Source organism: Syngnathus typhle, unplaced genomic scaffold, assembly GCF_033458585.1.
Source record: "Syngnathus typhle isolate RoL2023-S1 ecotype Sweden unplaced genomic scaffold, RoL_Styp_1.0 HiC_scaffold_128, whole genome shotgun sequence".
NCBI classification, from domain to species: Eukaryota; Metazoa; Chordata; class Actinopteri; order Syngnathiformes; family Syngnathidae; genus Syngnathus; species Syngnathus typhle.
The window spans coordinates 50,119-122,207 of NW_026872034.1; the positions used below are offsets into that span (position 1 = coordinate 50,119).

The 72,089-nt window shown below is 42.0% G+C and overlaps 1 protein-coding gene across 4 annotated transcripts; it reads right to left on the reverse strand.

Annotated features, from left to right (window-relative positions):
* Window positions 1-27,224: 27,224 nt before the first annotated feature.
* On the reverse strand, window positions 27,225-31,919 carry LOC133148676 (uncharacterized). 4 transcript variants are annotated; one of them, XM_061271651.1, is made up of 10 exons: window positions 31,590-31,917; window positions 30,380-30,477; window positions 30,036-30,170; window positions 29,435-29,583; window positions 29,197-29,333; window positions 29,011-29,104; window positions 28,749-28,872; window positions 28,052-28,269; window positions 27,796-27,976; window positions 27,225-27,661 (listed from the first exon to the last, which is right to left on the reverse strand). In XM_061271651.1, exons 2-10 carry the CDS (start codon window positions 30,471-30,473, stop codon window positions 27,573-27,575), a joined length of 1,221 nt encoding a protein of 406 aa, XP_061127635.1. In that variant the 5' UTR covers window positions 30,474-30,477; window positions 31,590-31,917; the 3' UTR covers window positions 27,225-27,572. The 4 variants fall into 4 exon arrangements, with proteins under 4 accessions (XP_061127635.1, XP_061127637.1, XP_061127634.1 ...); XM_061271653.1 differs by lacking the exon at window positions 30,036-30,170 and having other exon boundaries at window positions 31,590-31,919; XM_061271650.1 differs by lacking the exon at window positions 30,380-30,477 and having other exon boundaries at window positions 31,590-31,918.
* Between the last annotated feature and the right edge of the window lie 40,170 nt (window positions 31,920-72,089).

Consider the following 72,089-nt stretch of genomic DNA (forward strand, 5'->3'; position numbering starts at 1 on the left):
GCAGTAATAAACTCGGCACTCTAAAGCACCCGAGAGCGTTTTTTTCGATGCCAACCTAACCAGAGTGACGGGAGCGGCACAATTCAGAAAAAGTGCTCAGCTCGCCGAGAAAATGCGATTTAAGCAATAAAATTAAAAATGCTTATTAAACATAAACCAAACGTTGGAGGTGGTCATTTCTTCATGCGCAGTGAATAACTCGGCACTCTAAAGCACCCGATAGCGTTTTTTTCGATGCCAACCTAACCAGAGTGACGGGAGCGGCACAATTCAGAAAAAGTGCTCAGCTCGCCGAGAAAATGCGATTTAAGCAATAAAATTAAAAATGCTTATAAAACATAAACCAAACGTTGGAGGTGGTCATTTCTTAATGCGCAGTAATAAACTCGGCACTCTAAAGCACCCGAGAGCGTTTTTTTCGATGCCAACCTAACCAGAGTGACGGGAGCGGCACAATTCAGAAAAAGTGCTCAGCTCGCCGAGAAAATGCGATTTAAGCAATAAAATTAAAAATGCTTATAAAACATAAACCAAACGTTGGAGGTGGTCATTTCTTAATGCGCAGTAATAAACTCGGCACTCTAAAGCACCCGAGAGCGTTTTTTTCGATGCCAACCTAACCAGAGTGACGGGAGCGGCACAATTCAGAAAAAGTGCTCAGCTCGCCGAGAAAATGCGATTTAAGCAATAAAATTAAAAATGCTTATTAAACATAAACCAAACGTTGGAGGTGGTCATTTCTTCATGCGCAGTGAATAACTCGGCACTCTATAGCACCCGATAGCGTTTTTTTCGATGCCAACCTAACCAGAGTGACGGGAGCGGCACAATTCAGAAAAAGTGCTCAGCTCGCCGAGAAAATGCGATTTAAGCAATAAAATTAAAAATGCTTATAAAACATAAACCAAACGTTGGAGGTGGTCATTTCTTAATGCGCAGTAATAAACTCGGCACTCTAAAGCACCCGAGAGCGTTTTTTTCGATGCCAACCTAACCAGAGTGACGGGAGCGGCACAATTCAGAAAAAGTGCTCAGCTCGCCGAGAAAATGCGATTCAAGCAATAAAATTAAAAATGCTTATAAAACATAAACCAAACGTTGGAGGTGGTCATTTCTTAATGCGCAGTAATAAACTCGGCACTCTAAAGCACCCGAGAGCGTTTTTTTTGATGCCAACCTAACCAGAGTTACGGGAGCGGCACAATTCAGAAAAAGCGCTCAGCTCGCCGAGAAAATGCGATTTAAGCAATAAAATTAAAAATGCTTATAAAACATAAACCAAACGTTGGAGGTGGTCATTTCTTCATGCGCAGTGAATAACTCGGCACTCTAAAGCACCCGAGAGCGTTTTTTTCGATGCCAACCTAACCAGAGTGACGGGAGCGGCACAATTCAGAAAAAGTGCTCGAGAAAATGCGATTTAAGCAATAAAATTAAAAATGCTTATAAAACATAAACCAAACGTTGGAGGTGGTCATTTCTTAATGCGCAGTAATAAACTCGGCACTCTAAAGCACCCGTGAGCGTTTTTTTCGATGCCAACCTAACCAGAGTGACGGGAGCGGCACAATTCAGAAAAAGTGCTCAGCTCGCCGAGAAAATGCGATTTAAGCAATAAAATTAAAAATGCTTATAAAACATAAACCAAACGTTGGAGGTGGTCATTTCTTTATGCGCAGTGATAAAGTCGGCACTCTAAAGCACCCGAGAGCGTTTTTTTCGATGCCAACCGAACCAGAGTGACGGGAGCGGCACAATTCAGAAAAAGTGCTCAGCTCGCCGAGAAAATGCGATTTAAGCAATAAAATTAAAAATGCTTATTAAACATAAACCAAACGTTGGAGGTGGTCATTTCTTCATGCGCAGTGATAAACTCGGCACTCTAAAGCACCCGAGAGCGTTTTTTTCGATGCCAACCTAACCAGAGTGACGGGAGCGGCACAATTCAGAAAAAGTGCTCAGCTCGCCGAGAAAATGCGATTTAAGCAATAAAATTAAAAATGCTTATAAAACATAAACCAAACGTTGGAGGTGGTCATTTCTTAATGCGCAGTAATAAACTCGGCACTCTAAAGCACCCGAGAGCGTTTTTTTCGATGCCAACCTAACCAGAGTGACGGGAGCGGCACAATTCAGAAAAAGTGCTCAGCTCGCCGAGAAAATGCGATTTAAGCAATAAAATTAAAAATGCTTATTAAACATAAACCAAACGTTGGAGGTGGTCATTTCTTCATGCGCAGTGAATAACTCGGCACTCTAAAGCACCCGAGAGCGTTTTTTTCGATGCCAACCTAACCAGAGTGACGGGAGCGGCACAATTCAGAAAAAGCGCTCAGCTCGCCGAGAAAATGCGATTTAAGCAATAAAATTAAAAATGCTTATAAAACATAAACCAAACGTTGGAGGTGGTCATTTCTTAATGCGCAGTAATAAACTCGGCACTCTAAAGCACCCGAGAGCGTTTTTTTCGATGCCAACCTAACCAGAGTGACGGGAGCGGCACAATTCAGAAAAAGTGCTCAGGTCGCCGAGAAAATGCGATTTAAGCAATAAAATTAAAAATGCTTATTAAACATAAACCAAACGTTGGAGGTGGTCATTTCTTCATGCGCAGTGAATAACTCGGCACTCTAAAGCACCCGAGAGCGTTTTTTTCGATGCCAACCTAACCAGAGTGACGGGAGCGGCACAATTCAGAAAAAGTGCTCAGTTCGCCGAGAAAATGCGATTTAAGCAATAAAATTAAAAATGCTTATAAAACATAAACCAAACGTTGGAAGTGGTCATTTCTTCATGCGCAGTGATAAACTCGGCACTCTAAAGCACCCGAGAGCGTTTTTTTCGATGCCAACCTAACCAGAGTTACGGGAGCGGCACAATTCAGAAAAAGCGCTCAGCTCGCCGAGAAAATGCGATTTAAGCAATAAAATTAAAAATGCTTATTAAACATAAACCAAACGTTGGAGGTGGTCATTTCTTCATGCGCAGTGAATAACTCGGCACTCTAAAGCACCCGAGAGCGTTTTTTTCGATGCCAACCTAACCAGAGTGACGGGAGCGGCACAATTCAGAAAAAGCGCTCAGCTCGCCGAGAAAATGCGATTTAAGCAATAAAATTAAAAATGCTTATAAAACATAAACCAAACGTTGGAGGTGGTCATTTCTTCATGCGCAGTGATAAACTCGGCACTCTAAAGCACCCGAGAGCGTTTTTTTCGATGCCAACCTAACCAGAGTGACGGGAGCGGCACAATTCAGAAAAAGTGCTCAGCTCGCCGAGGAAATGCGATTTAAGCAATAAAATTAAAAATGCTTATAAAACATAAACCAAACGTTGGAGGTGGTCATTTCTTCATGCGCAGTGAATAACTCGGCACTCTAAAGCACCCGAGAGCGTTTTTTTCGATGCCAACCTAACCAGAGTGACGGGAGCGGCACAATTCAGAAAAAGTGCTCAGCTCGCCGAGAAAATGCGATTTAAGCAATAAAATTAAAAATGCTTATAAAACATGAACCAAACGTTGGAGGTGGTCATTTCTTAATGCGCAGTAATAAACTCGGCACTCTAGAGCACCCGAGAGCGTTTTTTTCGATGCCAACCTAACCAGAGTGACGGGAGCGGCACAATTCAGAAAAAGTGCTCAGCTCGCCGAGAAAATGCGATTTAAGCAATAAAATTAAAAATGCTTATAAAACATAAACCAAACGTTGGAAGTGGTCATTTCTTCATGCGCAGTGATAAACTCGGCACTCTAACCTAACCAGAGTTACGGGAGCGGCACAATTCAGAAAAAGCGCTCAGCTCGCCGAGAAAATGCGATTTAAGCAATAAAATTAAAAATGCTTATAAAACATAAACCAAACGTTGGAAGTGGTCATTTCTTCATGCGCAGTGATAAACTCGGCACTCTAAAGCACCCGAGAGCGTTTTTTTCGATGCCAACCTAACCAGAGTTACGGGAGCGGCACAATTCAGAAAAAGCGCTCAGCTCGCCGAGAAAATGCGATTTAAGCAATAAAATTAAAAATGCTTATAAAACATAAACCAAACGTTGGAGGTGGTCATTTCTTAATGCGCAGTAATAAACTCGGCACTCTAAAGCACCCGAGAGCGTTTTTTTCGATGCCAACCTAACCAGAGTGACGGGAGCGGCACAATTCAGAAAAAGTGCTCAGCTCGCCGAGAAAATGCGATTTAAGCAATAAAATTAAAAATGCTTATAAAACATAAACCAAACGTTGGAGGTGGTCATTTCTTAATGCGCAGTAATAAACTCGGCACTCTAGAGCACCCGAGAGCGTTTTTTTCGATGCCAACCTAACCAGAGTGACGGGAGCGGCACAATTCAGAAAAAGTGCTCAGCTCGCCGAGAAAATGCGATTTAAGCAATAAAATTAAAAATGCTTATAAAACATAAACCAAACGTTGGAAGTGGTCATTTCTTCATGCGCAGTGATAAACTCGGCACTCTAAAGCACCCGAGAGCGTTTTTTTCGATGCCAACCTAACCAGAGTGACGGGAGCGGCACAATTCAGAAAAAGTGCTCAGCTCGCCGAGAAAATGCGATTCAAGCAATAAAATTAAAAATGCTTATTAAACATAAACCAAACGTTGGAGGTGGTCATTTCTTCATGCGCAGTGAATAACTCGGCACTCTAAAGCACCCGAGAGCGTTTTTTTCGATGCCAACCTAACCAGAGTGACGGGAGCGGCACAATTCAGAAAAAGTGCTCAGCTCGCCGAGAAAATGCGATTTAAGCAATAAAATTAAAAATGCTTATAAAACATAAACCAAACGTTGGAGGTGGTCATTTCTTAATGCGCAGTAATAAACTCGGCACTCTAAAGCACCCGAGAGCGTTTTTTTCGATGCCAACCTAACCAGAGTGACGGGAGCGGCACAATTAAGAAAAAGTGCTCAGCTCGCAGAGAAAATGCGATTTAAGCAATAAAATTAAAAATGCTTATAAAACATAAACCAAACGTTGGAGGTGGTCATTTCTTAATGCGCAGTAATAAACTCGGCACTCTAAAGCACCCGAGAGCGTTTTTTTCGATGCCAACCTAACCAGAGTGACGGGAGCGGCACAATTCAGAAAAAGTGCTCAGCTCGCCGAGAAAATGCGATTTAAGCAATAAAATTAAAAATGCTTATAAAACATAAACCAAACGTTGGAGGTGGTCATTTCTTAATGCGCAGTAATAAACTCGGCACTCTAAAGCACCCGAGAGCGTTTTTTTCGATGCCAACCTAACCAGAGTGACGGGAGCGGCACAATTCAGAAAAAGTGCTCAGCTCGCCGAGAAAATGCGATTTAAGCAATAAAATTAAAAATGCTTATTAAACATAAACCAAACGTTGGAGGTGGTAATTTCTTCATGCGCAGTGAATAACTCGGCACTCTAAAGCACCCGAGAGCGTTTTTTTCGATGCCAACCTAACCAGAGTGACGGGAGCGGCACAATTCAGAAAAAGCGCTCAGCTCGCCGAGAAAATGCGATTTAAGCAATAAAATTAAAAATGCTTATTAAACATAAACCAAACATTGGAGGTGGTCATTTCTTCATGCGCAGTGAATAACTCGGCACTCTAAAGCACCCGAGAGCGTTTTTTTCGATGCCAACCTAACCAGAGTGACGGGAGCGGCACAATTCAGAAAAAGTGCTCAGCTCGCCGAGAAAATGCGATTTAAGCAATAAAATTAAAAATGCTTATAAAACATAAACCAAACGTTGGAAGTGGTCATTTCTTCATGCGCAGTGATAAACTCGGCACTCTAAAGCACCCGAGAGCGTTTTTTTCGATGCCAACCTAACCAGAGTTACGGGAGCGGCACAATTCAGAAAAAGCGCTCAGTTCGCCGAGAAAATGCGATTTAAGCAATAAAATTAAAAATGCTTATAAAACATAAACCAAACGTTGGAGGTGGTCATTTCTTCATGCGCAGTGATAAACTCGGCACTCTAAAGCAACCGAGAGCGTTTTTTTCGATGCCAACCTAACCAGAGTGACGGGAGCGGCACAATTCAGAAAAAGCGCTCAGCTCGCCGAGAAAATGCGATTTAAGCAATAAAATTAAAAATGCTTATAAAACATAAACCAAACGTTGGAGGTGGTCATTTCTCAATGCGCAGTAATAAACTCGGCACTCTAAAGCACCCGAGAGCGTTTTTTTCGATGCCAACCTAACCAGTGTGACGGGAGCGGCACAATTCAGAAAAAGTGCTCAGCTCGCCGAGAAAATGCGATTTAAGCAATAAAATTAAAAATGCTTATAAAACATAAACCAAACGTTGGAGGTGGTCATTTCTTAATGCGCAGTAATAAACTCGGCACTCTAAAGCACCCGAGAGCGTTTTTTTCGATGCCAACCTAACCAGAGTGACGGGAGCGGCACAATTCAGAAAAAGCGCTCAGCTCGCCGAGAAAATGCGATTTAAGCAATAAAATTAAAAATGCTTATAAAACATAAACCAAACGTTGGAGGTGGTCATTTCCTAATGCGCAGTAATAAACTCGGCACTCTAAAGCACCCGAGAGCGTTTTTTTCGATGCCAACCTAACCAGAGTGACGGGAGCGGCACAATTCAGAAAAAGTGCTCAGCTCGCCGAGAAAATGCGATTTAAGCAATAAAATTAAAAATGCTTATTAAACATAAACCAAACGTTGGAGGTGGTCATTTCTTCATGCGCAGTGAATAACTCGGCACTCTAAAGCACCCGAGAGCGTTTTTTTCGATGCCAACCTAACCAGAGTGACGGGAGCGGCACAATTCAGAAAAAGCGCTCAGCTCGCCGAGAAAATGCGATTTAAGCAATAAAATTAAAAATGCTTATTAAACATAAACCAAACATTGGAGGTGGTCATTTCTTCATGCGCAGTGAATAACTCGGCACTCTAAAGCACCCGAGAGCGTTTTTTTCGATGCCAACCTAACCAGAGTGACGGGAGCGGCACAATTCAGAAAAAGCGCTCAGCTCGCCGAGAAAATGCGATTTAAGCAATAAAATTAAAAATGCTTATAAAACATAAACCAAACGTTGGAGGTGGTCATTTCTTCATGCGCAGTGATAAACTCGGCACTCTAAAGCACCCGAGAGCGTTTTTTTCGATGCCAACCTAACCAGAGTGACGGGAGCGGCACAATTCAGAAAAAGTGCTCAGCTCGCCGAGAAAATGCGATTTAAGCAATAAAATTAAAAATGCTTATAAAACATAAACCAAACGTTGGAGGTGGTCATTTCTTCATGCGCAGTGAATAACTCGGCACTCTAAAGCACCCGAGAGCGTTTTTTTCGATGCCAACCTAACCAGAGTGACGAGAGCGGCACAATTCAGAAAAAGCGCTCAGCTCGCCGAGAAAATGCGATTTAAGCAATAAAATTAAAAATGCTTATTAAACATAAACCAAACGTTGGAGGTGGTCATTTCTTCATGCGCAGTGAATAACTCGGCACTCTAAAGCACCCGATAGCGTTTTTTTCGATGCCAACCTAACCAGAGTGACGGGAGCGGCACAATTCAGAAAAAGTGCTCAGCTCGCCGAGAAAATGCGATTTAAGCAATAAAATTAAAAATGCTTATAAAACATAAACCAAACGTTGGAGGTGGTCATTTCTTAATGCGCAGTAATAAACTCGGCACTCTAAAGCACCCGAGAGCGTTTTTTTCGATGCCAACCTAACCAGAGTGACGGGAGCGGCACAATTCAGAAAAAGTGCTCAGCTCGCCGAGAAAATGCGATTTAAGCAATAAAATTAAAAATGCTTATAAAACATAAACCAAACGTTGGAGGTGGTCATTTCTTAATGCGCAGTAATAAACTCGGCACTCTAAAGCACCCGAGAGCGTTTTTTTCGATGCCAACCTAACCAGAGTGACGGGAGCGGCACAATTCAGAAAAAGCGCTCAGCTCGCCGAGAAAATGCGATTTAAGCAATAAAATTAAAAATGCTTATAAAACATAAACCAAACGTTGGAGGTGGTCATTTCTTCATGCGCAGTGATAAAGTCGGCACTCTAAAGCACCCGAGAGCGTTTTTTTCGATGCCAACCTAACCAGAGTGACGGGAGCGGCACAATTCAGAAAAAGTGCTAAGCTGGCCGAGAAAATGCGATTTAAGCAATAAAATTAAAAATGCTTATTAAACATAAACCAAACGTTGGAGGTGGTCATTTCTTCATGCGCAGTGATAAACTCGGCACTCTAAAGCACCCGAGAGCGTTTTTTTCGATGCCAACCTAACCAGAGTGACGGGAGCGGCACAATTCAGAAAAAGTGCTCAGCTCGCCGAGAAAATGCGATTTAAGCAATAAAACTAAAAATGCTTATAAAACATAAACCAAACGTTGGAGGTGGTCATTTCTTCATGCGCAGTGAATAACTCGGCACTCTAAAGCACCCGAGAGCGTTTTTTTCGATGCCAACCTAACCAGAGTGACGGGAGCGGCACAATTCAGAAAAAGCGCTCAGCTCGCCGAGAAAATGCGATTTAAGCAATAAATTTAAAAATGCTTATAAAACATAAACCAAACGTTGGAGGTGATCATTTCTTCATGCGCAGTGATAAACTCGGCACTCTAAAGCACCCGAGAGCGTTTTTTTCGATGCCAACCTAACCAGAGTGACGGGAGCTGCACAATTCAGAAAAAGTGCTCAGCTCGCCGAGAAAATGCGATTTAAGCAATAAAATTAAAAATGCTTATAAAACATAAACCAAACGTTGGAGGTGGTCATTTCTTCATGCGCAGTGATAAACTCGGCACTCTAAAGCACCCGAGAGCGTTTTTTTCGATGCCAACCTAACCAGAGTGACGGGAGCGGCACAATTCAGAAAAAGTGCTCAGCTCGCCGAGAAAATGCGATTTAAGCAATAAAATTAAAAATGCTTATAAAACATAAACCAAACGTTGGAGGTGGTCATTTCTTAATGCGCAGTAATAAACTCGGCACTCTAAAGCACCCGAGAGCGTTTTTTTCGATGCCAACCTAACCAGAGTGACGGGAGCGGCACAATTCAGAAAAAGTGCTCAGCTCGCCGAGAAAATGCGATTTAAGCAATAAAATTAAAAATGCTTATAAAACATAAACCAAACGTTGGAGGTGGTCATTTCTTAATGCGCAGTAATAAACTCGGCACTCTAAAGCACCCGAGAGCGTTTTTTTCGATGCCAACCTAACCAGAGTGACGGGAGCGGCACAATTCAGAAAAAGTGCTCAGCTCGCCGAGAAAATGCGATTTAAGCAATAAAATTAAAAATGCTTATTAAACATAAACCAAACGTTGGAGGTGGTCTTTTCTTCATGCGCAGTGAATAACTCGGCACTCTAAAGCACCCGATAGCGTTTTTCTCGATGCCAACCTAACCAGAGTGACGGGAGCGGCACAATTCAGAAAAAGTGCTCAGCTCGCCGAGAAAATGCGATTTAAGCAATAAAATTAAAAATGCTTATAAAACATAAACCAAACGTTGGAGGTGGTCATTCCTTAATGCGCAGTAATAAACTCGGCACTCTAAAGCACCCGAGAGCGTTTTTTTTCGATGCCAACCTAACCAGAGTGACGGGAGCGGCACAATTCAGAAAAAGTGCTCAGCTCGCCGAGAAAATGCGATTTAAGCAATAAAATTAAAAATGCTTATAAAACATAAACCAAACGTTGGAGGTGGTCATTTCTTAATGCGCAGTAATAAACTCGGCACTCTAAAGCACCCGAGAGCGTTTTTTTCGATGCCAACCTAACCAGAGTGACGGGAGCGGCACAATTCAGAAAAAGCGCTCAGCTCGCCGAGAAAATGCGATTTAAGCAATAAAATTAAAAATGCTTATTAAACATAAACCAAACGTTGGAGGTGGTCATTTCTTCATGCGCAGTGAATAACTCGGCACTCTAAAGCACCCGAGAGCGTTTTTTTCGATGCCAACCTAACCAGAGTGACGGGAGCGGCACAATTCAGAAAAAGCGCTCAGCTCGCCGAAAAAATTCGATTTAAGCAATAAAATTAAAAATGCTTATAAAACATAAACCAAACGTTGGAGGTGGTCATTTCTTCATGCGCAGTGATAAACTCGGCACTCTAAAGCACCCGAGAGCGTTTTTTTCGATGCCAACCTAACCAGAGTGACGGGAGCGGCACAATTCAGAAAAAGTGCTCAGCTCGCCGAGAAAATGCGATTTAAGCAATAAAATTAAAAATGCTTATAAAACATAAACCAAACGTTGGAGGTGGTCATTTCTTCATGCGCAGTGAATAACTCGGCACTCTAAAGCACCCGAGAGCGTTTTTTTCGATGCCAACCTAACCAGAGTGACGGGAGCGGCACAATTCAGAAAAAGTGCTCAGCTCGCCGAGAAAATGCGATTTAAGCAATAAAATTAAAAATGCTTATAAAACATAAACCAAACGTTGGAGGTGGTCATTTCTTAATGCGCAGTAATAAACTCGGCACTCTAGAGCACCCGAGAGCGTTTTTTTCGATGCCAACCTAACCAGAGTGACGGGAGCGGCACAATTCAGAAAAAGTGCTCAGCTCGCCGAGAAAATGCGATTTAAGCAATAAAATTAAAAATGCTTATAAAACATAAACCAAACGTTGGAGGTGGTCATTTCTTAATGCACAGTAATAAACTCGGCACTCTAGAGCACCCGAGAGCGTTTTTTTCGATGCCAACCTAACCAGAGTGACGGGAGCGGCACAATTCAGAAAAAGCGCTCATCTCGCCGAGAAAATGCGATTTAAGCAATAAAATTAAAAATGCTTATAAAACATAAACCAAACGTTGGAGGTGGTCATTTCCTAATGCGCAGTAATAAACTCGGCACTCTAAAGCACCCGAGAGCGTTTTTTTCGATGCCAACCTAACCAGAGTGACGGGAGCGGCACAATTCAGAAAAAGTGCTCAGCTCGCCGAGAAAATGCGATTTAAGCAATAAAATTAAAAATGCTTATTAAACATAAACCAAACGTTGGAGGTGGTCATTTCTTCATGCGCAGTGAATAACTCGGCACTCTAAAGCACCCGAGAGCGTTTTTTTCGATGCCAACCTAACCAGAGTGACGGGAGCGGCACAATTCAGAAAAAGCGCTCAGCTCGCCGAGAAAATGCGATTTAAGCAATAAAATTAAAAATGCTTATTAAACATAAACCAAACATTGGAGGTGGTCATTTCTTCATGCGCAGTGAATAACTCGGCACTCTAAAGCACCCGAGAGCGTTTTTTTCGATGCCAACCTAACCAGAGTGACGGGAGCGGCACAATTCAGAAAAAGCGCTCAGCTCGCCGAGAAAATGCGATTTAAGCAATAAAATTAAAAATGCTTATAAAAAATAAACCAAACGTTGGAGGTGGTCATTTCTTCATGCGCAGTGATAAACTCGGCACTCTAAAGCACCCGAGAGCGTTTTTTTCGATGCCAACCTAACCAGAGTGACGGGAGCGGCACAATTCAGAAAAAGTGCTCAGCTCGCCGAGAAAATGCGATTTAAGCAATAAAATTAAAAATGCTTATAAAACATAAACCAAACGTTGGAAGTGGTCATTTCTTCATGCGCAGTGATAAACTCGGCACTCTAAAGCACCCGAGAGCGTTTTTTTCGATGCCAACCTAACCAGAGTTACGGGAGCGGCACAATTCAGAAAAAGCGCTCAGCTCGCCGAGAAAATGCGATTTAAGCAATAAAATTAAAAATGCTTATAAAACATAAACCAAACGTTGGAGGTGGTCATTTCTTCATGCGCAGTGATAAACTCGGCACTCTAAAGCACCCGAGAGCGTTTTTTTCGATGCCAACCTAACCAGAGTGACGGGAGCGGCACAATTCAGAAAAAGCGCTCAGCTCGCCGAGAAAATGCGATTTAAGCAATAAAATTAAAAATGCTTATAAAACATAAACCAAACGTTGGAGGTGGTCATTTCTTCATGCGCAGTGATAAACTCGGCACTCTAAAGCACCCGAGAGCGTTTTTTTCGATGCCAACCTAACCAGAGTGACGGGAGCGGCACAATTCAGAAAAAGTGCTCAGCTCGCCGAGAAAATGCGATTTAAGCAATAAAATTAAAAATGCTTATAAAACATAAACCAAACGTTGGAGGTGGTCATTTCTCCATGCGCAGTGAATAACTCGGCACTCTAAAGCACCCGAGAGCGTTTTTTTCGATGCCAACCTAACCAGAGTGACGGGAGCGGCACAATTCAGAAAAAGTGCTCAGCTCGCCGAGAAAATGCGATTTAAGCAATAAAATTAAAAATGCTTATAAAACATAAACCAAACGTTGGAGGTGGTCATTTCTTAATGCGCAGTAATAAACTCGGCACTCTAAAGCACCCGTGAGCGTTTTTTTCGATGCCAACCCAACCAGAGTGACGGGAGCGGCACAATTCAGAAAAAGTGCTCAGCTCGCCGAGAAAATGCGATTTAAGCAATAAAATTAAAAATGCTTATAAAACATAAACCAAACGTTGGAGGTGGTCATTTCTTAATGCGCAGTAATAAACTCGGCACTCTAAAGCACCCGTGAGCGTTTTTTTCGATGCCAACCTAACCAGAGTGACGGGAGCGGCACAATTCAGAAAAAGTGCTCAGCTCGCCGAGAAAATGCGATTTAAGCAATACAATTAAAAATGCTTATAAAACATAAACCAAACGTTGGAGGTGGTCATTTCTTAATGCGCAGTAATAAACTCGGCACTCTAAAGCACCCGAGAGCGTTTTTTTCGATGCCAACCTAACCAGAGTTACGGGAGCGGCACAATTCAGAAAAAGCGCTCAGCTCGCCGAGAAAATGCGATTTAAGCAATAAAATTAAAAATGCTTATAAAACATAAACCAAACGTTGGAGGTGGTCATTTCTTCATGCGCAGTGAATAACTCGGCACTCTAAAGCACCCGAGAGCGTTTTTTTCGATGCCAACCTAACCAGAGTGACGGGAGCGGCACAATTCAGAAAAAGTGCTCAGCTCGCCGAGAAAATGCGATTTAAGCAATAAAATTAAAAATGCTTATAAAACATAAACCAAACGTTGGAGGTGGTCATTTCTTAATGCGCAGTAATAAACTCGGCACTCTAAAGCACCCGTGAGCGTTTTTTTCGATGCCAACCTAACCAGAGTGACGGGAGCGGCACAATTCAGAAAAAGTGCTCAGCTCGCCGAGAAAATGCGATTTAAGCAATAAAATTAAAAATGCTTATAAAACATAAACCAAACGTTGGAGGTGGTCATTTCTTCATGCGCAGTGATAAAGTCGGCACTCTAAAGCACCCGAGAGCGTTTTTTTCGATGCCAACCTAACCAGAGTGACGGGAGCGGCACAATTCAGAAAAAGTGCTCAGCTCGCCGAGAAAATGCGATTTAAGCAATAAAATTAAAAATGCTTATTCAACATAAAGCAAACGTTGGAGGTGGTCATTTCTTCATGCGCAGTGATAAACTCGGCACTCTAAAGCACCCGAGAGCGTTTTTTTCGATGCCAACCTAACCAGAGTGACGGGAGCGGCACAATTCAGAAAAAGTGCTCAGCTCGCCGAGAAAATGCGATTTAAGCAATAAAATTAAAAATGCTTATAAAACATAAACCAAACGTTGGAGGTGGTCATTTCTTAATGCGCAGTAATAAACTCGGCACTCTAAAGCACCCGAGAGCGTTTTTTTCGATGCCAACCTAACCAGAGTGACGGGAGCGGCACAATTCAGAAAAAGTGCTCAGCTCGCCGAGAAAATGCGATTTAAGCAATAAAATTAAAAATGCTTATAAAACATAAACCAAACGTTGGAGGTGGTCATTTCTTAATGCGCAGTAATAAACTCGGCACTCTAGAGCACCCGAGAGCGTTTTTTTCGATGCCAACCTAACCAGAGTGACGGGAGCGGCACAATTCAGAAAAAGTGCTCAGCTCGCCGAGAAAATGCGATTTAAGCAATAAAATTAAAAATGCTTATAAAACATAAACCAAACGTTGGAAGTGGTCATTTCTTCATGCGCAGTGATAAACTCGGCACTCTAAAGCACCCGAGAGCGTTTTTTTCGATGCCAACCTAACCAGAGTTACGGGAGCGGCACAATTCAGAAAAAGCGCTCAGCTCGCCGAGAAAATGCGATTTAAGCAATAAAATTAAAAATGCTTATAAAACATAAACCAAACGTTGGAGGTGGTCATTTCTTCATGCGCAGTGATAAACTCGGCACTCTAAAGCACCCGAGAGCGTTTTTTTCGATGCCAACCTAACCAGAGTGACGGGAGCGGCACAATTCAGAAAAAGGGCTCAGCTCGCCGAGAAAATGCGATTTAAGCAATAAAATTAAAAATGCTTATAAAACATAAACCAAACGTTGGAGGTGGTCATTTCTTAATGCGCAGTAATAAACTCGGCACTCTAAAGCACCCGAGAGCGTTTTTTTCGATGCCAACCTAACCAGAGTGACGGGAGCGGCACAATTCAGAAAAAGTGCTCAGCTCGCCGAGAAAATGCGATTTAAGCAATAAAATTAAAAATGCTTATAAAACATAAACCAAACGTTGGAGGTGGTCATTTCTCAATGCGCAGTAATAAACTCGGCACTCTAAAGCACCCGAGAGCGTTTTTTTCGATGCCAACCTAACCAGAGTGACGGGAGCGGCACAATTCAGAAAAAGTGCTCAGCTCGCCGAGAAAATGCGATTTAAGCAATAAAATTAAAAATGCTTATAAAACATAAACCAAACGTTGGAGGTGGTCATTTCTTAATGCGCAGTAATAAACTCGGCACTCTAAAGCACCCGAGAGCGATTTTTTCGATGCCAACCTAACCAGAGTGACGGGAGCGGCACAATTCAGAAAAAGCGCTCAGCTCGCCGAGAAAATGCGATTTAAGCAATAAAATTAAAAATGCTTATAAAACATAAACCAAACGTTGGAGGTGGTCATTTCCTAATGCGCAGTAATAAACTCGGCACTCTAAAGCACCCGAGAGCGTTTTTTTCGATGCCAACCTAACCAGAGTGACGGGAGCGGCACAATTCAGAAAAAGTGCTCAGCTCGCCGAGAAAATGCGATTTAAGCAATAAAATTAAAAATGCTTATTAAACATAAACCAAACGTTGGAGGTGGTCATTTCTTCATGCGCAGTGAATAACTCGGCACTCTAAAGCACCCGAGAGCGTTTTTTTCGATGCCAACCTAACCAGAGTGACGGGAGCGGCACAATTCAGAAAAAGCGCTCAGCTCGCCGAGAAAATGCGATTTAAGCAATAAAATTAAAAATGCTTATTAAACATAAACCAAACGTTGGAGGTGGTCATTTCTTCATGCGCAGTGATAAACTCGGCACTCTAAAGCACCCGAGAGCGTTTTTTTCGATGCCAACCTAACCAGAGTGACGGGAGCGGCACAATTCAGAAAAAGCGCTCAGCTCGCCGAGAAAATGCGATTTAAGCAATAAAATTAAAAATGCTTACAAAACATAAACCAAACGTTGGAGGTGGTCATTTCTTCATGCGCAGTGATAAACTCGGCACTCTAAAGCACCCGAGAGCGTTTTTTTCGATGCCAACCTAACCAGAGTGACGGGAGCGGCACAATTCAGAAAAAGTGCTCAGCTCGCCGAGAAAATGCAATTTAAGCAATAAAATTAAAAATGCTTATAAAACATAAACCAAACGTTGGAGGTGGTCATTTCTCCATGCGCAGTGAATAACTCGGCACTCTAAAGCACCCGAGAGCGTTTTTTTCGATGCCAACCTAACCAGAGTGACGGGAGCGGCACAATTCAGAAAAAGTGCTCAGCTCGCCGAGAAAATGCGATTTAAGCAATAAAATTAAAAATGCTTATAAAACATAAACCAAACGTTGGAGGTGGTCATTTCTTAATGCGCAGTAATAAACTCGGCACTCTAAAGCACCCGTGAGCGTTTTTTTCGATGCCAACCTAACCAGAGTGACGGGAGCGGCACAATTCAGAAAAAGTGCTCAGCTCGCCGAGAAAATGCGATTTAAGCAATAAAATTAAAAATGCTTATAAAACATAAACCAAACGTTGGAGGTGGTCATTTCTTAATGCGCAGTAATAAACTCGGCACTCTAAAGCACCCGAGAGCGTTTTTTTCGATGCCAACCTAACCAGAGTGACGGGAGCGGCACAATTCAGAAAAAGTGCTCAGCTCGCCGAGAAAATGCGATTTAAGCAATAAAATTAAAAATGCTTATAAAACATAAACCAAACGTTGGAGGTGGTCATTTCTTAATGCGCAGTAATAAACTCGGCACTCTAAAGCACCCGAGAGCGTTTTTTTCGATGCCAACCTAACCAGAGTTACGGGAGCGGCACAATTCAGAAAAAGCGCTCAGCTCGCCGAGAAAATGCGATTTAAGCAATAAAATTAAAAATGCTTATAAAACATAAACCAAACGTTGGAGGTGGTCATTTCTTCATGCGCAGTGAATAACTCGGCACTCTAAAGCACCCGAGAGCGTTTTTTTCGATGCCAACCTAACCAGAGTGACGGGAGCGGCACAATTCAGAAAAAGTGCTCAGCTCGCCGAGAAAATGCGATTTAAGCAATAAAATTAAAAATGCTTATAAAACATAAACCAAACGTTGGAGGTGGTCATTTCTTAATGCGCAGTAATAAACTCGGCACTCTAAAGCACCCGAGAGCGTTTTTTTCGATGCCAACCTAACCAGAGTGACGGGAGCGGCACAATTCAGAAAAAGTGCTCAGCTCGCCGAGAAAATGCGATTTAAGCAATAAAATTAAAAATGCTTATTAAACATAAACCAAACGTTGGAGGTGGTCATTTCTTCATGCGCAGTGAATAACTCGGCACTCTAAAGCACCCGATAGCGTTTTTTTCGATGCCAACCTAACCAGAGTGACGGGAGCGGCACAATTCAGAAAAAGTGCTCAGCTCGCCGAGAAAATGCGATTTAAGCAATAAAATTAAAAATGCTTATAAAACATAAACCAAACGTTGGAGGTGGTCATTTCTTAATGCGCAGTAATAAACTCGGCACTCTAAAGCACCCGAGAGCGTTTTTTTCGATGCCAACCTAACCAGAGTGACGGGAGCGGCACAATTCAGAAAAAGTGCTCAGCTCGCCGAGAAAATGCGATTTAAGCAATAAAATTAAAAATGCTTATAAAACATAAACCAAACGTTGGAGGTGGTCATTTCTTAATGCGCAGTAATAAACTCGGCACTCTAAAGCACCCGAGAGCGTTTTTTTCGATGCCAACCTAACCAGAGTGACGGGAGCGGCACAATTCAGAAAAAGTGCTCAGCTCGCCGAGAAAATGCGATTTAAGCAATAAAATTAAAAATGCTTATTAAACATAAACCAAACGTTGGAGGTGGTCATTTCTTCATGCGCAGTGAATAACTCGGCACTCTATAGCACCCGATAGCGTTTTTTTCGATGCCAACCTAACCAGAGTGACGGGAGCGGCACAATTCAGAAAAAGTGCTCAGCTCGCCGAGAAAATGCGATTTAAGCAATAAAATTAAAAATGCTTATAAAACATAAACCAAACGTTGGAGGTGGTCATTTCTTAATGCGCAGTAATAAACTCGGCACTCTAAAGCACCCGAGAGCGTTTTTTTCGATGCCAACCTAACCAGAGTGACGGGAGCGGCACAATTCAGAAAAAGTGCTCAGCTCGCCGAGAAAATGCGATTCAAGCAATAAAATTAAAAATGCTTATAAAACATAAACCAAACGTTGGAGGTGGTCATTTCTTAATGCGCAGTAATAAACTCGGCACTCTAAAGCACCCGAGAGCGTTTTTTTCGATGCCAACCTAACCAGAGTTACGGGAGCGGCACAATTCAGAAAAAGCGCTCAGCTCGCCGAGAAAATGCGATTTAAGCAATAAAATTAAAAATGCTTATAAAACATAAACCAAACGTTGGAGGTGGTCATTTCTTCATGCGCAGTGAATAACTCGGCACTCTAAAGCACCCGAGAGCGTTTTTTTCGATGCCAACCTAACCAGAGTGACGGGAGCGGCACAATTCAGAAAAAGTGCTCGAGAAAATGCGATTTAAGCAATAAAATTAAAAATGCTTATAAAACATAAACCAAACGTTGGAGGTGGTCATTTCTTAATGCGCAGTAATAAACTCGGCACTCTAAAGCACCCGTGAGCGTTTTTTTCGATGCCAACCTAACCAGAGTGACGGGAGCGGCACAATTCAGAAAAAGTGCTCAGCTCGCCGAGAAAATGCGATTTAAGCAATAAAATTAAAAATGCTTATTAAACATAAACCAAACGTTGGAGGTGGTCATTTCTTCATGCGCAGTGATAAACTCGGCACTCTAAAGCACCCGAGAGCGTTTTTTTCGATGCCAACCTAACCAGAGTGACGGGAGCGGCACAATTCAGAAAAAGTGCTCAGCTCGCCGAGAAAATGCGATTTAAGCAATAAAATTAAAAATGCTTATAAAACATAAACCAAACGTTGGAGGTGGTCATTTCTTAATGCGCAGTAATAAACTCGGCACTCTAAAGCACCCGAGAGCGTTTTTTTCGATGCCAACCTAACCAGAGTGACGGGAGCGGCACAATTCAGAAAAAGTGCTCAGCTCGCCGAGAAAATGCGATTTAAGCAATAAAATTAAAAATGCTTATTAAACATAAACCAAACGTTGGAGGTGGTCATTTCTTCATGCGCAGTGAATAACTCGGCACTCTAAAGCACCCGAGAGCGTTTTTTTCGATGCCAACCTAACCAGAGTGACGGGAGCGGCACAATTCAGAAAAAGCGCTCAGCTCGCCGAGAAAATGCGATTTAAGCAATAAAATTAAAAATGCTTATAAAACATAAACCAAACGTTGGAGGTGGTCATTTCTTAATGCGCAGTAATAAACTCGGCACTCTAAAGCACCCGAGAGCGTTTTTTTCGATGCCAACCTAACCAGAGTGACGGGAGCGGCACAATTCAGAAAAAGTGCTCAGGTCGCCGAGAAAATGCGATTTAAGCAATAAAATTAAAAATGCTTATTAAACATAAACCAAACGTTGGAGGTGGTCATTTCTTCATGCGCAGTGAATAACTCGGCACTCTAAAGCACCCGAGAGCGTTTTTTTCGATGCCAACCTAACCAGAGTGACGGGAGCGGCACAATTCAGAAAAAGTGCTCAGTTCGCCGAGAAAATGCGATTTAAGCAATAAAATTAAAAATGCTTATAAAACATAAACCAAACGTTGGAAGTGGTCATTTCTTCATGCGCAGTGATAAACTCGGCACTCTAAAGCACCCGAGAGCGTTTTTTTCGATGCCAACCTAACCAGAGTTACGGGAGCGGCACAATTCAGAAAAAGCGCTCAGCTCGCCGAGAAAATGCGATTTAAGCAATAAAATTAAAAATGCTTATTAAACATAAACCAAACGTTGGAGGTGGTCATTTCTTCATGCGCAGTGAATAACTCGGCACTCTAAAGCACCCGAGAGCGTTTTTTTCGATGCCAACCTAACCAGAGTGACGGGAGCGGCACAATTCAGAAAAAGCGCTCAGCTCGCCGAGAAAATGCGATTTAAGCAATAAAATTAAAAATGCTTATAAAACATAAACCAAACGTTGGAGGTGGTCATTTCTTCATGCGCAGTGATAAACTCGGCACTCTAAAGCACCCGAGAGCGTTTTTTTCGATGCCAACCTAACCAGAGTGACGGGAGCGGCACAATTCAGAAAAAGTGCTCAGCTCGCCGAGGAAATGCGATTTAAGCAATAAAATTAAAAATGCTTATAAAACATAAACCAAACGTTGGAGGTGGTCATTTCTTCATGCGCAGTGAATAACTCGGCACTCTAAAGCACCCGAGAGCGTTTTTTTCGATGCCAACCTAACCAGAGTGACGGGAGCGGCACAATTCAGAAAAAGTGCTCAGCTCGCCGAGAAAATGCGATTTAAGCAATAAAATTAAAAATGCTTATAAAACATGAACCAAACGTTGGAGGTGGTCATTTCTTAATGCGCAGTAATAAACTCGGCACTCTAGAGCACCCGAGAGCGTTTTTTTCGATGCCAACCTAACCAGAGTGACGGGAGCGGCACAATTCAGAAAAAGTGCTCAGCTCGCCGAGAAAATGCGATTTAAGCAATAAAATTAAAAATGCTTATAAAACATAAACCAAACGTTGGAAGTGGTCATTTCTTCATGCGCAGTGATAAACTCGGCACTCTAACCTAACCAGAGTTACGGGAGCGGCACAATTCAGAAAAAGCGCTCAGCTCGCCGAGAAAATGCGATTTAAGCAATAAAATTAAAAATGCTTATAAAACATAAACCAAACGTTGGAGGTGGTCATTTCTTCATGCGCAGTGATAAACTCGGCACTCTAAAGCACCCGAGAGCGTTTTTTTCGATGCCAACCTAACCAGAGTGACGGGAGCGGCACAATTCAGAAAAAGTGCTCAGCTCGCCGAGAAAATGCGATTTAAGCAATAAAATTAAAAATGCTTATAAAACATAAACCAAACGTTGGAGGTGGTCATTTCTTCATGCGCAGTGAATAACTCGGCACTCTAAAGCACCCGAGAGCGTTTTTTTCGATGCCAACCTAACCAGAGTGACGGGAGCGGCACAATTCAGAAAAAGTGCTCAGCTCGCCGAGAAAATGCGATTTAAGCAATAAAATTAAAAATGCTTATAAAACATGAACCAAACGTTGGAGGTGGTCATTTCTTAATGCGCAGTAATAAACTCGGCACTCTAGAGCACCCGAGAGCGTTTTTTTCGATGCCAACCTAACCAGAGTGACGGGAGCGGCACAATTCAGAAAAAGTGCTCAGCTCGCCGAGAAAATGCGATTTAAGCAATAAAATTAAAAATGCTTATAAAACATAAACCAAACGTTGGAAGTGGTCATTTCTTCATGCGCAGTGATAAACTCGGCACTCTAACCTAACCAGAGTTACGGGAGCGGCACAATTCAGAAAAAGCGCTCAGCTCGCCGAGAAAATGCGATTTAAGCAATAAAATTAAAAATGCTTATAAAACATAAACCAAACGTTGGAAGTGGTCATTTCTTCATGCGCAGTGATAAACTCGGCACTCTAAAGCACCCGAGAGCGTTTTTTTCGATGCCAACCTAACCAGAGTTACGGGAGCGGCACAATTCAGAAAAAGCGCTCAGCTCGCCGAGAAAATGCGATTTAAGCAATAAAATTAAAAATGCTTATAAAACATAAACCAAACGTTGGAGGTGGTCATTTCTTCATGCGCAGTGATAAACTCGGCACTCTAAAGCACCCGAGAGCGTTTTTTTCGATGCCAACCTAACCAGAGTGACGGGAGCGGCACAATTCAGAAAAAGCGCTCAGCTCGCCGAGAAAATGCGATTTAAGCAATAAAATTAAAAATGCTTATAAAACATAAACCAAACGTTGGAGGTGGTCATTTCTTCATGCGCAGTGATAAAGTCGGCACTCTAAAGCACCCGAGAGCGTTTTTTTCGATGCCAACCTAACCAGAGTGACGGGAGCGGCACAATTCAGAAAAAGTGCTCAGCTCGCCGAGAAAATGCGATTTAAGCAATAAAATTAAAAATGCTTATTAAACATAAAGCAAACGTTGGAGGTGGTCATTTCTTCATGCGCAGTGATAAACTCGGCACTCTAAAGCACCCGAGAGCGTTTTTTTCGATGCCAACCTAACCAGAGTGACGGGAGCGGCACAATTCAGAAAAAGTGCTCAGCTCGCCGAGAAAATGCGATTTAAGCAATAAAATTAAAAATGCTTATAAAACATAAACCAAACGTTGGAGGTGGTCATTTCTTAATGCGCAGTAATAAACTCGGCACTCTAAAGCACCCGAGAGCGTTTTTTTCGATGCCAACCTAACCAGAGTGACGGGAGCGGCACAATTCAGAAAAAGTGCTCAGCTCGCCGAGAAAATGCGATTTAAGCAATAAAATTAAAAATGCTTATAAAACATAAACCAAACGTTGGAGGTGGTCATTTCTTAATGCGCAGTAATAAACTCGGCACTCTAAAGCACCCGAGAGCGTTTTTTTCGATGCCAACCTAACCAGAGTGACGGGAGCGGCACAATTCAGAAAAAGCGCTCATCTCGCCGAGAAAATGCGATTTAAGCAATAAAATTAAAAATGCTTATAAAACATAAACCAAACGTTGGAGGTGGTCATTTCCTAATGCGCAGTAATAAACTCGGCACTCTAAAGCACCCGAGAGCGTTTTTTTCGATGCCAACCTAACCAGAGTGACGGGAGCGGCACAATTCAGAAAAAGTGCTCAGCTCGCCGAGAAAATGCGATTTAAGCAATAAAATTAAAAATGCTTATTAAACATAAACCAAACGTTGGAGGTGGTCATTTCTTCATGCGCAGTGAATAACTCGGCACTCTAAAGCACCCGAGAGCGTTTTTTTCGATGCCAACCTAACCAGAGTGACGGGAGCGGCACAATTCAGAAAAAGCGCTCAGCTCGCCGAGAAAATGCGATTTAAGCAATAAAATTAAAAATGCTTATTAAACATAAACCAAACATTGGAGGTGGTCATTTCTTCATGCGCAGTGAATAACTCGGCACTCTAAAGCACCCGAGAGCGTTTTTTTCGATGCCAACCTAACCAGAGTGACGGGAGCGGCACAATTCAGAAAAAGCGCTCAGCTCGCCGAGAAAATGCGATTTAAGCAATAAAATTAAAAATGCTTATAAAAAATAAACCAAACGTTGGAGGTGGTCATTTCTTCATGCGCAGTGATAAACTCGGCACTCTAAAGCACCCGAGAGCGTTTTTTTCGATGCCAACCTAACCAGAGTGACGGGAGCGGCACAATTCAGAAAAAGTGCTCAGCTCGCCGAGAAAATGCGATTTAAGCAATAAAATTAAAAATGCTTATAAAACATAAACCAAACGTTGGAAGTGGTCATTTCTTCATGCGCAGTGATAAACTCGGCACTCTAAAGCACCCGAGAGCGTTTTTTTCGATGCCAACCTAACCAGAGTTACGGGAGCGGCACAATTCAGAAAAAGCGCTCAGCTCGCCGAGAAAATGCGATTTAAGCAATAAAATTAAAAATGCTTATAAAACATAAACCAAACGTTGGAGGTGGTCATTTCTTCATGCGCAGTGATAAACTCGGCACTCTAAAGCACCCGAGAGCGTTTTTTTCGATGCCAACCTAACCAGAGTGACGGGAGCGGCACAATTCAGAAAAAGCGCTCAGCTCGCCGAGAAAATGCGATTTAAGCAATAAAATTAAAAATGCTTATAAAACATAAACCAAACGTTGGAGGTGGTCATTTCTTCATGCGCAGTGATAAACTCGGCACTCTAAAGCACCCGAGAGCGTTTTTTTCGATGCCAACCTAACCAGAGTGACGGGAGCGGCACAATTCAGAAAAAGTGCTCAGCTCGCCGAGAAAATGCGATTTAAGCAATAAAATTAAAAATGCTTATAAAACATAAACCAAACGTTGGAGGTGGTCATTTCTCCATGCGCAGTGAATAACTCGGCACTCTAAAGCACCCGAGAGCGTTTTTTTCGATGCCAACCTAACCAGAGTGACGGGAGCGGCACAATTCAGAAAAAGTGCTCAGCTCGCCGAGAAAATGCGATTTAAGCAATAAAATTAAAAATGCTTATGAAACATAAACCAAACGTTGGAGGTGGTCATTTCTTAATGCGCAGTAATAAACTCGGCACTCTAAAGCACCCGTGAGCGTTTTTTTCGATGCCAACCCAACCAGAGTGACGGGAGCGGCACAATTCAGAAAAAGTGCTCAGCTCGCCGAGAAAATGCGATTTAAGCAATAAAATTAAAAATGCTTATAAAACATAAACCAAACGTTGGAGGTGGTCATTTCTTAATGCGCAGTAATAAACTCGGCACTCTAAAGCACCCGTGAGCGTTTTTTTCGATGCCAACCTAACCAGAGTGACGGGAGCGGCACAATTCAGAAAAAGTGCTCAGCTCGCCGAGAAAATGCGATTTAAGCAATAAAATTAAAAATGCTTATAAAACATAAACCAAACGTTGGAGGTGGTCATTTCTTAATGCGCAGTAATAAACTCGGCACTCTAAAGCACCCGAGAGCGTTTTTTTCGATGCCAACCTAACCAGAGTTACGGGAGCGGCACAATTCAGAAAAAGCGCTCAGCTCGCCGAGAAAATGCGATTTAAGCAATAAAATTAAAAATGCTTATAAAACATAAACCAAACGTTGGAGGTGGTCATTTCTTCATGCGCAGTGAATAACTCGGCACTCTAAAGCACCCGAGAGCGTTTTTTTCGATGCCAACCTAACCAGAGTGACGGGAGCGGCACAATTCAGAAAAAGTGCTCAGCTCGCCGAGAAAATGCGATTTAAGCAATAAAATTAAAAATGCTTATAAAACATAAACCAAACGTTGGAGGTGGTCATTTCTTAATGCGCAGTAATAAACTCGGCACTCTAAAGCACCCGTGAGCGTTTTTTTCGATGCCAACCTAACCAGAGTGACGGGAGCGGCACAATTCAGAAAAAGTGCTCAGCTCGCCGAGAAAATGCGATTTAAGCAATAAAATTAAAAATGCTTATAAAACATAAACCAAACGTTGGAGGTGGTCATTTCTTCATGCGCAGTGATAAAGTCGGCACTCTAAAGCACCCGAGAGCGTTTTTTTCGATGCCAACCTAACCAGAGTGACGGGAGCGGCACAATTCAGAAAAAGTGCTCAGCTCGCCGAGAAAATGCGATTTAAGCAATAAAATTAAAAATGCTTATTCAACATAAAGCAAACGTTGGAGGTGGTCATTTCTTCATGCGCAGTGATAAACTCGGCACTCTAAAGCACCCGAGAGCGTTTTTTTCGATGCCAACCTAACCAGAGTGACGGGAGCGGCACAATTCAGAAAAAGTGCTCAGCTCGCCGAGAAAATGCGATTTAAGCAATAAAATTAAAAATGCTTATAAAACATAAACCAAACGTTGGAGGTGGTCATTTCTTAATGCGCAGTAATAAACTCGGCACTCTAAAGCACCCGAGAGCGTTTTTTTCGATGCCAACCTAACCAGAGTGACGGGAGCGGCACAATTCAGAAAAAGTGCTCAGCTCGCCGAGAAAATGCGATTTAAGCAATAAAATTAAAAATGCTTATAAAACATAAACCAAACGTTGGAGGTGGTCATTTCTTAATGCGCAGTAATAAACTCGGCACTCTAGAGCACCCGAGAGCGTTTTTTTCGATGCCAACCTAACCAGAGTGACGGGAGCGGCACAATTCAGAAAAAGTGCTCAGCTCGCCGAGAAAATGCGATTTAAGCAATAAAATTAAAAATGCTTATAAAACATAAACCAAACGTTGGAAGTGGTCATTTCTTCATGCGCAGTGATAAACTCGGCACTCTAAAGCACCCGAGAGCGTTTTTTTCGATGCCAACCTAACCAGAGTTACGGGAGCGGCACAATTCAGAAAAAGCGCTCAGCTCGCCGAGAAAATGCGATTTAAGCAATAAAATTAAAAATGCTTATAAAACATAAACCAAACGTTGGAGGTGGTCATTTCTTCATGCGCAGTGATAAACTCGGCACTCTAAAGCACCCGAGAGCGTTTTTTTCGATGCCAACCTAACCAGAGTGACGGGAGCGGCACAATTCAGAAAAAGGGCTCAGCTCGCCGAGAAAATGCGATTTAAGCAATAAAATTAAAAATGCTTATAAAACATAAACCAAACGTTGGAGGTGGTCATTTCTTAATGCGCAGTAATAAACTCGGCACTCTAAAGCACCCGAGAGCGTTTTTTTCGATGCCAACCTAACCAGAGTGACGGGAGCGGCACAATTCAGAAAAAGTGCTCAGCTCGCCGAGAAAATGCGATTTAAGCAATAAAATTAAAAATGCTTATAAAACATAAACCAAACGTTGGAGGTGGTCATTTCTCAATGCGCAGTAATAAACTCGGCACTCTAAAGCACCCGAGAGCGTTTTTTTCGATGCCAACCTAACCAGAGTGACGGGAGCGGCACAATTCAGAAAAAGTGCTCAGCTCGCCGAGAAAATGCGATTTATGCAATAAAATTAAAAATGCTTATAAAACATAAACCAAACGTTGGAGGTGGTCATTTCTTAATGCGCAGTAATAAACTCGGCACTCTAAAGCACCCGAGAGCGATTTTTTCGATGCCAACCTAACCAGAGTGACGGGAGCGGCACAATTCAGAAAAAGCGCTCAACTCGCCGAGAAAATGCGATTTAAGCAATAAAATTAAAAATGCTTATAAAACATAAACCAAACGTTGGAGGTGGTCATTTCCTAATGCGCAGTAATAAACTCGGCACTCTAAAGCACCCGAGAGCGTTTTTTTCGATGCCAACCTAACCAGAGTGACGGGAGCGGCACAATTCAGAAAAAGTGCTCAGCTCGCCGAGAAAATGCGATTTAAGCAATAAAATTAAAAATGCTTATTAAACATAAACCAAACGTTGGAGGTGGTCATTTCTTCATGCGCAGTGAATAACTCGGCACTCTAAAGCACCCGAGAGCGTTTTTTTCGATGCCAACCTAACCAGAGTGACGGGAGCGGCACAATTCAGAAAAAGCGCTCAGCTCGCCGAGAAAATGCGATTTAAGCAATAAAATTAAAAATGCTTATTAAACATAAACCAAACGTTGGAGGTGGTCATTTCTTCATGCGCAGTGATAAACTCGGCACTCTACACAGCAAAAACTGGAGTGTTGAATCAACTCCCACAGAGTCAATTTTAACACTTTTTGTGGGTTTATATAGCTCCACACTCTACAGAGTTAAATTAACACTTTCAAAATAGTTAATTATTTAACACTGTACCTAGAGTTACTTTTTAACTCCCTAGACTGGGTTGAATTAACACTATATCGAGTTACATTAACACTATATCAGAGTTACTTTTTAACTCCCTAGACTGGGTTGAATTAACACTATATCGAGTTACATTAACACTATATCAGAGTTCCTTTTTAACTCCCTAAACTGTGTTAAATTAACACTATATCGAGTTACATTAACACTATATCAGAGTTCCTTTTTAACTCCCTAAACTGTGTTAAATTAACACTATATCGAGTTACATTAACACTATATCAGAGTTCCTTTTTAACTCTCTAAACTGGGTTAAATTAACAATATCGATTTACATTATATCAAAGCTCCTTTTTAACTTCCTAAATTGGGTTAAATTGACACTACATAGTTAAAAAAAAAACAGTACAATACAACCATTAAAATGACAATTCCAAGAAAAATGCATTTTCAAAAACACAATTTATTTTAACTTTTCCCCCAATGCAGTCAGTTAAAACATGAGGGTATAATGTACAAACCTCCATCTGCTTACCATTTATTTTAAGAACTTTCCCCCAATGCAGTCAGTTAAAACATAATAAACGAGGGTATAATGTACAAACTTTCATCTGCTTTACCATATGAGCTTTGAATATCAAATGGTTTGTGACATTTGAGTTCAGTCATTTTCATGACACACCTCTCTTCAGTTGGTAAAACTTTGAAGGCATGGTGGTGTTCAACAAACATCTCTGTAAATAGCTTTTTTGTCAAAAAATAAACGTCATCTTCAACCAGAAGTACATCATCTATTTGACAAAAGACTGGCATGTCTTCCTCCATGGAACTGCAAACAACAAGTCCACCTTTGTACTCAACACCATCGACTTTAACCCAACTTTAAAAAGAAAAAGAAATACACAGAATGAACGAACAATTGAAGTCCAGTAACATAAAATCAATCGGTCTTTATTAATCACAAGACTATTGAACTGTAATTGCTTATAACAAATTCTATCGAACAAAACTCACTTGGTGCCTCATCAAGTTCACTTCCTGGAGACTCTGCGGCCTGCAGCATTCGGCGCAGCTCAGGTGTTGGGGTGAGCCGCTTGGCCTCTTTGATGACGTTATCTCTGAAGAACGGATCCCATTTCTGGAGCAGCAGGTTGGAAACCTCCTCTTCAAACAGGAGTGTGAAGTCTTGATTCATCTATAAGAAAGCAAATGTACTACTACCACATTCAGCACATTTCAAGGCATTCTAAAAATCCCATTTGATACTTACCAATCCCTTTGTATCCAGGAATCTTGGGAAGATGGAGAAGATATCTTGAGTTTTGTCTGAGTCGTGGATGAGTTTTTGGCAATTCTGAAAGGTCTCTCTCATCTTCAGAAAAATTACGGAACTGTCTGTTGTATGGTTGAGCAAGGAGATGGCTTCCTGGTATGCATTCCCATCAAGCTGCTGGTCAACAACAATGGACCTGCGCACATTTGGGCCTCCTGAAAAAAAGCACACAATTCTTTCAAGAAAAAAAACAAGAAACACCCTAGATGAAGTTGTAAGAAAGAAAGAAAAATGAGGGGTACTTAGAGAAAGAAAGACAGTTGCGTAGAGAGAGAGATAGAGACATAGAGACATAGAGACATAGAGACATAGAGACATAGAGAGAGAGAGAGATAGAGAGATAGAGATAGAGATAGAGAGAGAGATAGAGAGATAGATAGAGAGAGAGATAGAGAGAGAGAGAGATAGATAGATAGATAGATAGATAGATAGATAGATAGATAGATAGATAGATAGATAGATAGATAGATAGATAGATAGATAGATAGATAGATAGATAGATAGATAGATAGATAGATAGATAGATAGATAGATAGATAGATAGATAGATAGATAGATAGATAGATAGATAGATAGATAGATAGATAGATAGATAGATAGATAGATAGATAGATAGATAGATAGATAGACTGACCTCCTCCTGGGGAAAAGCCAGTGGAGCTACTTGTAGATGCATGTCCTCTTCGAATCTTTCTCTGAATCGTTTTCAGACGCCAAGAAATGTATCCGGTGCTGCTTGCAGCATCATAGAAATGTTCCTAAAATGGAAATACATTCAAAATTAATGTGATGTCAACCTCATAAGCTACTGTGAAATTTCAGAATCTAAATGTTACTGTAATGTAGACAAAACATGAAAATTATGTAAACAGAGAGTACAATAATAGTGACTATACATAGCCTTTCTTGGAGTATGGGTCTTTGAGGGACGGGAACACTGTCACTATCCCAAGAGCGTACTCTTCTCGAACAGCTTTGCTGGGGAGTTGCCTGAGAAAAGATCAAATTAGCATTAATACAAGGGCCAAGTAGTTAACTTGTTAATAAAAAAAGGATAGTACAGACAAATAGAACACACATACCCGTGTTTATCAATCATGTGTGCCACTATTATATTGACCAACTTTCTTCTGGTAGCATCTGTTAGAGTTTTTGTTGTGTGATACTCTTGGAGGACCTCTTCACCACCTGAGCTGGTACCAAGGACATCTTCAATCAACTTTGAAAAAGAAGCAAAAAAACAAATGTGATAAACTGCCTTTCTAGAGTTTAAGGATGACAAATGTTGATTTTAAGAAACCTGTGAGTACTTAGCACAACCTTTCTAGCAGATGCTGCAGTAAGTGGGCCCTCAAGTCTTGGTTTCTTCCTAGGAACCTCATCTAGGAGTATAGTTGATGTACTTGCACATGAACTGAAGCTTGAATCAGAATAATCGGATGGAGAGGACAAGGAGCAATCGGAAAATTCTAAAAAAAAAAAAAAAAAAAAGAAGGGGGGTGGGGTGTTTATTTGCAGTATACAAAAAGTCATAGAAGATTTTTGATCTAACCAAGCCAACGGCACACCATAGACTCAACTCATTTAATCAATTGATTCTCAGTCTTGATAGGCAATTCAGAAATATTTTCAGAAATTGTTTTAAAGGCATGAATTAGATTAATCAAAAATACATTTGGTATTCATGTTGGATTTATGTCAGTTAAAATGACATTTAAACCATTTAATAAAAGTCAGGCTGAATGTCCCTGTTGTGTAACCACAAAGAATGATATTGAATATTTGATCCACCTTTAAGTGTATTAAATGACTTAATTCTGAAAACATTAAATTGAAATTGTTTACTGTATTTCTGTACTTATAAATTTGCATTAGTGTTTTACACTTTGCATTATGTAATTTACCCCTTTACATTTCTCACCGTCATTTGAGAAAACTGATAGAGTCACATTGCCTTGGCTGACAAGGTCACTGAAAATGTCCTCATCAACTTCTGTCCCTGTTGCATCTTTGTACACTAATTTTGCGTCAGGTGGCAGGCAAAATCTCTCGATGACTGGAAAAGACAAGATACATCTGAGTGGACCTTTAAGCTAGCACTGATCTTGCCTCATTTCACATTCAATAATTTAATCCACCACTGTAAACAAATTCAGAGATAATCCCCTGCATAAAATACATTCCCTTTTCAGTCCAAATCTTAAAAGAAAGGGGCGTTGTTCTGCCCTTTATATCAAACCAAGCATAAGTAAAACAAAAACAAACCTTTGACATGGAACTGCACAAAATCAAAACATCCATCAACCTCATCCAACTTCACATACTTCTGCTGTTGGCAATACCGAACCTGGATCAACATTTTTCTGAGACATGCAACAACAAACAAATGTCAGTAAACACTTAACATGCAAGAAATAATTATTTAACACTCACATAAACGTTGTGTATCATGCAAGAAATTGTTTCATTATTAATTTCACTGCATGTCTAAGATCAAACACATTCAGCAGCTGCTGGGAGGCTGTTAAAACATGCCACAGCAGGCCCAGTGGAAACGCTCTCATTGATGAACGTGGCAGCGACTAGCTGTAGTGACTGCAGCACATGCTACCGTAATTAACATTTACATTTGAGGCAAAACTGATTTATTAAAACATTCCCCTCTGTTAAAAGCTGGTTTTCAGCGACCAAACAAACACAACACAGCACCAGTAAAGTTGACCCTTTTTAGTCTGACTGCCCACTACATTACCTACATTACCCATTAATCAGAGTTATTAACCACACCTGTATGATCAGAGCCTCGGACACTCGTCTCGGTGCAGTGGCACAGGGAGTCTGCCACACAGGCACCCAACTGCAATTGTTTAGGCTAATTATTTCACTCTAGCCGTGGCTCCTATGCAAAGTGCGGGGTTAATTGCATGAATTAACTCCTCACTTCGTGTTGGAGCCAAAGTTCATCCTGTCGGGGCTTATTTCTCCATAACAACCTCTGAACTGTTTATCCCTTACTTATTCTAGAGGGTTATGGTTAGGATTAGGGTTAAGGTTAGATTAATGGACGCAGAAATTAACAAGTGTATGGTCGGAGAAATGGGAAGAGGGAGTATTGGGCAGTCGGACTCATGCCATGCACCCGCCATGAACTTCAAGTTAGCTTTTTAACATGTGCTAACGTTAGCCCCAAACTATATTCGACAGTTAAATATGAAGCCTTGTTTATACAACCTCTCAAGCACGCGTGAGACTTGGTAAAATGCAAAGGATAACATAGGAAACCGTTTTTTTATTAATGTTTATTTTTTAGCAAGTGGTAACGTTAGTGGTGAAGTTAACATTGCATTAAAAAAAAAATCCAAACGTTCGCTGTCCAGTGCCAACCACAAAAAATGCTTAGCAAAGTTACATAAATATTCTCAGCAGATGTTTAATTCAATGTTATTGTTCCTCCAAGTTTGATTTTGTAGCTTACCTCTCGTGTAAAAGTCCAACTCCGCATCCATTCCTGATTCCAGCAGCGAAATAAACGACGGTTGACCACGCCACGCACAGGAGACTATTGTATGATGCACGGGTTCACCCTGCTGAAAGCCCAGGGGCATAACACATGGGGTTACCTGGACTGAAGCCCAGGGGCCTATCAAGCAAGTTAACTCGGCCGAGATGCACTTTACATCTCTACAGAGTTGATTTGCTTAGGTTGGAATAACTCTGTTAAATAACTCCAACACTGAACACCATTTTAATCAGAATGTGTTAAAATGACACTTTGAGAGTTGAAATCAACTCTGACATGTTTAACCCTGAAATTTCAACACTCCAGTTTTTGCTGTGTAAAGCACCCGAGAGCGTTTTTTTCGATGCCAACCTAACCAGAGTGACGGGAGCGGCACAATTCAGAAAAAGCGCTCAGCTCGCCGAGAAAATGCGATTTAAGCAATAAAATTAAAAATGCTTACAAAACATAAACCAAACGTTGGAGGTGGTCATTTCTTCATGCGCAGTGATAAACTCGGCACTCTAAAGCACCCGAGAGCGTTTTTTTCGATGCCAACCTAACCAGAGTGACGGGAGCGGCACAATTCAGAAAAAGTGCTCAGCTCGCCGAGAAAATGCAATTTAAGCAATAAAATTAAAAATGCTTATAAAACATAAACCAAACGTTGGAGGTGGTCATTTCTCCATGCGCAGTGAATAACTCGGCACTCTAAAGCACCCGAGAGCGTTTTTTTCGATGCCAACCTAACCAGAGTGACGGGAGCGGCACAATTCAGAAAAAGTGCTCAGCTCGCCGAGAAAATGCGATTTAAGCAATAAAATTAAAAATGCTTATAAAACATAAACCAAACGTTGGAGGTGGTCATTTCTTAATGCGCAGTAATAAACTCGGCACTCTAAAGCACCCGTGAGCGTTTTTTTCGATGCCAACCTAACCAGAGTGACGGGAGCGGCACAATTCAGAAAAAGTGCTCAGCTCGCCGAGAAAATGCGATTTAAGCAATAAAATTAAAAATGCTTATAAAACATAAACCAAACGTTGGAGGTGGTCATTTCTTAATGCGCAGTAATAAACTCGGCACTCTAAAGCACCCGAGAGCGTTTTTTTCGATGCCAACCTAACCAGAGTGACGGGAGCGGCACAATTCAGAAAAAGTGCTCAGCTCGCCGAGAAAATGCGATTTAAGCAATAAAATTAAAAATGCTTATAAAACATAAACCAAACGTTGGAGGTGGTCATTTCTTAATGCGCAGTAATAAACTCGGCACTCTAAAGCACCCGAGAGCGTTTTTTTCGATGCCAACCTAACCAGAGTTACGGGAGCGGCACAATTCAGAAAAAGCGCTCAGCTCGCCGAGAAAATGCGATTTAAGCAATAAAATTAAAAATGCTTATAAAACATAAACCAAACGTTGGAGGTGGTCATTTCTTCATGCGCAGTGAATAACTCGGCACTCTAAAGCACCCGAGAGCGTTTTTTTCGATGCCAACCTAACCAGAGTGACGGGAGCGGCACAATTCAGAAAAAGTGCTCAGCTCGCCGAGAAAATGCGATTTAAGCAATAAAATTAAAAATGCTTATAAAACATAAACCAAACGTTGGAGGTGGTCATTTCTTAATGCGCAGTAATAAACTCGGCACTCTAAAGCACCCGAGAGCGTTTTTTTCGATGCCAACCTAACCAGAGTGACGGGAGCGGCACAATTCAGAAAAAGTGCTCAGCTCGCCGAGAAAATGCGATTTAAGCAATAAAATTAAAAATGCTTATAAAACATAAACCAAACGTTGGAGGTGGTCATTTCTTAATGCGCAGTAATAAACTCGGCACTCTAAAGCACCCGAGAGCGTTTTTTTCGATGCCAACCTAACCAGAGTGACGGGAGCGGCACAATTCAGAAAAAGCGCTCAGCTCGCCGAGAAAATGCGATTTAAGCAATAAAATTAAAAATGCTTATTAAACATAAACCAAACGTTGGAGGTGGTCATTTCTTCATGCGCAGTGAATAACTCGGCACTCTAAAGCACCCGAGAGCGTTTTTTTCGATGCCAACCTAACCAGAGTGACGGGAGCGGCACAATTCAGAAAAAGTGCTCAGCTCGCCGAGAAAATGCGATTTAAGCAATAAAATTAAAAATGCTTATTAAACATAAACCAAACGTTGGAGGTGGTCATTTCTTCATGCGCAGTGAATAACTCGGCACTCTAAAGCACCCGAGAGCGTTTTTTTCGATGCCAACCTAACCAGAGTGACGGGAGCGGCACAATTCAGAAAAAGCGCTCAGCTCGCCGAGAAAATGCGATTTAAGCAATAAAATTAAAAATGCTTATAAAACATAAACCAAACGTTGGAGGTGGTCATTTCTTAATGCGCAGTAATAAACTCGGCACTCTAAAGCACCCGAGAGCGTTTTTTTCGATGCCAACCTAACCAGAGTGACGGGAGCGGCACAATTCAGAAAAAGTGCTCAGCTCGCCGAGAAAATGCGATTTAAGCAATAAAATTAAAAATGCTTATAAAACATAAACCAAACGTTGGAGGTGGTCATTTCTTAATGCGCAGTAATAAACTCGGCACTCTAAAGCACCCGAGAGCGTTTTTTTCGATGCCAACCTAACCAGAGTGACGGGAGCGGCACAATTCAGAAAAAGTGCTCAGCTCGCCGAGAAAATGCGATTTAAGCAATAAAATTAAAAATGCTTATTAAACATAAACCAAACGTTGGAGGTGGTCATTTCTTCATGCGCAGTGAATAACTCGGCACTCTAAAGCACCCGATAGCGTTTTTTTCGATGCCAACCTAACCAGAGTGACGGGAGCGGCACAATTCAGAAAAAATGCTCAGCTCGCCGAGAAAATGCGATTTAAGCAATAAAATTAAAAATGCTTATAAAACATAAACCAAACGTTGGAGGTGGTCATTTCTTAATGCGCAGTAATAAACTCGGCACTCTAAAGCACCCGAGAGCGTTTTTTTCGATGCCAACCTAACCAGAGTGACGGGAGCGGCACAATTCAGAAAAAGTGCTCAGCTCGCCGAGAAAATGCGATTTAAGCAATAAAATTAAAAATGCTTATAAAACATAAACCAAACGTTGGAGGTGGTCATTTCTTAATGCGCAGTAATAAACTCGGCACTCTAAAGCACCCGAGAGCGTTTTTTTCGATGCCAACCTAACCAGAGTGACGGGAGCGGCACAATTCAGAAAAAGTGCTCAGCTCGCCGAGAAAATGCGATTTAAGCAATAAAATTAAAAATGCTTATTAAACATAAACCAAACGTTGGAGGTGGTCATTTCTTCATGCGCAGTGAATAACTCGGCACTCTATAGCACCCGATAGCGTTTTTTTCGATGCCAACCTAACCAGAGTGACGGGAGCGGCACAATTCAGAAAAAGTGCTCAGCTCGCCGAGAAAATGCGATTTAAGCAATAAAATTAAAAATGCTTATAAAACATAAACCAAACGTTGGAGGTGGTCATTTCTTAATGCGCAGTAATAAACTCGGCACTCTAAAGCACCCGAGAGCGTTTTTTTCGATGCCAACCTAACCAGAGTGACGGGAGCGGCACAATTCAGAAAAAGTGCTCAGCTCGCCGAGAAAATGCGATTTAAGCAATAAAATTAAAAATGCTTATAAAACATAAACCAAACGTTGGAGGTGGTCATTTCTTAATGCGCAGTAATAAACTCGGCACTCTAAAGCACCCGAGAGCGTTTTTTTCGATGCCAACCTAACCAGAGTTACGGGAGCGGCACAATTCAGAAAAAGCGCTCAGCTCGCCGAGAAAATGCGATTTAAGCAATAAAATTAAAAATGCTTATAAAACATAAACCAAACGTTGGAGGTGGTCATTTCTTCATGCGCAGTGAATAACTCGGCACTCTAAAGCACCCGAGAGCGTTTTTTTCGATGCCAACCTAACCAGAGTGACGGGAGCGGCACAATTCAGAAAAAGTGCTCGAGAAAATGCGATTTAAGCAATAAAATTAAAAATGCTTATAAAACATAAACCAAACGTTGGAGGTGATCATTTCTTAATGCGCAGTAATAAACTCGGCACTCTAAAGCACCCGTGAGCGTTTTTTTCGATGCCAACCTAACCAGAGTGACGGGAGCGGCACAATTCAGAAAAAGTGCTCAGCTCGCCGAGAAAATGCGATTTAAGCAATAAAATTAAAAATGCTTATAAAACATAAACCAAACGTTGGAGGTGGTCATTTCTTTATGCGCAGTGATAAAGTCGGCACTCTAAAGCACCCGAGAGCGTTTTTTTCGATGCCAACCGAACCAGAGTGACGGGAGCGGCACAATTCAGAAAAAGTGCTCAGCTCGCCGAGAAAATGCGATTTAAGCAATAAAATTAAAAATGCTTATTAAACATAAACCAAACGTTGGAGGTGGTCATTTCTTCATGCGCAGTGATAAACTCGGCACTCTAAAGCACCCGAGAGCGTTTTTTTCGATGCCAACCTAACCAGAGTGACGGGAGCGGCACAATTCAGAAAAAGTGCTCAGCTCGCCGAGAAAATGCGATTTAAGCAATAAAATTAAAAATGCTTATAAAACATAAACCAAACGTTGGAGGTGGTCATTTCTTAATGCGCAGTAATAAACTCGGCACTCTAAAGCACCCGAGAGCGTTTTTTTCGATGCCAACCTAACCAGAGTGACGGGAGCGGCACAATTCAGAAAAAGTGCTCAGCTCGCCGAGAAAATGCGATTTAAGCAATAAAATTAAAAATGCTTATTAAACATAAACCAAACGTTGGAGGTGGTCATTTCTTCATGCGTAGTGAATAACTCGGCACTCTAAAGCACCCGAGAGCGTTTTTTTCGATGCCAACCTAACCAGAGTGACGGGAGCGGCACAATTCAGAAAAAGCGCTCAGCTCGCCGAGAAAATGCGATTTAAGCAATAAAATTAAAAATGCTTATAAAACATAAACCAAACGTTGGAGGTGGTCATTTCTTAATGCGCAGTAATAAACTCGGCACTCTAAAGCACCCGAGAGCGTTTTTTTCGATGCCAACCTAACCAGAGTGACGGGAGCGGCACAATTCAGAAAAAGTGCTCAGGTCGCCGAGAAAATGCGATTTAAGCAATAAAATTAAAAATGCTTATTAAACATAAACCAAACGTTGGAGGTGGTCATTTCTTCATGCGCAGTGAATAACTCGGCACTCTAAAGCACCCGAGAGCGTTTTTTTCGATGCCAACCTAACCAGAGTGACGGGAGCGGCACAATTCAGAAAAAGTGCTCAGTTCGCCGAGAAAATGCGATTTAAGCAATAAAATTAAAAATGCTTATAAAACATAAACCAAACGTTGGAAGTGGTCATTTCTTCATGCGCAGTGATAAACTCGGCACTCTAAAGCACCCGAGAGCGTTTTTTTCGATGCCAACCTAACCAGAGTTACGGGAGCGGCACAATTCAGAAAAAGCGCTCAGCTCGCCGAGAAAATGCGATTTAAGCAATAAAATTAAAAATGCTTATTAAACATAAACCAAACGTTGGAGGTGGTCATTTCTTCATGCGCAGTGAATAACTCGGCACTCTAAAGCACCCGAGAGCGTTTTTTTCGATGCCAACCTAACCAGAGTGACGGGAGCGGCACAATTCAGAAAAAGCGCTCAGCTCGCCGAGAAAATGCGATTTAAGCAATAAAATTAAAAATGCTTATAAAACATAAACCAAACGTTGGAGGTGGTCATTTCTTCATGCGCAGTGATAAACTCGGCACTCTAAAGCACCCGAGAGCGTTTTTTTCGATGCCAACCTAACCAGAGTGACGGGAGCGGCACAATTCAGAAAAAGTGCTCAGCTCGCCGAGAAAATGCGATTTAAGCAATAAAATTAAAAATGCTTATAAAACATAAACCAAACGTTGGAGGTGGTCATTTCTTCATGCGCAGTGAATAACTCGGCACTCTAAAGCACCCGAGAGCGTTTTTTTCGATGCCAACCTAACCAGAGTGACGGGAGCGGCACAATTCAGAAAAAGTGCTCAGCTCGCCGAGAAAATGCGATTTAAGCAATAAAATTAAAAATGCTTATAAAACATGAACCAAACGTTGGAGGTGGTCATTTCTTAATGCGCAGTAATAAACTCGGCACTCTAGAGCACCCGAGAGCGTTTTTTTCGATGCCAACCTAACCAGAGTGACGGGAGCGGCACAATTCAGAAAAAGTGCTCAGCTCGCCGAGAAAATGCGATTTAAGCAATAAAATTAAAAATGCTTATAAAACATAAACCAAACGTTGGAAGTGGTCATTTCTTCATGCGCAGTGATAAACTCGGCACTCTAACCTAACCAGAGTTACGGGAGCGGCACAATTCAGAAAAAGCGCTCAGCTCGCCGAGAAAATGCGATTTAAGCAATAAAATTAAAAATGCTTATAAAACATAAACCAAACGTTGGAAGTGGTCATTTCTTCATGCGCAGTGATAAACTCGGCACTCTAAAGCACCCGAGAGCGTTTTTTTCGATGCCAACCTAACCAGAGTTACGGGAGCGGCACAATTCAGAAAAAGCGCTCAGCTCGCCGAGAAAATGCGATTTAAGCAATAAAATTAAAAATGCTTATAAAACATAAACCAAACGTTGGAGGTGGTCATTTCTTCATGCGCAGTGATAAACTCGGCACTCTAAAGCACCCGAGAGCGTTTTTTTCGATGCCAACCTAACCAGAGTGACGGGAGCGGCACAATTCAGAAAAAGCGCTCAGCTCGCCGAGAAAATGCGATTTAAGCAATAAAATTAAAAATGCTTATAAAACATAAACCAAACGTTGGAGGTGGTCATTTCTTCATGCGCAGTGATAAAGTCGGCACTCTAAAGCACCCGAGAGCGTTTTTTTCGATGCCAACCTAACCAGAGTGACGGGAGCGGCACAATTCAGAAAAAGTGCTCAGCTCGCCGAGAAAATGCGATTTAAGCAATAAAATTAAAAATGCTTATTAAACATAAAGCAAACGTTGGAGGTGGTCATTTCTTCATGCGCAGTGATAAACTCGGCACTCTAAAGCACCCGAGAGCGTTTTTTTCGATGCCAACCTAACCAGAGTGACGGGAGCGGCACAATTCAGAAAAAGTGCTCAGCTCGCCGAGAAAATGCGATTTAAGCAATAAAATTAAAAATGCTTATAAAACATAAACCAAACGTTGGAGGTGGTCATTTCTTAATGCGCAGTAATAAACTCGGCACTCTAAAGCACCCGAGAGCGTTTTTTTCGATGCCAACCTAACCAGAGTGACGGGAGCGGCACAATTCAGAAAAAGTGCTCAGCTCGCCGAGAAAATGCGATTTAAGCAATAAAATTAAAAATGCTTATAAAACATAAACCAAACGTTGGAGGTGGTCATTTCTTAATGCGCAGTAATAAACTCGGCACTCTAGAGCACCCGAGAGCGTTTTTTTCGATGCCAACCTAACCAGAGTGACGGGAGCGGCACAATTCAGAAAAAGTGCTCAGCTCGCCGAGAAAATGCGATTTAAGCAATAAAATTAAAAATGCTTATAAAACATAAACCAAACGTTGGAAGTGGTCATTTCTTCATGCGCAGTGATAAACTCGGCACTCTAAAGCACCCGAGAGCGTTTTTTTCGATGCCAACCTAACCAGAGTGACGGGAGCGGCACAATTCAGAAAAAGTGCTCAGCTCGCCGAGAAAATGCGATTCAAGCAATAAAATTAAAAATGCTTATTAAACATAAACCAAACGTTGGAGGTGGTCATTTCTTCATGCGCAGTGAATAACTCGGCACTCTAAAGCACCCGAGAGCGTTTTTTTCGATGCCAACCTAACCAGAGTGACGGGAGCGGCACAATTCAGAAAAAGTGCTCAGCTCGCCGAGAAAATGCGATTTAAGCAATAAAATTAAAAATGCTTATAAAACATAAACCAAACGTTGGAGGTGGTCATTTCTTAATGCGCAGTAATAAACTCGGCACTCTAAAGCACCCGAGAGCGTTTTTTTCGATGCCAACCTAACCAGAGTGACGGGAGCGGCACAATTAAGAAAAAGTGCTCAGCTCGCCGAGAAAATGCGATTTAAGCAATAAAATTAAAAATGCTTATAAAACATAAACCAAACGTTGGAGGTGGTCATTTCTTAATGCGCAGTAATAAACTCGGCACTCTAAAGCACCCGAGAGCGTTTTTTTCGATGCCAACCTAACCAGAGTGACGGGAGCGGCACAATTCAGAAAAAGTGCTCAGCTCGCCGAGAAAATGCGATTTAAGCAATAAAATTAAAAATGCTTATAAAACATAAACCAAACGTTGGAGGTGGTCATTTCTTAATGCGCAGTAATAAACTCGGCACTCTAAAGCACCCGAGAGCGTTTTTTTCGATGCCAACCTAACCAGAGTGACGGGAGCGGCACAATTCAGAAAAAGTGCTCAGCTCGCCGAGAAAATGCGATTTAAGCAATAAAATTAAAAATGCTTATTAAACATAAACCAAACGTTGGAGGTGGTAATTTCTTCATGCGCAGTGAATAACTCGGCACTCTAAAGCACCCGAGAGCGTTTTTTTCGATGCCAACCTAACCAGAGTGACGGGAGCGGCACAATTCAGAAAAAGCGCTCAGCTCGCCGAGAAAATGCGATTTAAGCAATAAAATTAAAAATGCTTATTAAACATAAACCAAACATTGGAGGTGGTCATTTCTTCATGCGCAGTGAATAACTCGGCACTCTAAAGCACCCGAGAGCGTTTTTTTCGATGCCAACCTAACCAGAGTGACGGGAGCGGCACAATTCAGAAAAAGTGCTCAGCTCGCCGAGAAAATGCGATTTAAGCAATAAAATTAAAAATGCTTATAAAACATAAACCAAACGTTGGAAGTGGTCATTTCTTCATGCGCAGTGATAAACTCGGCACTCTAAAGCACCCGAGAGCGTTTTTTTCGATGCCAACCTAACCAGAGTTACGGGAGCGGCACAATTCAGAAAAAGCGCTCAGTTCGCCGAGAAAATGCGATTTAAGCAATAAAATTAAAAATGCTTATAAAACATAAACCAAACGTTGGAGGTGGTCATTTCTTCATGCGCAGTGATAAACTCGGCACTCTAAAGCAACCGAGAGCGTTTTTTTCGATGCCAACCTAACCAGAGTGACGGGAGCGGCACAATTCAGAAAAAGCGCTCAGCTCGCCGAGAAAATGCGATTTAAGCAATAAAATTAAAAATGCTTATAAAACATAAACGAAACGTTGGAGGTGGTCATTTCTTAATGCGCAGTAATAAACTCGGCACTCTAAAGCACCCGAGAGCGTTTTTTTTTATGCCAACCTAACCAGAGTGACGGGAGCGGCACAATTCAGAAAAAGTGCTCAGCTCGCCGAGAAAATGCGATTTAAGCAATAAAATTAAAAATGCTTATAAAACATAAACCAAACGTTGGAGGTGGTCATTTCTCAATGCGCAGTAATAAACTCGGCACTCTAAAGCACCCGAGAGCGTTTTTTTCGATGCCAACCTAACCAGAGTGACGGGAGCGGCACAATTCAGAAAAAGTGCTCAGCTCGCCGAGAAAATGCGATTTAAGCAATAAAATTAAAAATGCTTATAAAACATAAACCAAACGTTGGAGGTGGTCATTTCTTAATGCGCAGTAATAAACTCGGCACTCTAAAGCACCCGAGAGCGTTTTTTTCGATGCCAACCTAACCAGAGTGACGGGAGCGGCACAATTCAGAAAAAGCGCTCAGCTCGCCGAGAAAATGCGATTTAAGCAATAAAATTAAAAATGCTTATAAAACATAAACCAAACGTTGGAGGTGGTCATTTCCTAATGCGCAGTAATAAACTCGGCACTCTAAAGCACCCGAGAGCGTTTTTTTCGATGCCAACCTAACCAGAGTGACGGGAGCGGCACAATTCAGAAAAAGTGCTCAGCTCGCCGAGAAAATGCGATTTAAGCAATAAAATTAAAAATGCTTATTAAACATAAACCAAACGTTGGAGGTGGTCATTTCTTCATGCGCAGTGAATAACTCGGCACTCTAAAGCACCCGAGAGCGTTTTTTTCGATGCCAACCTAACCAGAGTGACGGGAGCGGCACAATTCAGAAAAAGCGCTCAGCTCGCCGAGAAAATGCGATTTAAGCAATAAAATTAAAAATGCTTATTAAACATAAACCAAACATTGGAGGTGGTCATTTCTTCATGCGCAGTGAATAACTCGGCACTCTAAAGCACCCGAGAGCGTTTTTTTCGATGCCAACCTAACCAGAGTGACGGGAGCGGCACAATTCAGAAAAAGCGCTCAGCTCGCCGAGAAAATGCGATTTAAGCAATAAAATTAAAAATGCTTATAAAACATAAACCAAACGTTGGAGGTGGTCATTTCTTCATGCGCAGTGATAAACTCGGCACTCTAAAGCACCCGAGAGCGTTTTTTTCGATGCCAACCTAACCAGAGTGACGGGAGCGGCACAATTCAGAAAAAGTGCTCAGCTCGCCGAGAAAATGCGATTTAAGCAATAAAATTAAAAATGCTTATAAAACATAAACCAAACGTTGGAGGTGGTCATTTCTTCATGCGCAGTGAATAACTCGGCACTCTAAAGCACCCGAGAGCGTTTTTTTCGATGCCAACCTAACCAGAGTGACGGGAGCGGCACAATTCAGAAAAAGCGCTCAGCTCGCCGAGAAAATGCGATTTAAGCAATAAAATTAAAAATGCTTATTAAACATAAACCAAACGTTGGAGGTGGTCATTTCTTCATGCGCAGTGAATAACTCGGCACTCTAAAGCACCCGATAGCGTTTTTTTCGATGCCAACCTAACCAGAGTGACGGGAGCGGCACAATTCAGAAAAAGTGCTCAGCTCGCCGAGAAAATGCGATTTAAGCAATAAAATTAAAAATGCTTATAAAACATAAACCAAACGTTGGAGGTGGTCATTTCTTAATGCGCAGTAATAAACTCGGCACTCTAAAGCACCCGAGAGCGTTTTTTTCGATGCCAACCTAACCAGAGTGACGGGAGCGGCACAATTCAGAAAAAGTGCTCAGCTCGCCGAGAAAATGCGATTTAAGCAATAAAATTAAAAATGCTTATAAAACATAAACCAAACGTTGGAGGTGGTCATTTCTTAATGCGCAGTAATAAACTCGGCACTCTAAAGCACCCGAGAGCGTTTTTTTCGATGCCAACCTAACCAGAGTGACGGGAGCGGCACAATTCAGAAAAAGCGCTCAGCTCGCCGAGAAAATGCGATTTAAGCAATAAAATTAAAAATGCTTATAAAACATAAACCAAACGTTGGAGGTGGTCATTTCTTCATGCGCAGTGATAAAGTCGGCACTCTAAAGCACCCGAGAGCGTTTTTTTCGATGCCAACCTAACCAGAGTGACGGGAGCGGCACAATTCAGAAAAAGTGCTAAGCTGGCCGAGAAAATGCGATTTAAGCAATAAAATTAAAAATGCTTATTAAACATAAACCAAACGTTGGAGGTGGTCATTTCTTCATGCGCAGTGATAAACTCGGCACTCTAAAGCACCCGAGAGCGTTTTTTTCGATGCCAACCTAACCAGAGTGACGGGAGCGGCACAATTCAGAAAAAGTGCTCAGCTCGCCGAGAAAATGCGATTTAAGCAATAAAACTAAAAATGCTTATAAAACATAAACCAAACGTTGGAGGTGGTCATTTCTTCATGCGCAGTGAATAACTCGGCACTCTAAAGCACCCGAGAGCGTTTTTTTCGATGCCAACCTAACCAGAGTGACGGGAGCGGCACAATTCAGAAAAAGCGCTCAGCTCGCCGAGAAAATGCGATTTAAGCAATAAATTTAAAAATGCTTATAAAACATAAACCAAACGTTGGAGGTGATCATTTCTTCATGCGCAGTGATAAACTCGGCACTCTAAAGCACCCGAGAGCGTTTTTTTCGATGCCAACCTAACCAGAGTGACGGGAGCGGCACAATTCAGAAAAAGTGCTCAGCTCGCCGAGAAAATGCGATTTAAGCAATAAAATTAAAAATGCTTATAAAACATAAACCAAACGTTGGAGGTGGTCATTTCTTCATGCGCAGTGATAAACTCGGCACTCTAAAGCACCCGAGAGCGTTTTTTTCGATGCCAACCTAACCAGAGTGACGGGAGCGGCACAATTCAGAAAAAGTGCTCAGCTCGCCGAGAAAATGCGATTTAAGCAATAAAATTAAAAATGCTTATAAAACATAAACCAAACGTTGGAGGTGGTCATTTCTTAATGCGCAGTAATAAACTCGGCACTCTAAAGCACCCGAGAGCGTTTTTTTCGATGCCAACCTAACCAGAGTGACGGGAGCGGCACAATTCAGAAAAAGTGCTCAGCTCGCCGAGAAAATGCGATTTAAGCAATAAAATTAAAAATGCTTATAAAACATAAACCAAACGTTGGAGGTGGTCATTTCTTAATGCGCAGTAATAAACTCGGCACTCTAAAGCACCCGAGAGCGTTTTTTTCGATGCCAACCTAACCAGAGTGACGGGAGCGGCACAATTCAGAAAAAGTGCTCAGCTCGCCGAGAAAATGCGATTTAAGCAATAAAATTAAAAATGCTTATTAAACATAAACCAAACGTTGGAGGTGGTCTTTTCTTCATGCGCAGTGAATAACTCGGCACTCTAAAGCACCCGATAGCGTTTTTCTCGATGCCAACCTAACCAGAGTGACGGGAGCGGCACAATTCAGAAAAAGTGCTCAGCTCGCCGAGAAAATGCGATTTAAGCAATAAAATTAAAAATGCTTATAAAACATAAACCAAACGTTGGAGGTGGTCATTCCTTAATGCGCAGTAATAAACTCGGCACTCTAAAGCACCCGAGAGCGTTTTTTTTCGATGCCAACCTAACCAGAGTGACGGGAGCGGCACAATTCAGAAAAAGTGCTCAGCTCGCCGAGAAAATGCGATTTAAGCAATAAAATTAAAAATGCTTATAAAACATAAACCAAACGTTGGAGGTGGTCATTTCTTAATGCGCAGTAATAAACTCGGCACTCTAAAGCACCCGAGAGCGTTTTTTTCGATGCCAACCTAACCAGAGTGACGGGAGCGGCACAATTCAGAAAAAGCGCTCAGCTCGCCGAGAAAATGCGATTTAAGCAATAAAATTAAAAATGCTTATTAAACATAAACCAAACGTTGGAGGTGGTCATTTCTTCATGCGCAGTGAATAACTCGGCACTCTAAAGCACCCGAGAGCGTTTTTTTCGATGCCAACCTAACCAGAGTGACGGGAGCGGCACAATTCAGAAAAAGCGCTCAGCTCGCCGAAAAAATTCGATTTAAGCAATAAAATTAAAAATGCTTATAAAACATAAACCAAACGTTGGAGGTGGTCATTTCTTCATGCGCAGTGATAAACTCGGCACTCTAAAGCACCCGAGAGCGTTTTTTTCGATGCCAACCTAACCAGAGTGACGGGAGCGGCACAATTCAGAAAAAGTGCTCAGCTCGCCGAGAAAATGCGATTTAAGCAATAAAATTAAAAATGCTTATAAAACATAAACCAAACGTTGGAGGTGGTCATTTCTTCATGCGCAGTGAATAACTCGGCACTCTAAAGCACCCGAGAGCGTTTTTTTCGATGCCAACCTAACCAGAGTGACGGGAGCGGCACAATTCAGAAAAAGTGCTCAGCTCGCCGAGAAAATGCGATTTAAGCAATAAAATTAAAAATGCTTATAAAACATAAACCAAACGTTGGAGGTGGTCATTTCTTAATGCGCAGTAATAAACTCGGCACTCTAGAGCACCCGAGAGCGTTTTTTTCGATGCCAACCTAACCAGAGTGACGGGAGCGGCACAATTCAGAAAAAGTGCTCAGCTCGCCGAGAAAATGCGATTTAAGCAATAAAATTAAAAATGCTTATAAAACATAAACCAAACGTTGGAAGTGGTCATTTCTTCATGCGCAGTGATAAACTCGGCACTCTAAAGCACCCGAGAGCGTTTTTTTCGATGCCAACCTAACCAGAGTTACGGGAGCGGCACAATTCAGAAAAAGCGCTCAGCTCGCCGAGAAAATGCGATTTAAGCAATAAAATTAAAAATGCTTATTAAACATAAACCAAACGTTGGAGGCGGTCATTTCTTCATGCGCAGTGAATAACTCGGCACTCTAAAGCACCCGATAGCGTTTTTTTCGATGCCAACCTAACCAGAGTGACGGGAGCGGCACAATTCAGAAAAAGTGCTCAGCTCGCCGAGAAAATGCGATTTAAGCAATAAAATTAAAAATGCTTATAAAACATAAACCAAACGTTGGAGGTGGTCATTTCTTAATGCGCAGTAATAAACTCGGCACTCTAAAGCACCCGAGAGCGTTTTTTTCGATGCCAACCTAACCAGAGTGACGGGAGCGGCACAATTCAGAAAAAGTGCTCAGCTCGCCGAGAAAATGCGATTTAAGCAATAAAATTAAAAATGCTTATAAAACATAAACCACACGTTGGAGGTGGTCATTTCTTAATGCGCAGTAATAAACTCGGCACTCTAAAGCACCCGAGAGCGTTTTTTTCGATGCCAACCTAACCAGAGTGACGGGAGCGGCACAATTCAGAAAAAGCGCTCAGCTCGCCGAGAAAATGCGATTTAAGCAATAAAATTAAAAATGCTTATAAAACATAAACCAAACGTTGGAGGTGGTCATTTCTTCGTGCGCAGTGAATAACTCGGCACTCTAAAGCACCCGAGAGCGTTTTTTTCGATGCCAACCTAACCAGAGTGACGGGAGCGGCACAATTCAGAAAAAGTGCTCAGCTCGCCGAGAAAATGCGATTTAAGCAATAAAATTAAAAATGCTTATAAAACATAAACCAAACGTTGGAGGTGGTCATTTCTTAATGCGCAGTAATAAACTCGGCACTCTAAAGCACCCGAGAGCGTTTTTTTCGATGCCAACCTAACCAGAGTGACGGGAGCGGCACAATTCAGAAAAAGTGCTCAGCTCGCCGAGAAAATGCGATTTAAGCAATAAAATTAAAAATGCTTATTAAACATAAACCAAACGTTGGAGGTGGTCATTTCTTCATGCGCAGTGAATAACTCGGCACTCTAAAGCACCCGAGAGCGTTTTTTTCGATGCCAACCTAACCAGAGTGACGGGAGCGGCACAATTCAGAAAAAGCGCTCAGCTCGCCGAGAAAATGCGATTTAAGCAATAAAATTAAAAATGCTTATTAAACATAAACCAAACATTGGAGGTGGTCATTTCTTCATGCGCAGTGAATAACTCGGCACTCTAAAGCACCCGAGAGCGTTTTTTTCGATGCCAACCTAACCAGAGTGACGGGAGCGGCACAATTCAGAAAAAGCGCTCAGCTCGCCGAGAAAATGCGATTTAAGCAATAAAATTAAAAATGCTTATAAAACATAAACCAAACGTTGGAGGTGGTCATTTCTTCATGCGCAGTGATAAACTCGGCACTCTAAAGCACCCGAGAGCGTTTTTTTCGATGCCAACCTAACCAGAGTGACGGGAGCGGCACAATTCAGAAAAAGTGCTCAGCTCGCCGAGAAAATGCGATTTAAGCAATAAAATTAAAAATGCTTATAAAACATAAACCAAACGTTGGAGGTGGTCATTTCTTCATGCGCAGTGAATAACTCGGCACTCTAAAGCACCCGAGAGCGTTTTTTTTCGATGCCAACCTAACCAGAGTGACGGGAGCGGCACAATTCAGAAAAAGTGCTCAGCTCGCCGAGAAAATGCGATTTAAGCAATAAAATTAAAAATGCTTATAAAACATAAACCAAACGTTGGAGGTGGTCATTTCTTAATGCGCAGTAATAAACTCGGCACTCTAGAGCACCCGAGAGCGTTTTTTTCGATGCCAACCTAACCAGAGTGACGGGAGCGGCACAATTCAGAAAAAGTGCTCAGCTCGCCGAGAAAATGCGATTTAAGCAATAAAATTAAAAATGCTTATAAAACATAAACCAAACGTTGGAAGTGGTCATTTCTTCATGCGCAGTGATAAACTCGGCACTCTAAAGCACCCGAGAGCGTTTTTTTCGATGCCAACCTAACCAGAGTTACGGGAGCGGCACAATTCAGAAAAAGCGCTCAGCTCGCCGAGAAAATGCGATTTAAGCAATAAAATTAAAAATGCTTATAAAACATAAACCAAACGTTGGAGGTGGTCATTTCTTCATGCGCAGTGATAAACTCGGCACTCTAAAGCACCCGAGAGCGTTTTTTTCGATGCCAACCTAACCAGAGTGACGGGAGCGGCACAATTCAGAAAAAGCGCTCAGCTCGCCGAGAAAATGCGATTTAAGCAATAAAATTAAAAATGCTTATAAAACATAAACCAAACGTTGGAGGTGGTCATTTCTTAATGCGCAGTAATAAACTCGGCACTCTAAAGCACCCGAGAGCGTTTTTTTCGATGCCAACCTAACCAGAGTGACGGGAGCGGCACAATTCAGAAAAAGTGCTCAGCTCGCCGAGAAAATGCGATTTAAGCAATAAAATTAAAAATGCTTATAAAACATAAACCAAACGTTGGAGGTGGTCATTTCTCAATGCGCAGTAATAAACTCGGCACTCTAAAGCACCCGAGAGCGTTTTTTTCGATGCCAACCTAACCAGAGTGACGGGAGCGGCACAATTCAGAAAAAGTGCTCAGCTCGCCGAGAAAATGCGATTTAAGCAATAAAATTAAAAATGCTTATAAAACATAAACCAAACGTTGGAGGTGGTCATTTCTTAATGCGCAGTAATAAACTCGGCACTCTAGAGCACCCGAGAGCGTTTTTTTCGATGCCAACCTAACCAGAGTGACGGGAGCGGCACAATTCAGAAAAAGTGCTCAGCTCGCCGAGAAAATGCGATTTAAGCAATAAAATTAAAAATGCTTATAAAACATAAACCAAACGTTGGAAGTGGTCATTTCTTCATGCGCAGTGATAAACTCGGCACTCTAAAGCACCCGAGAGCGTTTTTTTCGATGCCAACCTAACCAGAGTTACGGGAGCGGCACAATTCAGAAAAAGCGCTCAGCTCGCCGAGAAAATGCGATTTAAGCAATAAAATTAAAAATGCTTATAAAACATAAACCAAACGTTGGAGGTGGTCATTTCTTCATGCGCAGTGATAAACTCGGCACTCTAAAGCACCCGAGAGCGTTTTTTTCGATGCCAACCTAACCAGAGTGACGGGAGCGGCACAATTCAGAAAAAGCGCTCAGCTCGCCGAGAAAATGCGATTTAAGCAATAAAATTAAAAATGCTTATAAAACATAAACCAAACGTTGGAGGTGGTCATTTCTTCATGCGCAGTGATAAACTCGGCACTCTAAAGCACCCGAGAGCGTTTTTTTCGATGCCAACCTAACCAGAGTGACGGGAGCGGCACAATTCAGAAAAAGTGCTCAGCTCGCCAAGAAAATGCGATTTAAGCAATAAAATTAAAAATGCTTATAAAACATAAACCAAACGTTGGAGGTGGTCATTTCTTAATGCGCAGTAATAAACTCGGCACTCTAAAGCACCCGAGAGCGTTTTTTTCGATGCGCCCCTAACCAGAGTGACGGGAGCGGCGAAATTCAGAAAAAGTGCTCAGCTCGCCGAGAAAATGCGATTTAAGCAATAAAATTAAAAATGCTTATAAAACATAAACCAAACGTTGGAAGTGGTCATTTCTTCATGTGCAGTGATAAACTCGGCACTCTAAAGCACCCGAGAGCGTTTTTTTCGATGCCAACCTAACCAGAGTTACGGGAGCGGCACAATTCAGAAAAAGCGCTCAGCTCGCCGAGAAAATGCGATTTAAGCAATAAAATTAAAAATGCTTATAAAACATAAACCAAACGTTGGAGTGTCATTTCTTCATGCGCAGTGATAAACTCGGCACTCTAAAGCACCCGAGAGCGTTTTTTTCGATGCCAACCTAACCAGAGTGACGGGAGCGGCACAATTCAGAAAAAGCGCTCAGCTCGCCGAGAAAATGCGATTTAAGCAATAAAATTAAAAATGCTTATAAAACATAAACCAAACGTTGGAGGTGGTCATTTCTTCATGCGCAGTGATAAACTCGGCACTCTAAAGCACCCGAGAGCGTTTTTTTCGATGCCAACCTAACCAGAGTGACGGGAGCGGCACAATTCAGAAAAAGTGCTCAGCTCGCCGAGAAAATGCGATTTAAGCAATAAAATTAAAAATGCTTATAAAACATAAACCAAACGTTGGAGGTGCATGGTCATTTCTTCATGCGCAGTGAATAACTCGGCACTCTAAAGCACCCGAGAGCGTTTTTTTCGATGCCAACCTAACCAGAGTGACGGGAGCGGCACAATTCAGAAAAAGTGCTCAGCTCGCCGAAAAAATGCGATTTAAGCAATAAAATTAAAAATGCATATAAAACATAAACCAAACGTTGGAGGTGGTCATTTCTTAATGCGCAGTAATAAACTCGGCACTCTAAAGCACCCGTGAGCGTTTTTTTCGATGCCAACCTAACCAGAGTGACGGGAGCGGCACAATTCAGAAAAAGTGCTCAGCTCGCCGAGAAAATGCGATTTAAGCAATAAAATTAAAAATGCTTATAAAACATAAACCAAACGTTGGAGGTGGTCATTTCTTCATGCGCAGTGATAAAGTCGGCACTCTAAAGCACCCGAGAGCGTTTTTTTCGATGCCAACCTAACCAGAGTGACGGGAGCGGCACAATTCAGAAAAAGTGCTCAGCTCGCCGAGAAAATGCGATTTAAGCAATAAAATTAAAAATGCTTATTAAACATAAACCAAACGTTGGAGGTGGTCATTTCTTCATGCGCAGTGATAAACTCGGCACTCTAAAGCACCCGAGAGCGTTTTTTTCGATGCCAACCTAACCAGAGTGACGGGAGCGGCACAATTCAGAAAAAGTGCTCAGCTCGCCGAGAAAATGCGATTTAAGCAATAAAATTAAAAATGCTTATAAAACATAAACCAAACGTTGGAGGTGGTCATTTCTTCATGCGCAGTGATAAACTCGGCACTCTAAAGCACCCGAGAGCGTTTTTTTCGATGCCAACCTAACCAGAGTGACGGGAGCGGCACAATTCAGAAAAAGTGCTCAGCTCGCCGAGAAAATGCGATTTAGGCAATAAAATTAAAAATGCTTATAAAACATGAACCAAACGTTGGAGGTGGTCATTTCTTCATGCGCAGTAATAAACTCGGCACTCTAAAGCACCCGAGAGCGTTTTTTTCGATGCCAACCTAACCAGAGTGACGGGAGCGGCACAATTCAGAAAAAGCGCTCAGCTCGCCGAGAAAATGCGATTTAAGCAATAAAATTAAAAATGCTTATAAAACATAAACCAAACGTTGGAGGTGGTCATTTCTTCATGCGCAGTGAATAACTCGGCACTCTAAAGCACCCGAGAGCGTTTTTTTCGATGCCAAGTGACGGGAGCGGCACAATTCAGAAAAGGTGCTCAGCTCGCCGAGAAAATGCGATTTAAGCAATAAAATTAAAAATGCTTATAAAACATAAACCAAACGTTGGAGGTGGTCATTTCTTAATGCGCAGTAATAAACTCGGCACTCTAAAGCACCCGAGAGCGTTTTTTTCGATGCCAACCTAACCAGAGTGACGGGAGCGGCACAATTCAGAAAAAGTGCTCAGCTCGCCGAGAAAATGCGATTTAAGCAATAAAATTAAAAATGCTTATTAAACATAAACCAAACGTTGGAGGTGGTCATTTCTTCATGCGCAGTGAATAACTCGGCACTCTAAAGCACCCGATAGCGTTTTTTTCGATGCCAACCTAACCAGAGTGACGGGAGCGGCACAATTCAGAAAAAGTGCTCAGCTCGCCGAGAAAATGCGATTTAAGCAATAAAATTAAAAATGCTTATAAAACATAAACCAAACGTTGGAGGTGGTCATTTCTTAATGCGCAGTAATAAACTCGGCACTCTAAAGCACCCGAGAGCGTTTTTTTCGATGCCAACCTAACCAGAGTGACGGGAGCGGCACAATTCAGAAAAAGTGCTCAGCTCGCCGAGAAAATGCGATTTAAGCAATAAAATTAAAAATGCTTATAAAACATAAACCAAACGTTGGAGGTGGTCATTTCTTAATGCGCAGTAATAAACTCGGCACTCTAAAGCACCCGAGAGCGTTTTTTTCGATGCCAACCTAACCAGAGTTACGGGAGCGGCACAATTCAGAAAAAGCGCTCAGCTCGCCGAGAAAATGCGATTTAAGCAATAAAATTAAAAATGCTTATAAAACATAAACCAAACGTTGGAGGTGGTCATTTCTTCATGCGCAGTGAATAACTCGGCACTCTAAAGCACCCGAGAGCGTTTTTTTCGATGCCAACCTAACCAGAGTGACGGGAGCGGCACAATTCAGAAAAAGTGCTCAGCTCGCCGAGAAAATGCGATTTAAGCAATAAAATTAAAAATGCTTATAAAACATAAACCAAACGTTGGAGGTGGTCATTTCTTAATGCGCAGTAATAAACTCGGCACTCTAAAGCACCCGTGAGCGTTTTTTTCGATGCCAACCTAACCAGAGTGACGGGAGCGGCACAATTCAGAAAAAGTGCTCAGCTCGCCGAGAAAATGCGATTTAAGCAATAAAATTAAAAATGCTTATAAAACATAAACCAAACGTTGGAGGTGGTCATTTCTTCATGCGCAGTGATAAAGTCGGCACTCTAAAGCACCCGAGAGCGTTTTTTTCGATGCCAACCTAACCAGAGTGACGGGAGCGGCACAATTCAGAAAAAGTGCTCAGCTCGCCGAGAAAATGCGATTTAAGCAATAAAATTAAAAATGCTTATAAAACATAAACCAAACGTTGGAGGTGGTCATTTCTTAATGCGCAGTAATAAACTCGGCACTCTAAAGCACCCGAGAGCGTTTTTTTCGATGCCAACCTAACCAGAGTGACGGGAGCGGCACAATTCAGAAAAAGTGCTCAGCTCGCCGAGAAAATGCGATTTAAGCAATAAAATTAAAAATGCTTATAAAACATAAACCAAACGTTGGAGGTGGTCATTTCTTAATGCGCAGTAATAAACTCGGCACTCTAAAGCACCCGAGAGCGTTTTTTTCGATGCCAACCTAACCAGAGTGACGGGAGCGGCACAATTCAGAAAAAGCGCTCAGCTCGCCGAGAAAATGCGATTTAAGCAATTAAATTAAAAATGCTTATAAAACATAAACCAAACGTTGGAGGTGGTCATTTCTTAATGCGCAGTAATAAACTCGGCACTCTAAAGCACCCGAGAGCGTTTTTTTCGATGCCAACCTAACCAGAGTGACGGGAGCGGCACAATTCAGAAAAAGTGCTCAGCTCGCCGAGAAAATGCGATTTAGGCAATAAATTAAAAATGCTTATAAAACATAAACCAAACGTTGGAGGTGGTCATTTCTTAATGCGCAGTAATAAACTCGGCACTCTAAAGCACCCGAGAGCGTTTTTTTCGATGCCAACCTAACCAGAGTGACGGGAGCGGCACAATTCAGAAAAAGCGCTCAGCTCGCCGAGAAAATGCGATTTAAGCAATAAAATTAAAAATGCTTATAAAACATAAACCAAACGTTGGAGGTGGTCATTTCTTCATGCGCAGTGAATAACTCGGCACTCTAAAGCACCCGAGAGCGTTTTTTTCGATGCCAAGTGACGGGAGCGGCACAATTCAGAAAAAGTGCTCAGCTCGCCGAGAAAATGCGATTTAAGCAATAAAATTAAAAATGCTTATAAAACATAAACCAAACGTTGGAGGTGGTCATTTCTTAATGCGCAATAATAAACTCGGCACTCTAAAGCACCCGAGAGCGTTTTTTTCGATGCCAACCTAACCAGAGTGACGGGAGCGGCACAATTCAGAAAAAGTGCTCAGCTCGCCGAGAAAATGCGATTTAAGCAATAAAATTAAAAATGCTTATAAAACATAAACCAAACGTTGGAGGTGGTCATTTCTTAATGCGCAGTAATAAACTCGGCACTCTAAAGCACCCGAAAGCGTTTTTTTCGATGCCAACCTAACCAGAGTGACGGGAGCGGCACAATTCAGAAAAAGTGCTCAGCTCGCCGAGAAAATGCGATTTAAGCAATAAAATTAAAAATGCTTATAAAACATAAACCAAACGTTGGAGGTGGTCATTTCTTCATGCGCAGTGAATAACTCGGCACTCTAAAGCACCCGAGAGCGTTTTTTTCGATGCCAACCTAACCAGAGTGACGGGAGCGGCACAATTCAGAAAAAGTGCTCAGCTCGCCGAGAAAATGCGATTTAAGCAATAAAATTAAAAATGCTTATAAAACATAAACCAAACGTTGGAGGTGGTCATTTCTTAATGCGCAGTAATAAACTCGGCACTCTAGAGCACCCGAGAGCGTTTTTTTCGATGCCAACCTAACCAGAGTGACGGGAGCGGCACAATTCAGAAAAAGTGCTCAGCTCGCCGAGAAAATGCGATTTAAGCAATAAAATTAAAAATGCTTATAAAACATAAACCAAACGTTGGAAGTGGTCATTTCTTCATGCGCAGTGATAAACTCGGCACTCTAAAGCACCCGAGAGCGTTTTTTTCGATGCCAACCTAACCAGAGTTACGGGAGCGGCACAATTCAGAAAAAGCGCTCAGCTCGCCGAGAAAATGCGATTTAAGCAATAAAATTAAAAATGCTTATAAAACATAAACCAAACGTTGGAAGTGGTCATTTCTTCATGCGCAGTGATAAACTCGGCACTCTAAAGCACCCGAGAGCGTTTTTTTCGATGCCAACCTAACCAGAGTTACGGGAGCGGCACAATTCAGAAAAAGCGCTCAGCTCGCCGAGAAAATGCGATTTAAGCAATAAAATTAAAAATGCTTATAAAACATAAACCGAACGTTGGAGGTGGTCATTTCTTCATGCGCAGTGATAAACTCGGCACTCTAAAGCACCCGAGAGCGTTTTTTTCGATGCCAACCTAACCAGAGTGACGGGAGCGGCACAATTCAGAAAAAGCGCTCAGCTCGCCGAGAAAATGCGATTTAAGCAATAAAATTAAAAATGCTTATAAAACATAAACCAAACGTTGGAGGTGGTCATTTCTTCATGCGCAGTGATAAACTCGGCACTCTAAAGCACCCGAGAGCGTTTTTTTCGATGCCAACCTAACCAGAGTGACGGGAGCGGCACAATTCAGAAAAAGTGCTCAGCTCGCCGAGAAAATGCGATTTAAGCAATAAAATTAAAAATGCTTATAAAACATAAACCAAACGTTGGAGGTGGTCATTTCTCCATGCGCAGTGAATAACTCGGCACTCTAAAGCACCCGAGAGCGTTTTTTTCGATGCCAACCTAACCAGAGTGACGGGAGCGGCACAATTCAGAAAAAGTGCTCAGCTCGCCGAGAAAATGCGATTTAAGCAATAAAATTAAAAATGCTTATAAAACATAAACCAAACGTTGGAGGTGGTCATTTCTTAATGCGCAGTAATAAACTCGGCACTCTAAAGCACCCGTGAGCGTTTTTTTCGATGCCAACCTAACCAGAGTGACGGGAGCGGCACAATTCAGAAAAAGTGCTCAGCTCGCCGAGAAAATGCGATTTAAGCAATAAAATTAAAAATGCTTATAAAACATAAACCAAACGTTGGAGGTGGTCATTTCTTAATGCGCAGTAATAAACTCGGCACTCTAAAGCACCCGAGAGCGTTTTTTTCGATGCCAACCTAACCAGAGTGACGGGAGCGGCACAATTCAGAAAAAGTGCTCAGCTCGCCGAGAAAATGCGATTTAAGCAATAAAATTAAAAATGCTTATAAAACATAAACCAAACGTTAGAGGTGGTCATTTCTTAATGCGCAGTAATAAACTCGGCACTCTAAAGCACCCGAGAGCGTTTTTTTCGATGCCAACCTAACCAGAGTTACGGGAGCGGCACAATTCAGAAAAAGCGCTCAGCTCGCCGAGAAAATGCGATTTAAGCAATAAAATTAAAAATGCTTATAAAACATGAACCAAACGTTGGAGGTGGTCATTTCCTCATGCGCAGTGAATAACTCGGAACTCTAAAGCACCCGAGAGCGTTTTTTTCGATGCCAACCTAACCAGAGTGACGGGAGCGGCACAATTCAGAAAAAGTGCTCAGCTCGCCGAGAAAATGCGATTTAAGCAATAAAATTAAAAATGCTTATAAAACATAAACCAAACGTTGGAGGTGGTCATTTCTTAATGCGCAGTAATAAACTCGGCACTCTAAAGCACCCGTGAGCGTTTTTTTCGATGCCAACCTAACCAGAGTGACGGGAGCGGCACAATTCAGAAAAAGTGCTCAGCTCGCCGAGAAAATGCGATTTAAGCAATAAAATTAAAAATGCTTATAAAACATAAACCAAACGTTGGAGGTGGTCATTTCTTCATGCGCAGTGATAAAGTCGGCACTCTAAAGCACCCGAGAGCGTTTTTTTCGATGCCAACCTAACCAGAGTGACGGGAGCGGCACAATTCAGAAAAAGTGCTCAGCTCGCCGAGAAAATGCGATTTAAGCAATAAAATTAAAAATGCTTATTAAACATAAACCAAACGTTGGAGGTGGTCATTTCTTCATGCGCAGTGATAAACTCGGCACTCTAAAGCACCCGAGAGCGTTTTTTTCGATGCCAACCTAACCAGAGTGACGGGAGCGGCACAATTCAGAAAAAGTGCTCAGCTCGCCGAGAAAATGCGATTTAAGCAATAAAATTAAAAATGCTTATAAAACATAAACCAAACGTTGGAGGTGGTCATTTCTTAATGCGCAGTAATAAACTCGGCACTCTAAAGCACCCGTGAGCGTTTTTTTCGATGCCAACCTAACCAGAGTGACGGGAGCGGCACAATTCAGAAAAAGTGCTCAGCTCGCCGAGAAAATGCGATTTAAGCAATAAAATTAAAAATGCTTATAAAACATAAACCAAACGTTGGAGGTGGTCATTTCTTAATGCGCAGTAATAAACTCGGCACTCTAAAGCACCCGAGAGCGTTTTTTTCGATGCCAACCTAACCAGAGTGACGGGAGCGGCACAATTCAGAAAAAGTGCTCAGCTCGCCGAGAAAATGCGATTTAAGCAATAAAATTAAAAATGCTTATAAAACATAAACCAAACGTTGGAGGTGGTCATTTCTTAATGCGCAGTAATAAACTCGGCACTCTAAAGCACCCGTGAGCGTTTTTTTCGATGCCAACCTAACCAGAGTGACGGGAGCGGCACAATTCAGAAAAAGTGCTCAGCTCGCCGAGAAAATGCGATTTAAGCAATAAAATTAAAAATGCTTATAAAACATAAACCAAACGTTGGAGGTGGTCATTTCTTCATGCGCAGTGATAAAGTCGGCACTCTAAAGCACCCGAGAGCGTTTTTTTCGATGCCAACCTAACCAGAGTGACGGGAGCGGCACAATTCAGAAAAAGTGCTCAGCTCGCCGAGAAAATGCGATTTAAGCAATAAAATTAAAAATGCTTATTAAACATAAACCAAACGTTGGAGGTGGTCATTTCTTCATGCGCAGTGATAAACTCGGCACTCTAAAGCACCCGAGAGCGTTTTTTTCGATGCCAACCTAACCAGAGTGACGGGAGCGGCACAATTCAGAAAAAGTGCTCAGCTCGCCGAGAAAATGCGATTTAAGCAATAAAATTAAAAATGCTTATAAAACATAAACCAAACGTTGGAGGTGGTCATTTCTTAATGCGCAGTAATAAACTCGGCACTCTAAAGCACCCGAGAGCGTTTTTTTCGATGCCAACCTAACCAGAGTGACGGGAGCGGCACAATTCAGAAAAAGTGCTCAGCTCGCCGAGAAAATGCGATTTAAGCAATAAAATTAAAAATGCTTATTAAACATAAACCAAACGTTGGAGGTGGTCATTTCTTCATGCGCAGTGAATAACTCGGCACTCTAAAGCACCCGATAGCGTTTTTTTCGATGCCAACCTAACCAGAGTGACGGGAGCGGCACAATTCAGAAAAAGTGCTCAGCTCGCCGAGAAAATGCGATTTAAGCAATAAAATTAAAAATGCTTATAAAACATAAACCAAACGTTGGAGGTGGTCATTTCTTAATGCGCAGTAATAAACTCGGCACTCTAAAGCACCCGAGAGCGTTTTTTTCGATGCCAACCTAACCAGAGTGACGGGAGCGGCACAATTCAGAAAAAGTGCTCAGCTCGCCGAGAAAATGCGATTTAAGCAATAAAATTAAAAATGCTTATAAAACATAAACCAAACGTTGGAGGTGGTCATTTCTTAATGCGCAGTAATAAACTCGGCACTCTAAAGCACCCGAGAGCGTTTTTTTCGATGCCAACCTAACCAGAGTGACGGGAGCGGCACAATTCAGAAAAAGCGCTCAGCTCGCCGAGAAAATGCGATTTAAGCAATAAAATTAAAAATGCTTATAAAACATAAACCAAACGTTGGAGGTGGTCATTTCTTCGTGCGCAGTGAATAACTCGGCACTCTAAAGCACCCGATAGCGTTTTTTTCGATGCCAACCTAACCAGAGTGACGGGAGCGGCACAATTCAGAAAAAGTGCTCAGCTCGCCGAGAAAATGCGATTTAAGCAATAAAATTAAAAATGCTTATAAAACATAAACCAAACGTTGGAGGTGGTCATTTTTTAATGCGCAGTAATAAACTCGGCACTCTAAAGCACCCGAGAGCGTTTTTTTCGATGCCAACCTAACCAGAGTGACGGGAGCGGCACAATTCAGAAAAAGTGCTCAGCTCGCCGAGAAAATGCGATTTAGGCAATAAAATTAAAAATGCTTATAAAACATAAACCAAACGTTGGAGGTGGTCATTTCTTAATGCGCAGTAATAAACTCGGCACTCTAAAGCACCCGAGAGCGTTTTTTTCGATGCCAACCTAACCAGAGTGACGGGAGCGGCACAATTCAGAAAAAGCGCTCAGCTCGCCGAGAAAATGCGATTTAAGCAATAAAATTAAAAATGCTTATAAAACATAAACCAAACGTTGGAGGTGGTCATTTCTTCATGCGCAGTGAATAACTCGGCACTCTAAAGCACCCGAGAGCGTTTTTTTCGATGCCAAGTGACGGGAGCGGCACAATTCAGAAAAAGTGCTCAGCTCGCCGAGAAAATGCGATTTAAGCAATAAAATTAAAAATGCTTATAAAACATAAACCAAACGTTGGAGGTGGTCATTTCTTAATGCGCAGTAATAAACTCGGCACTCTAAAGCACCCGAGAGCGTTTTTTTCGATGCCAACCTAACCAGAGTGACGGGAGCGGCACAATTCAGAAAAAGCGCTCAGCTCGCCGAGAAAATGCGATTTAAGCAATAAAATTAAAAATGCTTATAAAACATAAACCAAACGTTGGAGGTGGTCATTTCTTCATGCGCAGTGATAAAGTCGGCACTCTAAAGCACCCGAGAGCGTTTTTTTCGATGCCAACCTAACCAGAGTGACGGGAGCGGCACAATTCAGAAAAAGTGCTCAGCTCGCCGAGAAAATGCGATTTAAGCAATAAAATTAAAAATGCTTATTAAACATAAACCAAACGTTGGAGGTGGTCATTTCTTCATGCGCAGTGATAAACTCGGCACTCTAAAGCACCCGAGAGCGTTTTTTTCGATGCCAACCTAACCAGAGTGACGGGAGCGGCACAATTCAGAAAAAGTGCTCAGCTCGCCGAGAAAATGCGATTTAAGCAATAAAATTAAAAATGCTTATAAAACATAAACCAAACGTTGGAGGTGGTCATTTCTTAATGCGCAGTAATAAACTCGGCACTCTAAAGCACCCGAGAGCGTTTTTTTCGATGCCAACCTAACCAGAGTGACGGGAGCGGCACAATTCAGAAAAAGTGCTCAGCTCGCCGAGAAAATGCGATTTAAGCAATAAAATTAAAAATGCTTATAAAACATAAACCAAACGTTGGAGGTGGTCATTTCTTAATGCGCAGTAATAAACTCGGCACTCTAAAGCACCCGAGAGCGTTTTTTTCGATGCCAACCTAACCAGAGTGACGGGAGCCGCACAATTCAGAAAAAGTGCTCAGCTCGCCGAGAAAATGCGATTTAAGCAATAAAATTAAAAATGCTTATAAAACATAAACCAAACGTTGGAGGTGGTCATTTCTTAATGCGCAGTAATAAACTCGGCACTCTAAAGCACCCGAGAGCGTTTTTTTCGATGCCAACCTAACCAGAGTGACGGGAACGGCAAAATTCAGAAAAAGTGCTCAGCTCGCCGAGAAAATGCGATTTAAGCAATAAAATTAAAAATGCTTATTAAACATAAACCAAACGGTGGAGGTGGTCATTTCTTCATGCGCAGTGAATAACTCGGCACTCTAAAGCACCCGAGAGCGTTTTTTTCGATGCCAACCTAACCAGAGTGACGGGAGCGGCACAATTCAGAAAAAGCGCTCAGCTCGCCGAGAAAATGCGATTTAAGCAATAAAATTAAAAATGCTTATTAAACATAAACCAAACGTTGGAGGTGGTCATTTCTTCATGCGCAGTGAATAACTCGGCACTCTAAAGCACCCGAGAGCGTTTTTTTCGATGCCAACCTAACCAGAGTGACGGGAGCGGCACAATTCAGAAAAAGCGCTCAGCTCGCCGAGAAAATGCGATTTAAGCAATAAAATTAAAAATGCTTATAAAACATAAACCAAACGTTGGAGGTGGTCATTTCTTCATGCGCAGTGATAAACTCGGCACTCTAAAGCACCCGAGAGCGTTTTTTTCGATGCCAACCTAACCAGAGTGACGGGAGCGGCACAATTCAGAAAAAGTGCTCAGCTCGCCGAGAAAATGCGATTTAAGCAATAAAATTAAAAATGCTTATAAAACATAAACCAAACGTTGGAGGTGGTCATTTCTTCATGCGCAGTGAATAACTCGGCACTCTAAAGCACCCGAGAGCGTTTTTTTCGATGCCAACCTAACCAGAGTGACGGGAGCGGCACAATTCAGAAAAAGTGCTCAGCTCGCCGAGAAAATGCGATTTAAGCAATAAAATTAAAAATGCTTATAAAACATAAACCAAACGTTGGAGGTGGTCATTTCTTAATGCGCAGTAATAAACTCGGCACTCTAGAGCACCCGAGAGCGTTTTTTTCGATGCCAACCTAACCAGAGTGACGGGAGCGTCACAATTCAGAAAAAGTGCTCAGCTCGCCGAGAAAATGCGATTTAAGCAATAAAATTAAAAATGCTTATAAAACATAAACCAAACGTTGGAAGTGGTCATTTCTTCATGCGCAGTGATAAACTCGGCACTCTAAAGCACCCGAGAGCGTTTTTTTCGATGCCAACCTAACCAGAGTTACGGGAGCGGCACAATTCAGAAAAAGCGCTCAGCTCGCCGAGAAAATGCGATTTAAGCAATAAAATTAAAAATGCTTATAAAACATAAACCAAACGTTGGAAGTGGTCATTTCTTCATGCGCAGTGATAAACTCGGCACTCTAAAGCACCCGAGAGCGTTTTTTTCGATGCCAACCTAACCAGAGTTACGGGAGCGGCACAATTCAGAAAAAGCGCTCAGCTCGCCGAGAAAATGCGTTTTAAGCAATAAAATTAAAAATGCTTATTAAACATAAACCAAACGTTGGAGGTGGTCATTTCTTCATGCGCAGTGAATAACTCGGCACTCTAAAGCACCCGAGAGCGTTTTTTTCGATGCCAACCTAACCAGAGTGACGGGAGCGGCACAATTCAGAAAAAGCGCTCAGCTCGCCGAGAAAATGCGATTTAAGCAATAAAATTAAAAATGCTTATAAAACATAAACCAAACGTTGGAGGTGGTCATTTCTTCATGCGCAGTGATAAACTCGGCACTCTAAAGCACCCGAGAGCGTTTTTTTCGATGCCAACCTAACCAGAGTTACGGGAGCGGCACAATTCAGAAAAAGCGCTCAGCTCGCCGAGAAAATGCGATTTAAGCAATAAAATTAAAAATGCTTATAAAACATAAACCAAACGTTGGAAGTGGTCATTTCCTCATGCGCAGTGATAAACTCGGCACTCTAAAGCACCCGAGAGCGTTTTTTTCGATGCCAACCTAACCAGAGTTACGGGAGCGGCACAATTCAGAAAAAGCGCTCAGCTCGCCGAGAAAATGCGATTTAAGCAATAAAATTAAAAATGCTTATAAAACATAAACCAAACGTTGGAGGTGGTCATTTCTTCATGCGCAGTGATAAACTCGGCACTCTAAAGCACCCGAGAGCGTTTTTTTCGATGCCAACCTAACCAGAGTGACGGGAGCGGCACAATTCAGAAAAAGCGCTCAGCTCGCCGAGAAAATGCGATTTAAGCAATAAAATTAAAAATGCTTATAAAACATAAACCAAACGTTGGAGGTGGTCATTTCTTCATGCGCAGTGATAAACTCGGCACTCTAAAGCACCCGAGAGCGTTTTTTTCGATGCCAACCTAACCAGAGTGACGGGAGCGGCACAATTCAGAAAAAGTGCTCAGCTCGCCGAGAAAATGCGATTTAAGCAATAAAATTAAAAATGCTTATAAAACATAAACCAAACGTTGGAGGTGGTCATTTCTCCATGCGCAGTGAATAACTCGGCACTCTAAAGCACCCGAGAGCGTTTTTTTCGATGCCAACCTAACCAGAGTGACGGGAGCGGCACAATTCAGAAAAAGTGCTCAGCTCGCCGAGAAAATGCGATTTAAGCAATAAAATTAAAAATGCTTATAAAACATAAACCAAACGTTGGAGGTGGTCATTTCTTAATGCGCAGTAATAAACTCGGCACTCTAAAGCACCCGTGAGCGTTTTTTTCGATGCCAACCTAACCAGAGTGACGGGACGGCACAATTCAGAAAAAGTGCTCAGCTCGCCGAGAAAATGCGATTTAAGCAATAAAATTAAAAATGCTTATAAAACATAAACCAAACGTTGGAGGTGGTCATTTCTTAATGCGCAGTAATAAACTCGGCACTCTAAAGCACCCGAGAGCGTTTTTTTTCGATGCCAACCTAACCAGAGTGACGGGAGCGGCACAATTCAGAAAAAGCGCTCAGCTCGCCGAGAAAATGCGATTTAAGCAATAAAATTAAAAATGCTTATAAAACATAAACCAAACGTTGGAGGTGGTCATTTCTTAATGCACAGTAATAAACTCGGCACTCTAAAGCACCCGAGAGCGTTTTTTTCGATGCCAACCTAACCAGAGTGACGGGAGCGGCACAATTCAGAAAAAGTGCTCAGCTCGCCGAGAAAATGCGATTTAAGCAATAAAATTAAAAATGCTTATTAAACATAAACCAAACGTTGGAGGTTGTCATTTCTTCATGCGCAGTGAATAACTCGGCACTCTAAAGCACCCGAGAGCGTTTTTTTCGATGCCAACCTAACCAGAGTGACGGGAGCGGCACAATTCAGAAAAAGCGCTCAGCTCGCCGAGAAAATGCGATTTAAGCAATAAAATTAAAAATGCTTATTAAACATAAACCAAACGTTGGAGGTGGTCATTTCTTCATGCGCAGTGAATAACTCGGCACTCTAAAGCACCCGAGAGCGTTTTTTTCGATGCCAACCTAACCAGAGTGACGGGACAGGCACAATTCAGAAAAAGCGCTCAGCTCGCCGAGAAAATGCGATTTAAGCAATAAAATTAAAAATGCTTATAAAACATAAACCAAACGTTGGAGGTGGTCATTTCTTCATGCGCAGTGATTAACTCGGCACTCTAAAGCACCCGAGAGCGTTTTTTTCGATGCCAACCTAACCAGAGTGACGGGAGCGGCACAATTCAGAAAAAGTGCTCAGCTCGCCGAGAAAATGCGATTTAAGAAATAAAATTAAAAATGCTTATAAAACATAAACCAAACGTTGGAGGTGGTCATTTCTTCATGCGCAGTGATAAACTCGGCACTCTAAAGCACCCGAGAGCGTTTTTTTCGATGCCAACCTAACCAGAGTGACGGGAGCGGCACAATTCAGAAAAAGCGCTCAGCTCGCCGAGAAAATGCGATTTAAGCAATAAAATTAAAAATGCTTATAAAACATAAACCAAACGTTGGAGGTGGTCATTTCTTCATGCGCAGTGATAAACTCGGCACTCTAAAGCACCCGAGAGCGTTTTTTTCGATGCCAACCTAACCAGAGTGACGGGAGCGGCACAATTCAGAAAAAGTGCTCAGCTCGCCGAGAAAATGCGATTCAAGCAATAAAATTAAAAATGCTTATTAAACATAAACCAAACGTTGGAGGTGGTCATTTCTTCATGCGCAGTGAATAACTCGGCACTCTAAAGCACCCGAGAGCGTTTTTTTCGATGCCAACCTAACCAGAGTGACGGGAGCGGCACAATTCAGAAAAAGTGCTCAGCTCGCCGAGAAAATGCGATTTAAGCAATAAAATTAAAAATGCTTATAAAACATAAACCAAACGTTGGAGGTGGTCATTTCTTAATGCGCAGTAATAAACTCGGCACTCTAAAGCACCCGAGAGCGTTTTTTTCGATGCCAACCTAACCAGAGTGACGGGAGCGGCACAATTCAGAAAAAGTGCTCAGCTCGCCGAGAAAATGCGATTTAAGCAATAAAATTAAAAATGCTTATAAAACATAAACCAAACGTTGGAGGTGGTCATTTCTTAATGCGCAGTAATAAACTCGGCACTCTAAAGCACCCGAGAGCGTTTTTTTCGATGCCAACCTAACCAGAGTGACGGGAGCGGCACAATTCAGAAAAAGTGCTCTGCTCGCCGAGAAAATGCGATTTAAGCAATAAAATTAAAAATGCTTATAAAACATAAACCAAACGTTGGAGGTGGTCATTTCTTAATGCGCAGTAATAAACTCGGCACTCTAAAGCACCCGAGAGCGTTTTTTTCGATGCCAACCTAACCAGAGTGACGGGAGCGGCACAATTCAGAAAAAGCGCTCAGCTCGCCGAGAAAATGCGATTTAAGCAATAAAATTAAAAATGCTTATAAAACATAAACCAAACGTTGGAGGTGGTCATTTCCTAATGCGCAGTAATAAACTCGGCACTCTAAAGCACCCGAGAGCGTTTTTTTCGATGCCAACCTAACCAGAGTTACGGGAGCGGCACAATTCAGAAAAAGCGCTCAGCTCGCCGAGAAAATGCGATTTAAGCAATAAAATTAAAAATGCTTATAAAACATAAACCAAACGTTGGAGGTGGTCATTTCTTCATGCGCAGTGATAAACTCGGCACTCTAAAGCACCCGAGAGCGTTTTTTTCGATGCCAACCTAACCAGAGTGACGGGAGCGGCACAATTCAGAAAAAGTGCTCAGCTCGCCGAGAAAATGCGATTTAAGCAATAAAATTAAAAATGCTTATAAAACATAAACCAAACGTTGGAGGTGGTCATTTCTTAATGCGCAGTAATAAACTCGGCACTCTAAAGCACCCGTGAGCGTTTTTTTCGATGCCAACCTAACCAGAGTGACGGGACGGCACAATTCAGAAAAAGTGCTCAGCTCGCCGAGAAAATGCGATTTAAGCAATAAAATTAAAAATGCTTATAAAACATAAACCAAACGTTGGAGGTGGTCATTTCTTAATGCGCAGTAATAAACTCGGCACTCTAAAGCACCCGAGAGCGTTTTTTTCGATGCCAACCTAACCAGAGTGACGGGAGCGGCACAATTCAGAAAAAGCGCTCAGCTCGCCGAGAAAATGCGATTTAAGCAATAAAATTAAAAATGCTTATAAAACATAAACCAAACGTTGGAGGTGGTCATCTCTTAATGCGCAGTAATAAACTCGGCACTCTAAAGCACCCGAGAGCGTTTTTTCCGATGCCAACCTAACCAGAGTGACGGGAGCGGCACAATTCAGAAAAAGTGCTCAGCTCGCCGAGAAAATGCGATTTAAGCAATAAAATTAAAAATGCTTATTAAACATAAACCAAACGTTGGAGGTTGTCATTTCTTCATGCGCAGTGAATAACTCGGCACTCTAAAGCACCCGAGAGCGTTTTTTTCGATGCCAACCTAACCAGAGTGACGGGAGCGGCACAATTCAGAAAAAGCGCTCAGCTCGCCGAGAAAATGCGATTTAAGCAATAAAATTAAAAATGCTTATTAAACATAAACCAAACGTTGGAGGTGGTCATTTCTTCATGCGCAGTGAAAAACTCGGCACTCTAAAGCACCCGAGAGCGTTTTTTGCGATGCCAACCTAACCAGAGTGACGGGACAGGCACAATTCAGAAAAAGCGCTCAGCTCGCCGAGAAAATGCGATTTAAGCAATAAAATTAAAAATGCTTATAAAACATAAACCAAACGTTGGAGGTGGTCATTTCTTCATGCGCAGTGATAAACTCGGCACTCTAAAGCACCCGAGAGCGTTTTTTTCGATGCCAACCTAACCAGAGTGACGGGAGCGGCACAATTCAGAAAAAGTGCTCAGCTCGCCGAGAAAATGCGATTTAAGAAATAAAATTAAAAATGCTTATAAAACATAAACCAAACGTTGGAGGTGGTCATTTCTTCATGCGCAGTGATAAACTCGGCACTCTAAAGCACCCGAGAGCGTTTTTTTCGATGCCAACCTAACCAGAGTGACGGGAGCGGCACAATTCAGAAAAAGCGCTCAGCTCGCCGAGAAAATGCGATTTAAGCAATAAAATTAAAAATGCTTATAAAACATAAACCAAACGTTGGAGGTGGTCATTTCTTCATGCGCAGTGATAAACTCGGCACTCTAAAGCACCCGAGAGCGTTTTTTTCGATGCCAACCTAACCAGAGTGACGGGAGCGGCACAATTCAGAAAAAGTGCTCAGCTCGCCGAGAAAATGCGATTCAAGCAATAAAATTAAAAATGCTTATTAAACATAAACCAAACGTTGGAGGTGGTCATTTCTTCATGCGCAGTGAATAACTCGGCACTCTAAAGCACCCGAGAGCGTTTTTTTCGATGCCAACCTAACCAGAGTGACGGGAGCGGCACAATTCAGAAAAAGCGCTCAGCTCGCCGAGAAAATGCGATTTAAGCAATAAAATTAAAAATGCTTATAAAACATAAACCAAACGTTGGAGGTGGTCATTTCCTAATGCGCAGTAATAAACTCGGCACTCTAAAGCACCCGAGAGCGTTTTTTTCGATGCCAACCTAACCAGAGTTACGGGAGCGGCACAATTCAGAAAAAGCGCTCAGCTCGCCGAGAAAATGCGATTTAAGCAATAAAATTAAAAATGCTTATAAAACATAAACCAAACGTTGGAGGTGGTCATTTCTTCATGCGCAGTGATAAACTCGGCACTCTAAAGCACCCGAGAGCGTTTTTTTCGATGCCAACCTAACCAGAGTGACGGGAGCGGCACAATTCAGAAAAAGTGCTCAGCTCGCCGAGAAAATGCGATTTAAGCAATAAAATTAAAAATGCTTATAAAACATAAACCAAACGTTGGAGGTGGTCATTTCTTAATGCGCAGTAATAAACTCGGCACTCTAAAGCACCCGTGAGCGTTTTTTTCGATGCCAACCTAACCAGAGTGACGGGACGGCACAATTCAGAAAAAGTGCTCAGCTCGCCGAGAAAATGCGATTTAAGCAATAAAATTAAAAATGCTTATAAAGCATAAACCAAACGTTGGAGGTGGTCATTTCTTAATGCGCAGTAATAAACTCGGCACTCTAAAGCACCCGAGAGCGTTTTTTTCGATGCCAACCTAACCAGAGTGACGGGAGCGGCACAATTCAGAAAAAGCGCTCAGCTCGCCGAGAAAATGCGATTTAAGCAATAAAATTAAAAATGCTTATAAAACATAAACCAAACGTTGGAGGTGGTCATTTCTTAATGCGCAGTAATAAACTCGGCACTCTAAAGCACCCGAGAGCGTTTTTTTCGATGCCAACCTAACCAGAGTGACGGGAGCGGCACAATTCAGAAAAAGTGCTCAGCTCGCCGAGAAAATGCGATTTAAGCAATAAAATTAAAAATGCTTATTAAACATAAACCAAACGTTGGAGGTTGTCATTTCTTCATGCGCAGTGAATAACTCGGCACTCTAAAGCACCCGAGAGCGTTTTTTTCGATGCCAACCTAACCAGAGTGACGGGAGCGGCACAATTCAGAAAAAGCGCTCAGCTCGCCGAGAAAATGCGATTTAAGCAATAAAATTAAAAATGCTTATTAAACATAAACCAAACGTTGGAGGTGGTCATTTCTTCATGCGCAGTGAATAACTCGGCACTCTAAAGCACCCGAGAGCGTTTTTTTCGATGCCAACCTAACCAGAGTGACGGGACAGGCACAATTCAGAAAAAGCGCTCAGCTCGCCGAGAAAATGCGATTTAAGCAATAAAATTAAAAATGCTTATAAAACATAAACCAAACGTTGGAGGTGGTCATTTCTTCATGCGCAGTGATAAACTCGGCACTCTAAAGCACCCGAGAGCGTTTTTTTCGATGCCAACCTAACCAGAGTGACGGGAGCGGCACAATTCAGAAAAAGTGCTCAGCTCGCCGAGAAAATGCGATTTAAGAAATAAAATTAAAAATGCTTATAAAACATAAACCAAACGTTGGAGGTGGTCATTTCTTCATGCGCAGTGATAAACTCGGCACTCTAAAGCACCCGAGAGCGTTTTTTTCGATGCCAACCTAACCAGAGTGACGGGAGCGGCACAATTCAGAAAAAGCGCTCAGCTCGCCGAGAAAATGCGATTTAAGCAATAAAATTAAAAATGCTTATAAAACATAAACCAAACGTTGGAGGTGGTCATTTCTTCATGCGCAGTGATAAACTCGGCACTCTAAAGCACCCGAGAGCGTTTTTTTCGATGCCAACCTAACCAGAGTGACGGGAGCGGCACAATTCAGAAAAAGTGCTCAGCTCGCCGAGAAAATGCGATTCAAGCAATAAAATTAAAAATGCTTATTAAACATAAACCAAACGTTGGAGGTGGTCATTTCTTCATGCGCAGTGAATAACTCGGCACTCTAAAGCACCCGAGAGCGTTTTTTTCGATGCCAACCTAACCAAAGTGACGGGAGCGGCACAATTCAGAAAAAGTGCTCAGCTCGCCGAGAAAATGCGATTTAAGCAATAAAATTAAAAATGCTTATAAAACATAAACCAAACGTTGGAGGTGGTCATTTCTTCATGCGGAGTGATAAAGTCGGCACTCTAAAGCACCCGAGAGCGTTTTTTTCGATGCCAACCTAACCAGAGTGACGGGAGCGGCACAATTCAGAAAAAGTGCTCAGCTCGCCGAGAAAATGCGATTTAAGCAATAAAATTAAAAATGCTTATTAAACATAAACCAAACGTTGGAGGTGGTCATTTCTTCATGCGCAGTGATAAACTCGGCACTCTAAAGCACCCGAGAGCGTTTTTTTCGATGCCAACCTAACCAGAGTGACGGGAGCGGCACAATTCAGAAAAAGTGCTCAGCTCGCCGAGAAAATGCGATTTAAGCAATAAAATTAAAAATGCTTATAAAACATAAACCAAACGTTGGAGGTGGTCATTTCTTAATGCGCAGTAATAAACTCGGCACTCTAAAGCACCCGAGAGCGTTTTTTTCGATGCCAACCTAACCAGAGTGACGGGAGCGGCACAATTCAGAAAAAGTGCTCAGCTCGCCGAGAAAATGCGATTTAAGCAATAAAATTAAAAATGCTTATTAAACATAAACCAAACGTTGGAGGTGGTCATTTCTTCATGCGCAGTGAATAACTCGGCACTCTAAAGCACCCGAGAGCGTTTTTTTCGATGCCAACCTAACCAGAGTGACGGGAGCGGCACAATTCAGAAAAAGCGCTCAGCTCGCCGAGAAAATGCGATTTAAGCAATAAAATTAAAAATGCTTATAAAACATAAACCAAACGTTGGAGGTGGTCATTTCTTAATGCGCAGTAATAAACTCGGCACTCTAAAGCACCCGAGAGCGTTTTTTTCGATGCCAACCTAACCAGAGTGACGGGAGCGGCACAATTCAGAAAAAGTGCTCAGCTCGCCGAGAAAATGCGATTTAAGCAATAAAATTAAAAATGCTTATTAAACATAAACCAAACGTTGGAGGTGGTCATTTCTTCATGCGCAGTGAATAACTCGGCACTCTAAAGCACCCGAGAGCGTTTTTTTCGATGCCAACCTAACCAGAGTGACGGGAGCGGCACAATTCAGAAAAAGCGCTCAGCTCGCCGAGAAAATGCGATTTAAGCAATAAAATTAAAAATGCTTATAAAACATAAACCAAACGTTGGAGGTGGTCATTTCTTAATGCGCAGTAATAAACTCGGCACTCTAAAGCACCCGAGAGCGTTTTTTTCGATGCCAACCTAACCAAAGTGACGGGAGCGGCACAATTCAGAAAAAGTGCTCAGCTCGCCGAGAAAATGCGATTTAAGCAATAAAATTAAAAATGCTTATAAAACATAAACCAAACGTTGGAGGTGGTCATTTCTTCATGCGGAGTGATAAAGTCGGCACTCTAAAGCACCCGAGAGCGTTTTTTTCGATGCCAACCTAACCAGAGTGACGGGAGCGGCACAATTCAGAAAAAGTGCTCAGCTCGCCGAGAAAATGCGATTTAAGCAATAAAATTAAAAATGCTTATTAAACATAAACCAAACGTTGGAGGTGGTCATTTCTTCATGCGCAGTGATAAACTCGGCACTCTAAAGCACCCGAGAGCGTTTTTTTCGATGCCAACCTAACCAGAGTGACGGGAGCGGCACAATTCAGAAAAAGTGCTCAGCTCGCCGAGAAAATGCGATTTAAGCAATAAAATTAAAAATGCTTATAAAACATAAACCAAACGTTGGAGGTGGTCATTTCTTAATGCGCAGTAATAAACTCGGCACTCTAAAGCACCCGAGAGCGTTTTTTTCGATGCCAACCTAACCAGAGTGACGGGAGCGGCACAATTCAGAAAAAGTGCTCAGCTCGCCGAGAAAATGCGATTTAAGCAATAAAATTAAAAATGCTTATTAAACATAAACCAAACGTTGGAGGTGGTCATTTCTTCATGCGCAGTGAATAACTCGGCACTCTAAAGCACCCGAGAGCGTTTTTTTCGATGCCAACCTAACCAGAGTGACGGGAGCGGCACAATTCAGAAAAAGCGCTCAGCTCGCCGAGAAAATGCGATTTAAGCAATAAAATTAAAAATGCTTATAAAACATAAACCAAACGTTGGAGGTGGTCATTTCTTAATGCGCAGTAATAAACTCGGCACTCTAAAGCACCCGAGAGCGTTTTTTTCGATGCCAACCTAACCAGAGTGACGGGAGCGGCACAATTCAGAAAAAGTGCTCAGCTCGCCGAGAAAATGCGATTTAAGCAATAAAATTAAAAATGCTTATTAAACATAAACCAAACGTTGGAGGTGGTCATTTCTTCATGCGCAGTGAATAACTCGGCACTCTAAAGCACCCGAGAGCGTTTTTTTCGATGCCAACCTAACCAGAGTGACGGGAGCGGCACAATTCAGAAAAAGCGCTCAGCTCGCCGAGAAAATGCGATTTAAGCAATAAAATTAAAAATGCTTATAAAACATAAACCAAACGTTGGAGGTGGTCATTTCTTAATGCGCAGTAATAAACTCGGCACTCTAAAGCACCCGAGAGCGTTTTTTTCGATGCCAACCTAACCAGAGTGACGGGAGCGGCACAATTCAGAAAAAGTGCTCAGCTCGCCGAGAAAATGCGATTTAAGCAATAAAATTAAAAATGCTTATAAAACATAAACCAAACGTTGGAGGTGGTCATTTCTTAATGCGCTGTAATAAACTCGGCACTCTAAAGCACCCGAGAGCGTTTTTTTCGATGCCAACCTAACCAGAGTGACGGGAGCGGCACAATTCAGAAAAAGTGCTCAGCTCGCCGAGAAAATGCGATTTAAGCAATAAAATTAAAAATGCTTATTAAACATAAACCAAACGTTGGAGGTGGTCATTTCTTCATGCGCAGTGAATAACTCGGCACTCTAAAGCACCCGATAGCGTTTTTTTCGATGCCAACCTAACCAGAGTGACGGGAGCGGCACAATTCAGAAAAAGTGCTCAGCTCGCCGAGAAAATGCGATTTAAGCAATAAAATTAAAAATGCTTATAAAACATAAACCAAACGTTGGAGGTGGTCATTTCTTAATGCGCAGTAATAAACTCGGCACTCTAAAGCACCCGAGAGCGTTTTTTTCGATGCCAACCTAACCAGAGTGACGGGAGCGGCACAATTCAGAAAAAGTGCTCAGCTCGCCGAGAAAATGCGATTTAAGCAATAAAATTAAAAATGCTTATAAAACATAAACCAAACGTTGGAGGTGGTCATTTCTTAATGCGCAGTAATAAACTCGGCACTCTAAAGCACCCGAGAGCGTTTTTTTCGATGCCAACCTAACCAGAGTGACGGGAGCGGCACAATTCAGAAAAAGCGCTCAGCTCGCCGAGAAAATGCGATTTAAGCAATAAAATTAAAAATGCTTATAAAACATAAACCAAACGTTGGAGGTGGTCATTTCTTCGTGCGCAGTGAATAACTCGGCACTC

Bases quoted from the DNA above. Each gene is read 5' to 3' on its own strand.
- LOC133148676 (XM_061271650.1), bottom strand. From the start codon at position 31,719: ATGCCCCTGGGCTTTCAGCAGGGTGAACCCGTGCATCATACAATAGTC. The intron at 29,584-30,035 runs GTGAGAAATGTA...TTTTTTTTTTAG, and splicing joins ATCAGTTTTCTCAAATGACG to AATTTTCCGATTGCTCCTTG. The intron at 27,662-27,795 runs GTGAGTTTTGTT...TTCTTTTTAAAG, and splicing joins TGAACTTGATGAGGCACCAA to TTGGGTTAAAGTCGATGGTG.